The 72,089-nt window shown below is 35.8% G+C and overlaps 5 protein-coding genes and 1 non-coding gene across 9 annotated transcripts; 2 read left to right on the top strand and 4 right to left on the bottom strand.

Moving 5' to 3' along the window:
• The first annotated feature begins 9,491 nt into the window (after positions 1-9,491).
• LOC141678412 (U-box domain-containing protein 1-like) lies at positions 9,492-11,702 on the top strand. Its single transcript, XM_074484722.1, has one exon. It carries the CDS (start codon positions 9,492-9,494, stop codon positions 11,523-11,525), a length of 2,034 nt encoding a protein of 677 aa, XP_074340823.1. The 3' UTR covers positions 11,526-11,702.
• A 1,229-nt stretch (positions 11,703-12,931) lies between these two features.
• Positions 12,932-13,503, bottom strand: LOC141679343 (uncharacterized). The gene is made up of 2 exons (XM_074485845.1): positions 13,101-13,503; positions 12,932-12,942 (listed from the first exon to the last, which is right to left on the bottom strand). Exons 1-2 carry the CDS (start codon positions 13,501-13,503, stop codon positions 12,932-12,934), a joined length of 414 nt encoding a protein of 137 aa, XP_074341946.1.
• A 364-nt stretch (positions 13,504-13,867) lies between these two features.
• On the bottom strand, positions 13,868-18,597 carry LOC141677753 (inactive receptor-like serine/threonine-protein kinase At2g40270). 3 transcript variants are annotated; one of them, XM_074483803.1, is made up of 10 exons: positions 18,535-18,595; positions 18,037-18,249; positions 17,440-17,578; positions 16,977-17,048; positions 16,738-16,881; positions 16,507-16,647; positions 15,746-16,206; positions 15,335-15,525; positions 15,117-15,249; positions 13,868-14,623 (listed from the first exon to the last, which is right to left on the bottom strand). In XM_074483803.1, exons 2-10 carry the CDS (start codon positions 18,122-18,124, stop codon positions 14,055-14,057), a joined length of 1,938 nt encoding a protein of 645 aa, XP_074339904.1. In that variant the 5' UTR covers positions 18,125-18,249; positions 18,535-18,595; the 3' UTR covers positions 13,868-14,054. The 3 variants fall into 3 exon arrangements, with proteins under 3 accessions (XP_074339904.1, XP_074339903.1, XP_074339905.1); XM_074483802.1 differs by having other exon boundaries at positions 18,037-18,596; XM_074483804.1 differs by lacking the exon at positions 16,977-17,048 and having other exon boundaries at positions 18,037-18,597.
• A 23,902-nt stretch (positions 18,598-42,499) lies between these two features.
• LOC141681715 (small nucleolar RNA R71) lies at positions 42,500-42,606 on the top strand. The gene has a single exon (XR_012559141.1). It is a non-coding gene; the product is annotated as a small nucleolar RNA R71 (small nucleolar RNA).
• Positions 42,607-54,524: 11,918 nt separating this feature from the next.
• Positions 54,525-56,191, bottom strand: LOC141678351 (uncharacterized). Of its 2 annotated transcripts, XM_074484646.1 has the most exons (3): positions 55,956-56,191; positions 55,652-55,726; positions 54,525-55,565 (listed from the first exon to the last, which is right to left on the bottom strand). In XM_074484646.1, the coding sequence occupies exons 2-3, from the start codon at positions 55,701-55,703 to the stop codon at positions 54,748-54,750; spliced, it is 870 nt and encodes a 289-aa protein (XP_074340747.1). In that variant the 5' UTR covers positions 55,704-55,726; positions 55,956-56,191; the 3' UTR covers positions 54,525-54,747. The 2 variants fall into 2 exon arrangements, with proteins under 2 accessions (XP_074340747.1, XP_074340746.1); XM_074484645.1 differs by having other exon boundaries at positions 54,525-55,726; positions 55,956-56,187.
• Positions 56,192-67,036: 10,845 nt separating this feature from the next.
• LOC141676623 (laccase-12-like) lies at positions 67,037-69,670 on the bottom strand. The gene is made up of 6 exons (XM_074482309.1): positions 69,500-69,670; positions 69,258-69,409; positions 68,910-69,154; positions 68,680-68,808; positions 67,637-68,593; positions 67,037-67,427 (listed from the first exon to the last, which is right to left on the bottom strand). Exons 1-6 carry the CDS (start codon positions 69,605-69,607, stop codon positions 67,297-67,299), a joined length of 1,722 nt encoding a protein of 573 aa, XP_074338410.1. The 5' UTR covers positions 69,608-69,670; the 3' UTR covers positions 67,037-67,296.
• Positions 69,671-72,089: the final 2,419 nt, after the last annotated feature.

Below are 72,089 nucleotides of genomic sequence, written 5' to 3'. Positions count from 1 at the left end.
CCCTGCATAACCAGATTATCCCACCAAATCGCAGCAATACTCTTTAACCTGATAAACACTATTTTCACCTGCTTACTCTCAGGAACACCCACATCATCAAAAAAATTATCAAAATCAATATACCAATTCAGAAACTCATCAACTCCTAAAGACCCATAGAATGATGGTATAACCTCCTCTACAATATCATTGAGTCGACTACCCAAATTTGAAGTCAAGCCAGAATTTCACCCACATGATATTTTACGGCTCGAGGGACTAAATTCCTATCTTCTCTTTCACCTATACGTTATTTCTTTTTGTTCTTCGATTTATCCGTCAATGTAGTCGTCCCATTTGTCAAAGCCTTGAGAGTCGCGGTAAAAGTCGACAGAGCCTCTTTAAGATCTTGTTTGGTTACTGGTTTTCCCATATTGAAGCAATTAACGAAAAGACACGATAAAGCCTGCTCTGATGCCAACTGACGCAGCACAGAAGCGTAGGATAAGCAAGCGCTAATCCTCGCAAGGACTCTTACACGAGAAATCCTTAAAATACCTTGAATCCAAAGGAAAACCTTAAATGAACAAGGGTTTTCTTGAATACGCAAGAAAGATAAAGAGAAATACTCTTGAAGTTTAAGTTCAATTAAAGATTATTATTACGTTACATCATAAAATTATTTATATAGGGGTAGAAAATCCTAAAATAAAATAAAAATAAATCCTAATTAAAATAAATAATATTTAAAAGTAGCGTGATCATGCAATATTTAGCGTGATCATGCAATATTTAGCATGATCATGCAATCTTCCATCCTCCCAAAAGAAAGCTCTATTGAAATTTTCCACTTTGGCATGATCATGCCATCCCAAATTGTGATCATGTCATCGTGCATCCTCATTATCATGATCTTACATTCCTTAGCGTGATCATATCTTTGCACTTCTCGCGTCTCATTACACCCTCGTTATACACCGAAAATCCTCTTACATCAAAACATGTACTAGTTCTTTGCAAAAAGAATTATCAACATAGATTTTTTTCAATAAAAATATCCATTTTCATCAAATTTCATTGACACTAGTTTCATGCAAGGATTTTGAGAATGATGTAGAAAATAAGGAGAAGTAGGATCTTGTGAATGATCTAGTGTTCTAGTTGTATGATCATCGGTTTGTGTAGCCATTCTTATATCAAATTGAAGGAAAATTATAAAGAAAATAACAATTTCTTGATCAAGAACAAAAGAACAAAGGTCATAATACGATTTCGATAATTTGAAACAAAAAAATGCTTAGACTGATGATGAATTATCACAGAAACAACTTCAAAATATTGATTAATCGATCGATCTTATAGATCGCACGCAAATCTCAGAGAAAATAAAGCACACCAGATACAAAAAAAACACACACCGGATACAAAGAAAAATACACACTAGACAATATGTGTAAATATGATCAACAAATAAAATACGATATGAATCAACAATTTTATCAAGATCAATCAACTATTCAAAAGATTCGGCAAGAAAATATCAAGTAAAATCGATGAAAAACGGTGAAAGATTCAAGAAAGCTCATCTTTAATGTGGCGCCCTCCAAACCCGGCTCAGAAGTTTGGGTCCACACACACACCTTATTAATAACCTGTTTATAACAATGATAAAGATAATATTAATATGCAGTGACCCTACTTACCAACTACCATGGACCGCAACAGGTTAAAGTATGCACACATGCCAAACACACATACTTATATTACAAACGTTCAAATCCCAACTATTCCAAACTCAGAACTGAGTATTAAACATTATTACAAACTTTTACAAACTCAAATTATCCCAAAAGAAGCCTACTATCTTAGCTCGATCAACCTGAACCCCTAGCTCTCGCGCTGGACTGGGGATCCTCGGTACCAACCGGTTCCTTTTTAACTGGAAAGAACATAAACAACATTGCACAAATGAGCTAACTAGCTCATCAAGTCACAATGACAAAACTGAGAATAATGATCATCAGGTAAATATGGTTATGATATCAAGTGAACAATGGATTACGATTTAGAATCGGATATTATATTTTCATTTTAAAAACCAAGGTTAGGCTGTTGATCAGTCACGCACTAACCCCGAGCAAAGCACACAGCACTACTCTAACAACTGGATCCAAGGCACACATTGGCCTAACTTGACCATTATATGGTCTGACCACGAATCTGGTCCACAATTTTATAAAAACAATCCAATTCTACCAGAATAACAGAATAAGCAGTATTAAACAATAAACAGGATCATTAACAACATTGGACGTTCAATAATGAAAATGGTCTCAATCTGTATAAGGATCAATATGGCATTTCCAAAGCTTGGCTGTTAGGTAGTAAGAGAATTGGATAACAAAGGAATCAACATTTCAGGGTTCCAAGGATTTGGTCTTTCAAAGCATAAGATACAATGGTTTGAATGTGTAAGCAATTTGGTTCAGTGTTTAATATTTAGTTTGTATGTATTTGTGGAGTAGTATCGTATATTTGAGGTTCGTATTTGGGTATACAACAATCAATGGTCTAGAAAAAATCAGGTTTACGGCTCAAGATCAATAACTGGAATCAAGGTTTAGGGTTCAGTGCTTCAAAGTACTTGCAATATAAAACATGATTATCAATTGCTACAATATCTCGAGAAAGTTCAGAACACTTGTCTGGTACTAGCTTACTACACTGCACTTGCTCTCAATCACCACTGTCTTACTCCTTGACTATTCATTTCCCTTTCCTACGCCTTGCCTCTTTTGCTCACATATCATAAGCATATATCAATATTTAACTCATACGATTCTATTCGACACATACTTCTATCTACCCTTCGTTTTACCCAAATCTGATTAACGGATTGAAAGTTATGCAATAAACAAGTAAACAACGAATATATAGACCGACAGTCAACCAACAAGTCACATATAACACATAGCACGTCACATAATCAATAATATATCATTTATAAATAAATCTCGGGTCATAAACAAGCTTTCTGATATTTAAAATGATTTTTAAAACATTTTTCGGAATTAAAACGGGTCGTTGGATCAATTTCGAAGTAGTAAATAGGGTTCGGTTGGCCAATTCTGGCTTTAAAACAATTTCATAATATTTATCGAGCCTTGAAAATAATTTAAAATAATATTTTAAAGCTCGAAACTATTTTTCGGAATTTTTAAATCATTTTTAAATAATTAAATCTAATTAAATAATTAAATCTAATTAAATAATTAAATAAAATCAATTAATAATTAATTAAATCAATTAATCAATTAATTTTTGAATTAATTGACTAATTTATCAATTAAAAATTAACTGAAATTAATTAACTAATTAATTCAGATTTATTTTTGAATTAAAAATAATTTTTGGAATTAAAATAATAATTTTTGGAATTTTCAGAAATTAAAATCGAATTTTTATAATTAAAATAAATAGGAAATATGATTTTTGAATATTTTTAAAACAGGAATCCAAAATTTGCAAGTTCTGGAAACCTCAGGGACCTAACTGTTTCGTTTTCAAAACCTCAGGGACTGAAATGCAATTTTGCAAAGTTCACCGTCGAACTTCGCTGTAAAATACCCTGTCTCGCCGGAGGAGGTGATCCAGGTACAGTCACACCACCACAAGCTCCAGAATTAAACTACACATCACCAGGAATCTATACATGTAAACAAAATACATCAATAACCCCAGACTTGGGCGGAAATCGGCCAAGAACATCGCCGGTTTCCGGCGAACATCGCAAATCTTCAAAACACAACTCCCTTCGATTCAGATATCCTCTGTTAACGAGCTATATACCAATCGATTGCAAATTTCATAAGGAACATAATCCACTATAAATCAACAGCTAATAACCCCTAAATCAAAACCCCCCCAAATGTCAATTGAAAACATTCATACGAGTTATAAACCCTAATTTCAAAATTCGAAAATCAAACTCAATTTTGAACATGTTATTGAACTCCAAATCAGTCATATAATATATCAAAGTCATCAGGAAAACAAGCTCTACAATATGCAAGCATCAAATCATACAAACAATCATCTGAACAAAAATTCATATTTTTAATAAAATTAATTCGAAAATAAATAAAAATATAGAAAATAAACCTTGATTTCTGGAGGTGTATGGATCACAAAATCTGGTAGAGCTCTTCAAAACCTTCAGATTGGTTACTCGAGCTTTCCAAACTGAATGCAATAACACCTCCAAAATCTTGTTTGATTCTCGAAAGATTATATGAATATAAGGTTTTTCTCTGGAAAATTATATAATTATCTGTCTGCAAATGATTTTGATACGAAATAAAATACGGTAAAAGGCTATTTATAATTACGGAAAATTAGTATCCCGTTGGATCATTCCGCATATAAAACGGTACGTTTATTTATAAAGACTAATCCAAACGGTATCGGTTTTCGGGATAATTATCCAAATCAGTATAATTTGTATTGCGGTCTTGGTCTCAGCGCCTGGTTACACGTACTACGAGGTGATAATTGGGATAGTTTAATAAAAAGATCCCGTTTATCGAAAATATGAGTTTTATTGATTTACCGAAACGAATATTGTATCGAAAATGTTGCGTCGGGACCCGCGCAGGACAAACCGTACACCGGATCGAAAAAGCCGAAACATGGAATATGCTCGGAATATTACAATTAGGTTAGGAAGGAGTTCTCGGAAGAGTTTCGGGTTCCAAAAACGTAACAACGGATGACGTCGTTTGGTTCCCGTTTTTATAAAATAGATTTTAAATACCCGGAAAAAGATTTTATAAATTTCATATGATCCTTATAAATTCATAAATCAATATAAAAATAATTAGGAAGATATGACAATTATCTATATTTTATTTTGGACATATAAAAATTAAAATACTCAATTAATAATATTTTTAAACATCCAAACATATTTAACACTTAACAATTAATTAATAGAACAGATACTGCACACATATATTAATTATTTATTAACAAAAATACTTACACGATATATCCAGTTATTAAATTTAATGGCGAAGATCACTGAATCTCAACTTAATCGTAACTCAGATGCTTCGATATCATCTAACAATTCTCAGATTTTATTAAAGAATATCTTACAATAACAGAGAATCTTGTATAAAATAAAACGATTAAAATCTACCTGATTTGAACATCATATCCCCCGATTATCTACTAATTACATCTTCTATTCTAGCTTACATTCTAGCCTCTGAGAGAGAAAGATATTAGAATTCTTTATATGAGCAAAAAATATTTGCGTCACTTGTGATTCTCCCACATTCAGAGGAGCTGGCAATTCTGTTATATAACCGACTTCTGAAATTTGTTATTATGTGAGTCAGCTGCATCACTCTTACCATGTCTCATCAATGGAGTACACAATCATCAATCTTTATTAGTCTATACACATTAATAATTTACTGTTTATTTTATTTACCGTACGCATTAGCATTTTACGTATACTATTCATTATGTATACTATTCATTCCAAGTTAGTAAATAGTAATTCACTCTATGCATGCGGGAGAAATGATGTGTGAGACTATAAGTGGTAGACCCCATTCCTTTAAAGGTATTAACCTGCGTACCCGATGGATAATTTGGAAGGACTTCCCATTCACAAGTATTTTGAACTATTAAAATTGAATTTTAAGTTCATCATTATTTTAAAATTTTATTTGATAGTATATATAATCCACTATCTTATCCAGTTTTAATTAAGATTTGTAAAACTCTAAACTAGTAAAGTATAATTTTTTGGCTAAGAAATAATACACTATTTTTTTATCATAAAAAGCTCGCAACCGTTTCTTTTCGGATGCATACTGGGTAAACCCCACAGGTTCACGCAATAGCCTGCAAACCATGTGAATCAAGGTAAACCGCATTTAAGCGACAAACTCCGACTCACGAGGCATATTTATAAATTCTCCTCCCAGAGGATTCAAATATGTGACCAAAAGGATAGTTATTCTCTTTTTAACCAACTGAGTCAACTCTTTTGGGAAGGAATACAATATTTCATAATTTGATCTAGAGAGTTCCTTTGTTTCTTTGTTTGTTTCCTCTATTGATAATTTGACTCAGAAAGTATGTTTAATCTGCCTTCTTTTTGTATTTTTGACTAAATGTTTCTTTTTATATGTGTAATCTCATATCTCGATATACTTGGTACATAATTCTTGATTAGAAAGATACTCTGTCTAATTGTCCACTTTGTAAATAAAAATTTCTCAAAATATTTTTCATGTTCTTTAACCTATGCAAATTTTATAGTTTTAATATCAACTAAAAAACCTTATTCATAAATGTCCTTCTATAAAAATTTAAAATTCACATTATTTTATAGTTTTTGTGTGTGTATATATATACGTGTATATTTATTTTTTTGTTAAAGTATGTATATTTAATGTAATGTGTAACAATTAAGTTATATTATTGTGTGAAAATGAGAATGGACATTGTATCTTATATTTCTTAATATGTGTGAAATTTACAAATTGGACTATTAAAATGCGACGGAGGGAGTAAGAGCACGTCCAACAGTATCCTAATAGGTTCCTTATAAATATTATAAAATATTAACTTCTAGTGATTTCAGACATGATTTTAAATTTTAACTTCAACAATGATCGTTATCTTCATTCCTTATAATAATAATAATAATAATAATAATAATAATAATAAATTTGAATGAGATATGAAAGGAAGAAAGAGAAAATAACTAAAAAGAAGATAGAGAAATCCATTTTTTTTTATATAAAAATAATATAAGAACAAGTGTAACGGCTTTCTTAAAATGCTCTTAAGTGGAATATGACATAAAATTGCACCATAAGAGTGGTTCCTTATATCACTAAAATACATCGTTCATATACGATCTTTAAGGAACCTAAGAGTAACTCCAACATTACCCTCGTGTGTTCCTTAAAAATAATATAAATTAATAGGATTCTAGTTATTTAAGACATTATAAGGTAGCATAATTCCAAAAACAATCCTTATTTTTGTTCCTTACTATTATTATAATACTATACTCAAATTCTATTCATATTTTTTAAAGAAGAGTGAGAAAAAGAGTGTGAAAAAATAGTTAAATGAATATTTAATTAGTAAAACTAAGATAAGGAATGATTAAACATCCATTATATTTAAGGAAGCAAAGGAGGATGAACTACTACATATTTATGTTGGAGTTCCAATTTTGATTGAATCCTTATAATTTTAGGTAAGAATACTTTATAAGCAAGTTGTTGGAGTTGCTCTAAGTTATCCGTTATATCATTTTTATCAATAAAAAATTGATGTATCTCTTTTCTTTTTAGTTCTTTTTTCTCTTTTCCTTTCATATCTCATTCAAATTTATTATTATTACAATAATAAGGAATGAAGATAAGGATGATTGTTTGAGTTTAAATTCAAATCATGTCTTAAATTATTAAGAGTTACTACCTCTGTTCCTCTCATTTCTTTACAGTTTTTTTTTCACATACTTGACACGCATTTTAAGGCAACTATAAATTATATTTCTGTAATTTATTTTTAAATTTTTTTTGTATAAAAGTTTGAACATTATATTTTTATTTAGAAGAAAAAAAAATTAAAAAAAATTATGTAACTATATTTAATAAGAGTATTAAAGTGCGTGCCGAGTCCCCGTCCCCCAACATAAAGAATTGAGGGAGACGGAAGTAATAATATTTATTAAAAACTTACTACACCATTGTTGAATTTACACTAAGGTATGACTTGTGTTTCCTTAAAGATAAGGTATGAGAGAGCTATTTTAATGATATAAGGAAATACTAAAATACTGTTGTAGTGTAATTTAATGTCATATTCGTTATATTTGAATTTAAGACCATATTTAAAGAAGCTGTTGAATTTGCTCTAAATTCTCTCAAAGAGTTAAACGTTTGATAATCTTCATAAATAGTAGATTATATATGTGACAATAACTTTTTTTGCTTTTACAAAAAAAGGTGAGAACTTGAAAGCAAAAAAATCAATCAATTTTTATTCCATTAAACCTAAAAACCAGTAATAAAATAAAGATAAGACTATATCAATGTATGAGACTTTTACCAAGTCAGTATGCACCCCTAAAATATAAGCTATTTGATCCCCTTACGTAATTGTTATATTTTAAGTTGATAATTGTGGATTTGAATAATATCGATTTCCTACTGGTCCTCTTACAAATCACAACTCACATACAATATTATTTTAGAAGGCACGTTGAGTAGATGTATGTTGTCTAAGCATGAAATGCGACAGCAAGAACAGTCCAAGCAAGATACCGGTGCAAATGTAAATATAGGGGTATCATCATTAGTCAATAGTAATACTAATAGATTTTGCAATCCAATTTTACAAAAATAATAAAAACAAAATGTACGAAACTAGTGGAACTAAATAATCATAAATCATGCATATTAGGTAATGTCAAATAGATTAACTGCAAACAGCAACCCTTGCTTCCTAACCAACTTCTGGCAAACTTTACTTCTGACCAATTTTTTTGCGTTTACTAGGCTGGAAAAGTATTAGAACTGTGACATTTAAAGGGTCTAGATGATAGTTTGGTCCAGTATACATAAGAGAACGTATCTGATTTAGAGAGTCGAGATGATAGTTTGGTCCTGTACAAATAAGGGAGCGTATCTGAAATGTAGCTCACCTAAAAATTGGATCATTTTCAGAACACATATATTGTGTGTTACATGCTTCCTCGAGTTCAAATTGTTCTTTTTGCTAATTAATTACGCACGTACACATCAGAAGTCGAATTATTGACCTCCCGCAAGTGGCACAAGAGCTCAATTACTGCACTAATATTTTATTGCCTCCGGTCCTAATTGTTGTTCTTCATTAGGCAGTGAATGGAGGACAGATAAGGAGCAACTGCAGAGAAATGTGAATGTAAAACAGATAAATCTGATTCACTTCTGTGATTGAGATATAATTTGGACCGTAAGGACTCAGATGATTTCTGAGGTAAACCAACAAAATGTTCTGCTGCATAAAATATACTAAAAGATCACTCAACTTGCAATAATCTTGCAGTACCATGCATTTCGCATTTTCGCTACTGTCCAAGCATAACATTCAAGTCTTCAAATAAAAAATTCAACATACTTGTTCGCAGTTTAATATAAATGGGCTGCAAACACATTCTTACAAGCTATTGACCAATCAAAGGCAAGCTTTGTCAATGCTAATATGAAATTGATGAAGAATTTAACTAGTCCGCTACGTCCTCCAAGTGGCAGAAAACCAGGCTTGTTGAACTAGCTAACAAAGATGTCAGCTACAATAACAGGACAAACAGAAGCAGTCAATAGTCCATGACAATATTTTAACATGGAAGATGTCGTCAAGAGGTTTAAACGTAGCGTTGCTCTGATCAATGAATATAAAGTCAATCTGAAGTCTGAATAGCTATATACTTTATGGATATGACTCTACCTTCTCTTATGGTTTCTTCAGGCTTTCTTCCAGTTGGACCTTTGCTGGAATCACTGATTCACATCTCTAATGAAGTTGCATTGATTGAGAAGTTTCCGGTTGTACAGGTTAAGAATCTGTCAATGATGATAAGAAGGGTGAAACTTCTTTCTTCATTGTTTCAAGAAATTCAAGAAACTAATGCCCCCCTTCCACCATCATCAATTTTGTGTCTCACTGAACTGTTTTCTGTGATCAGAAGAGTGAAAATGTTGATAGATGGTTGCAAAGAAGGAAGTGCGTTGTGGAACCTCATGCAGACTGATCTTATCTCAAATCAATATCATGTCACAGTGAAAGAAATGGGAAGCGCGTTAGATATCTTACCTCTTAGCTTGCTTAAAATAACAACTGATACGAAAGAGCAAGTTGAGCTTCTTCGCAAGCAAGCAAAGAGGGTTGAATTGTTTGTTGAACCTCGAGAAATTCAGAGAAGGGAGGAGCTTTTCCTAATGATGGCCGGCTATAATGACAGAAACAAGAAAAACACGGGTTTAACTGATGTTAACAAAATGAAACAGATATTGATCAGCATTGGTGTGAGAAGTCCATTGGATTTTGAGGAAGAGATTTCAAAACTTGAGGCTGAAGCAGAGAAGCAGGCAGGAACAGGTGGCCTTATAGTTGTTTCCAACATCAAAAATCTAATGTCTCTTATTTCTTTGTCAAAATCCATGATTTTTAGCAGGGAGGAAAAAGAGAAAATCCCAGAGTATCTGAAGCAAGCATCAAATTGGCAACATGATCACTCTTCATCATCTCAGTCATCATTCAACATCCCTGATGAGTATCGTTGCCCAATATCACTAGACTTGATGAGAGATCCGGTGATTGTAGCATCAGGGCACACTTATGATCGGAATTCAATTGCCCAATGGATAAATACAGGGCATCACACATGTCCTAAGAGTGGCCAGAGACTAATTCATATGGCACTAATACCGAATTATGCACTGAAGAGTCTCATACATCAGTGGTGTGAAGAGAATAATATAACAATAGCTGAATCTGCATCTCCTTCTGACTTGGATCAGAGCAGTAGCAAGAGAGATTTACAAGAGAAAGCCGTTGATCATATTTCTGCCACAAAAACTGCAAGTGATGCAGTCAAGATGACGGCAGAATTCCTAGTGGGAAAACTAGCAACAGGATCACCAGACATCCAAAGACAAGCTGCATATGAGCTCCGTTTACTAGCAAAAACTGGTATGGAAAATCGCAGGATGATTGCAGAAGCTGGAGCAATACCATTTCTGGTCACACTGCTAGGCTCCAATGAGTCAAGAATTCAGGGGAATGCAGTCACTGCTCTACTAAACCTTTCTATATTCGACAACAACAAGATTTTAATAATGTCTGCAGGATCACTTGACAGCATAATACATGTACTTCAATCGGGGAAAACCATGGAAGCAAGAGAAAATGCAGCAGCAACGATCTTCAGCTTGTCTATGGTAGACGATTACAAGGTCATCATTGGCGCACATCCTAAAGCAATTCCTGCATTAGTGGAGCTCCTTGGAGATGGCACTACAGCGGGAAAGAGGGATGCTGCAACGGCACTTTTTAACCTTGCAGTTTATAATGTAAACAAGGCAAGTGTTGTGGTCTCCGGGGCCATTCCATTGCTCATTGATCTGTTGATGGATGACAAGGCAGGTATAACTGATGATGCCTTGGCAGTGCTTGCACTTCTTTTGGGGTGCTCTGAAGGATTGGAGCAGATTAGGAAGAGTAGAGTATTGGTGCCTCTTCTTATTGATTTGTTGAGATATGGATCCCCCAAGGGCAAGGAAAATTCTATAACACTTCTGTTAGGCCTCTGTAAAGATAGCGGTGAGGAAGTTGCAAGGAGATTATTAATGAATCCAAGAAGCATTCCATCTCTCCAAAGCTTGGCTGCTGATGGATCATTAAAAGCTCGAAGAAAGGCTGATGCGCTGCTTAGATTGCTCAATAGATGTTGCTTTCAATCTTGAAATCCTGTCAGATAACAGTGACGACTAAGTCTAAAAAAAACTAAACCCGAAAGAGAGAGAGAGAGAGAGAGAGAGAGAAATGTAAATTTATGGAGATACTTTCATTGTATATTGAAACTTTATTTGTGCTGCACTATCATTTAACCTGCTTTCATATTCATCTAATCATTCATCTCTAGTCAGTTTAGTTTCTGAAAGAGGTACAATTAAAGTCAAAACTATAATATAAGCCATTGCAGAACGGCGCGCAGTTCCCAGTTTATTGCTGGAACTGAATTGCTAATATCTTTTTCTGCTGCAAATGATATTGATAGCAACAGCTCTGATAGCCATCTAATTTATTGTTATAATCTTACATTCTATCAGAAAGACAAATTCTGCCTGCAGACATGTTTAGCCTAAAGCCAGAAAACCAAGAGATGAAAAAGACTCTATACGACCTGTAACAAGAACAATAAACAAAAAGTTCTCCTAAAATTTAAAGCTTTGATGAAACTAGATTATAAGAAAAACATAAGATTCACTACATCTGCAATGATTGATAACAGGAACAGAAAATGCATTAGACACAACAAAGGGAAGATTAGAAATCCCTGATGATCCGAAAGTTTTGCTGGCAAATTAGTGGCTTGATCTTCAAGATGAAATGAGACGTCGCATCATCCATTCTGAAAGAAGATTAGCACCAAGGCTTTTGTAAGAACTTTATAATATGGCACACAAAATGAAAAGAATCAGGCAACATGTTTTACTTTTCCAATTTTAGGGTTCCTACTGCACTGATTCAAACTAAACCATTCTTTAAATCAGTGTGACAAGAGATAAAGAAGCTGAACGTACACTTTTGTGCATGACGTGAAATTGATTTACAGATAATACACTTATTAGCGATGAGACGACAATTGATTTACAGATATTCTACAGGAAAGTTACAACTTACAACGGAAGCAGCCTGCATTGTCTAGATCAAACAAGGATGGCAGTCATATGTTATTGAATAATCTCTTGCCACAGTAAACAAAAATGAAGGTTCAACTTCTGTTTAACCCTGAGAATCGACAGGCTGATTCAAAAACTCCGAGTTCATTTGTGAACTCTGATTCATAACTTAAAGTCAGGGATGTGATCAATGGTTAGTCTTTCAAAGCTCCACCATTTGCTATTGTATGTGACTGACCTTCATTCGGTACTTCCAAAACCAGCTTCCGCTATCCATAAAGTCTTCCGGGATGGGTTTTACATTAGTTACTATGCATGAATCAGAAATTTATAACAGAACAAGTAAAAATAGAATTTATCAGGAGCCCTTACCAAAATCCTACTGGATCTGCAAACTTCGATGCAACTGCTAAGCAATGATCACCTTCGTGTCAATTAATGTAGCTAACTAATTTGAACTGCACAAGTCATTCTGTTGCTTTAAAAATATTAGAAGTTGCCACCAAAATGTTAAAAATTTAAGAAATCCACCACACTCCAAAAATATGATATCCTTGGCACCAAAGTGCATTTTGTTTATGAGATTGTCATACTTATTTTCCACATTCAAATCATATAATTGTGATTTAGTTATACAGTATTGACAATTTTGGTTAAAAACTATAGGTACAAACTGTCCTGCAGCATAAACCTCAGCTTTATAATGTTGTCCAGAGACAGTCTTATTTTCAGAACGTAGAGCAGAACCGTCAAGTCCTCTGCTATAATTCACATTTGTAGGAAAATCACAATAAACATTTGGGGATGAAAGAAGCCTCACAAAGCATGACTTAATAGGAAGTGTCAATTGATTTTTGCTAATCACGAATCCCTTCAGTTCTGCATACAAGTGCCCTTCCTCATTCGCTTCAAATGTCTTGTAATAGTTAACATCATTTTCAACATCGATGCAAAGAACACCAATGACAGCGCCATTGATAGGATTATCATATGAAAATTTTTGTGATCCGACGAGTTCACATCTCTGGCAATAAACCATTGATTCCACCACCACATTTATATTCTTCACAGAATCGTATGCTTTGCCTGATCATATATTTCTAGCATTTCTAGTAATCTGGTTAAAACTTTCAATCCTCGAGGTCCTTGCATACTGTAATTTGGTATTGATCTCTTTGTTGCACAATATAAATTTGTATTGACCCAGACCAAACATATAGTTCAGTTCTGTCATACACACAATATATAATTTTATTGTAATGTAGAAATATATAGGATAGGATGTGAGATTATTTTTTTTTAAAGAAAACAGGGTCCTTATCACACAGCATATCCTAATTTGCCTGGCCTGCCAAGTATATGTGAAATGAAAAAATGTAGTAATTTTAAAAATGATAAAAAGGGGTCGCAAAGGAACATTTATTTGCTTTATTTTCCATAATCATAACAGCAAAGAAGCTCACTAGCTTAAATCAGCTAAATTTACATCTTAAATATATGTACATTGGTGAACCTCATACAGAAATTAAACCAAAACATGGAAAAAAAAGAGGGTATATGACTGTTTACTTACAAGATCAACATCATCCCTTAAATTGCTTCACTAGACATTATTTCCAGCTCCGCCCACCAAAGAGGCGAAAGTTTTGGGACTGCTCTATCAGTGCCGATCCCTGTTATATCTTTAAGTGCTCCAGTAACTTCCTGCATTGTCGGTCTTTGTTTTGGATTGGGGCAGCAGCAAGATTTTATCACTTTGTCAAACTTTTCAAGCTGTTCAGCATTGTGTGAACTCAAAATTGGATCAACCATATCTCTAAGTGGTTGTTGTCCTCTCAAATACTCTGAAGCCCAGTCTTGAAGTGATAAACTGTCCACCAAGTATGGGAGCTTACCAGTTATCATCTCAAATAGTATAACACCAAAGCTATAGACGTTAGATTCTGGATTTAATTGCATTTCAGTTGCTGCAGCTGATTCAGTCCATAGACCAAAATCAGATATCTTAGCTGCATAGTCTTCTGTGAGATTTACAACTGAAGAGTTTAGATTTTTGTGGGATATGGGTGGCTTTAGCTGGTGCATATGCTCGAGGCAGTATGCCATGCCCATTGCAATCCTCAACCGCATCCCCCAGTCCAAGTGCTCTGCTTCTTTTACTGCAGGATCAACACGAGCTTGAATACATTAAAAAAATGCAAATATATAATTACGGAACAGAATTTCGGGGTAACAGTATCGTAAGCCCTTTGCTAAACCAAACTCTTCATTTCTGCCTAGAGTACTCATGTCGAACACTTGACACTCGGACATGGGTATGGGTACTTGGAAACTTATTTAAGGCCAAAATCATGTAAAGTTTTCAAAATAATGGTGAGTCCGATACTTGGATACGTATCCATATTGGACACTTCCAGCCCAGTCCGGGTAACAAACCAAACTCGAGCCTAGTAGTAGACAAAGACCTTGTTTAATTCTCATAAATATTAGTATTATTTAGGATTTTATAAGATGTAGAGGTACCGAGATCTATCAGCTTCCTAAGATAAAGATAATTTTATTATTATAGAACAAAACAAAACATAAAAATGGAAAAATGAAATTTGAATATTGAACCACACCATTCTAAAGGCTACAGTTAAAAAGACTTACTATGCAAATGCTCAAATAATGTTCCATTAGGAGCATACTCGAAAACCATCATTCTAGTGAAGGGCTCTTTTTCTTCACAATAGCCAATAAGGTTTACGAAATTCTTGTGGTTTACTTTTGATAATTGATCAATCTGAAAAGAAAATAAAGTGAACCACAAGATTTAGATGCATGGACTAAAACACTGATGATGTAGTTAATTTTAGTTCATTACGTACCTTCTTCCTGAACTGTGATTCCAAATTCTTGGGCCAATTTTTAGCAGATGTCAATATAAGAGAAGTAACAGCTATTTCAACACCACTGGAGAGTGTTCCTTTGTACATTGTTCCCATTGAGGAAGAGCCGATCACATTGCTGAAATCTTCACAAGCTACATTGAGCTCTGACCTTTTAAGCTTTGGCACACCTGAGGTTTAACAACAAGCAAATTATAAAATACAGGTAAGATCATATTATGCGCTAGTTCACTAAAAAATGCAAGATAGTTCATTTAATAAAACAAAATGACAAGGACTGTTAGCCTGTGAGAAAGGAAATATAATTTCTACTATAAACGGACAACTGAGGAGCAGGCATTTCACATATAAACAACACAAGTTTGGTTTATTTGAAGTTATAGCGGTTACCAGTTACAAAAGCCTTTTGCAGTTGCCCACTTAATCCGGTTGCCCAAGGTTTGACAGCAGATAATTTGCTTTGGCAGAAGTATAATACAATAGCCAAAAGAATTAACAATGCAGGACAGCCTAAGGCTAGAACTAGGATTAGGAATCTATGCCGATTAGACATCAAACTATTGCCTGATGTACTGCGCCTCTTAGCAGAAGAGTTTACCGATTCTGTACGTGAAGTTGGAGATAGGAAGACACTAGGAGAAGTAAGTCCTGTACTTGTAACAGCTGAAGTTGCAGGGGATGGTGAAGGCGAGGGTGAAGACAACGCAGAAGGCGAGATTGAGGGCGAAGGTGAGGGCGAAGAAGAAGGCGACAAAGAATCTGATGATGGTGATGATGAAAACCAGTTGAATAAATTCGGCATGGTTGTTAGCAGCTTTCTCTGAATAATGTGTCCACCACCAGCAGTTCTCCTGAAACCAATACAAGCAGCTATTACCAAACTAATTAGCTAATTAAATACTGAGATAATATACCATGTTTAAGTGGTAAGATTTTTGAATTTTGATCAGGAACAAGGTCTTTACAGTATAAATATTGGAAAAGCTTTCACAATTATGGCCATCATTTTCTTCAATTATCAATTTTCACTGATTTAATTCAGATCAGTATAAGATCAGTTACTTATACTATATATGTCTATGTACATATATATATCCCACTACATAAGAGACCCCATAAAAGAGGGATATGAACCTACAGTGCCAACATACCATGAGGCCATTTTACCACAGCATGACAAGCTTGGTCTCTTACAAGACATCCGTTTCCCATTTCTTCGAACTTTAGATAGTAGCTTTATCTCATCAATTTCAGGGGGCATGCTAACAGAAAACTCATTGTTGTCTAGTAGACTGCACTAGTTTAAAAATAAGATATCGTGAGCTCAGATATGGAAGGCAAGCACTTTGTTGAGTTAAATTTGTTTCAGTATCTTGACTTACAAGATTGGAAATTGAAGATTATTATTAAGGTCAGATGGAAGTGCCCCACCAAATTTGTTGTACTCCAGATCGATAACCTTCAACTTTTTGAGCTCTTTAACCTCTTCAGGAATAACTCCGGAAAAGGAATTATTACGTAGGATACTGCAAGAAATGAGGATTTAATTTATCTAAAAAGATTTAATAGAAGTACCAACTAGTTCCTCACGGTACAAACCACACAACCAATTTAAACTTACATGGACTTTAGATGAACCAAATTCCGAAGATCAGGAGCTATTGTTCCTCCAAGACGGAGATTTTTAAGGTTCCTGCCAATTGCAAAAGAATTTAATAACTCTAAGAACACTGATATTACAAAATTTGGAAGCAATAAAAGATTAAGCTCAACAAGAACTAGATGCTGACAGAAAACAGGTTGTTTAAAATTTTTAAGTGCAGACTTGCATCATGTCTGCTATAGGATAGACACTCGCCATATTTGAAATTGCAACTTAAACAAGGTCATCAAACGATAAAATTAAGTCTCTTTATGAAAAAGCATCTAAAGCGTAACGATTTTTTCCACAGCAATCACAACGGCAAGGCTTGAATACCACGACTGAGAAACAATCACACAGATCTTTATAGCAATGCAGTGAATATTTTACCATAAAAAACGTTACACACCAAAATTCAGCAATTTAATTAAAATATACTTACAGGATAACAACATTTCCATTCAAACACTCAACACCGAACCACAAGCATGGATCAATAACTCCATCTTCTTCTGTCCAATTCAACAGAGCCCCAAATGGATCACTCACCACTCTCTCCTTGAATTTCAACAATGACACACCTGCAAGAAAACAAACAGCTTACAACTCTTATACTAAGCTCACATGCTTCAGTATTTCCATTTATCGAAATAATGTAAAAAGACTATTTAACAAAAACAATCACTATATTCAATTGTACAGAATACAGCATAATTAAAACCTCAAACTGATATTAAAAATTATCTTCACACAATTTTTTATTAACCAAACTAACTGAACAACAATTATAGTAAACAAACACATTCAGACACAAACCGAACACACATGATTGTTAAGGATTCGTTGTTAAGGATTCATTGATAGCCTGGTCGCTCAAGAACTGAGTCATGACTTCGAATCCTCACTCTCCCTCCTCTTACACTTAAAATCTAATGCAAATAAAAAATATATAACACACCCTGACAAAAAAAAATGTAACACATAATACACATACACATACATAAACATAAACATAAACATAAACAGAAAACAAGCATACCTTCTTGATTGAGTGACCAAGAAAGACTCAAATTCTGATAAACCAAACAAACCATCATCAAAGCCTTATAAAATCTAAACAACTCCATCACAAACCAAACTAACAAAATCCAATAAAAATTCTTCACTTTTCACCTCACCACCTTCATCAAACTGAAATTTTCGATGCAAACTTTACAAAACACCATCCATTTGACTCACTGAAAAAACCCACCTGGAAATTACCAAGCACTGATCAAAACCAAACCCGTGTCACTCATAATAATACTTATATGAATATAATAGAGGACTAAATATAGTGATAGGTAAAGGTGAAAACGAGTGTGTAGAAAAGAAAAGAAAAAAAACGCGTAGAATGAAGTAAAAAAAAGACTAGAGATAAATAAAACGGTGTATGTATAGGTGATCTGAGTAAAAGAGTAGGATAAAAAGATTGTGTTTGTTGAGTTGAGATGCGAATTTCAGGCAACGTCCGAGAGATGAAGAAGAAGTACTTTACTTCTTGACACTTCTTTCAGGTAAACTCGAACACCCTGTTTGCCTCCTTTCAAATGTCATACTTGATAAAGTGGGCCTATATCTGTTTTTTCTTTTAATATATTACCCAAACTAGGTTTTAATATTTTTTCAACAAAATTCCTCATGTAATTTCAAAGAAAAATATCAAGATTCCTTATATACTCTCTCCTTCTCATATAATATACGATCACCTAATCAAATAATTCTGACAATAATTATGATAAATTTATATATAATTTGAAAAAATTGAAAAATATATTTTAAAAAGGATTATATATATTTTATAAGGGTGATGGCCAAAAATAATTTTTTTTTCAGAAAATGTAACAGGAATACCCGTTTTTTAAAGATATGGCCAAAAATACATTTCTAATACGCATTTCAAAAATGGGTAAGGCTATTACGCATTTGACAAATGAGTATTATTTAAAAAAAAAACAAAAAAAAAAGTAAAATCATGATACGCATTCCTGACATGCGTATCATGCTTTGCTTTGTAAAGGCATGATACGCATCTCACGAATGCGTATCCATAATTATTATTTTTTTTTAAAAAAAAATTTAATTTTTTTTATACAAGTTACTCATTTCTAAAATGCGTATTAGTAATACCCAATTTTAAAATGCGTATTAGGTAGGTATTTTTGGCTCAACATTTCAAAAAATATATTCTTGTCACAAAGTTTAAAAAAAGAGGTATTTTTGTCATTTTTTTCTATTTTATAATGATACAGTTGTGCAATTTAGTTATATTTTAAGTATAATTTAGTGTTAAAATATGATAAAATTGACTATAAACTAGTTAAAACATGACACATGATACGAGATATAAGAAGTATTATATAAGTGATCCAGTTTAAGGTAAACTATTATATATTATCTTATTTTAATCCAATATCTTTATATCGATCTACGATTTAAATTTAAATTTTTTAACAGGCTAATTTAATAATATAACTTTCGTAATTGGATCTATTGTATTTATTATTTTATTTTAACTCGAGACCCATTACACTACTCCGATAAAATATAACTAATACTCCCTACATCCCAAATTAGTGGTCATATTTGACTTTTACGCATATTTTAAGGTGTCTTGATCGCATATATCCGTTAAATATTTTTAAAATTTTATTTTTCGTAAATAAAATATTAAACACCTTAAATTACATGTAAAAGTCGAGCATGACTACTAATTTGGGATGAAAAGAATAAATAACTTTATTTTTAATTTTAGTCTGGATTAGTAGTATAATTTTGTTTTAGTCAAGATGAATAGTATATATTATTTTAGTTTTAATTTTACTAGGTTATATAATATAATTTTTTTAGCTCAAACAAATAGTATATATTATTTGTTGTCCAAAACATACAATTTTTTATGTTTTATTTTGTTTTCCAAAATGTTTATACTGACTAAATTTTTAATATTTCAGTTATTATAATATAATATAGATAAGAATTTCTTTTTATTTTTATTGATGTAAAGTGTTGAGGGTAGAATTGTACTTGCTTACACGATCTTCTTTTCATCTTAATTGACTTCAATTAATAAATTAATAAGAATTAAAAATAAAATTAGAATATTATATAATATAAGGGTAATTAATAAATGTTCCAAAAAATTAGCTTCACTGCATTTAACCAAGTCAAATACTTCAGAGTTCTAAGGCTCATTATGCTCACTAAATTTAGGACCTGAACAAAAACTTGCCCCGACCTGGGATTACAAAATGATCGGAGCAATCGTCAATATTTTAATATGGGTCCTGTTCCCTTCCCTGTTCCCTGATAATATTTAATATAGGTTATGTTCCCTAACAATCATGTGTCAAGAAACTGTTATCAAACACATCATTTTCCGACCGTTGGATACTTCCTGTTGATCCAACGGCGAGGATTTAAAAAAAAATTCACCCAGTCCGCGCTTATTATCCGCAGAAAGGAGAGTTTTCGCGTATATTATGCGCGGAACAACTAATTACTTTTTTATCCTTAATTGCCTTCCGCGTATCCGCGTATATTATACGCGGAATAGGTAATTATTTTTTATCCTTAATTGCCTTCCGCGTATAATATCCGCGGAAGCCCTGGGAAATAGATTAAACGGGTTCAGACGACCCGTTTAGCAGTTTAAACCTAATATTCTAAATTATAACACATCTCTGGCGATTTGAAGGCGATTGAATAACGAATTAGTCTCGAGTCTTTTTCTTTTTTACTTCCACTTCGATTTCCCAACTTCAACGACATTAAGGTTCGTTTTATAATGAATTTTCTGCGTTTTTTTGGATTCTAGGGTTCAGTTTAATTATGGTATTAGGGTTCAGTTTTTGGCAAATTAATTGCGAATTTTCGTGTATGTATGATTATATGTTCGAGTATATGTTCATTTGGTTTAATTATGTCCAGTTTCTGTGTGTCTGTGATCGTGTATATTCGTATATATGTGATCTTTGGTCGTTTTCGTGTATATATTCGTATTATGTTTGGATTCTGCAGTCGTGTTTTGCGTGTCTGTGATCTGTGGCCTGTAATTTGCGTGTCTCTGATATATTTTGTTGGACTGTGAATTTTGAATATGAGTGTGTAATTTGTGCGTCTGTGAATATGGTGTGCGATTTTGAATTATCTGTTGATGTTGCGAGTGTATTGATGGATGTTGCGACTGTATTGATGAATGTTGCGTATGTGAATATGGCATTTTTGAATTATATTCATAAAATCATGAATGCAATTGTTCGATTATGTATGAAATTCGAGTTTTTGCCTTGCGGTATTGAATTTGTGGAATTGGAGTATGATATTGATTGAGATTTGTAGAATTAGAGTTTTTGCATTGGAATAGCTTATGCATACAATTTTGTGGATTATATGGTTTATGATTATTTTATTGAACTGTTTTCATGTTTATTGTTTCAGTATGGATAACATATTGTCGGGTCCAGTTAGTCATATCGTTATCTTTGATAACGGGTATCATGTGAGTTTGGATGTTTGGGAGGGACATGAGCGGGGTCTTTTGGATTGTTATTGTGGGAACAGGAACATGCGTAGTTGGGTTTTGTCTGATACTCTGAAGTACTTGTTGCATATCATTGGTTATGGTGTGTTTGCCAATCTGGGTGTGGTTTTGCAGAATGATGCGAGGCTTGTCACGACACTTGAGGAGAGGTAGAGTCTCGAGACCAACACCTTTTTCACGAGACAATGAGACAGGGGGAAATGACAGTGATTCTGGAGGATGTTAGCTATATCTTGGGTATACCGGTTGCTGGACTTCTGATAGTTGGCGACGGTCTTGAGAGTGGCTTGGGGTACTTTGCAAAACATTGGTTTGAGCCGTTAGATGAAGAGGAGGGGAAGGTGGCATGGGCCAGAGCCGGCATAAAGTACACATTATTGTATCAGAGATATGGGAGGGCTGATCCAGGTCCTAATTCGAGGAGGATTGATATCCACACACAGGCATACTTGCTCATGGTTGTTGGTTCCGTTCTGTTTCCTAACAGTAGTAGGAATGTGGTGCACCCGAGGTACATCAGACACCTCCTCTTTCTTAGGGGTTGTGCATACATGGTCCTGGGGTTCTGCGGTTCTTTCGTATTTATACAGGGGGCTCGAGCATGCAGCATAGAAGGGGGCAAAAAGGAGTGCTTGTTGTACGTGGTTGTTGCAGTTGTGGGCATGTGAGCGATTCTTGATTGAGAGACCCCTTCCTGATCCTACCAGGGATTCATATCCAGTTGCTGAGTTCTGGGCTAGGCCGGTTGATGAGGTGGTTGCTGAGGAGGAGGAGGAGGATGTGGAGGAGGAGGAGGAGGAGGAGGAAGGGGAGGATGAGGAACCTAATGGGAAGAAATGGAAAAAGGGGAAGGAGGTGAAAGGGAAGCAAGTGAGGGGGAAGGAGGTGAGGGGAAGAAGGTGACGGAGGTGAATGAGGTCAGGGGTAAGGGAGGGAAGGGTAAGGTGCAGGCTGATGTTGTTCTTGATGATGCTATGGATGAGGATGTTCCTGAGACTGGGATTGTTGTTAAGAGTAAACGGGCTACTGGTAGGCGTAATATTATATTGGCGCATCCTCATAGTTTGCCACATTATAGAGGCGAGTTTGATGGAGTTGCAGCTGATATTGTGGCGTGGACGCAATATGCCCACTTTCACGAGGTGAAGGAGGATTCAAATGAGGATCATAACATATCTGCCGAGGATTGGGAGACTCATTTCTTTGGTCTTGTCAGGGTTCCAGTGCTATGTTATGATGTTGTTGAATATCAGCATTTTGATAGGGTGATGAGACAGTTCGATTTCAGACAAGGTATCCCACGGTCACCGGTTAACATGACAGAATATAGGAAGCCTATGATTTCGTTCAATCCCTATGACTGGCGGGGTATATGGTTTGCTGAGATTGATGAGTGGACCCATATTAGTCATCACCCCGAGGTTGTAGTGGCTCAGCAGCCAGACTCATTTGATGACACAAGCTATATGCAGTGGTACTCAGGTATTGCACGGATGCGTGTTGGGAAGCCACACCCAGTGCCAGAGCCACAGTACAGTACCCAGGAGTTGTTTAACAACTCACATGCATTTAACCTTGTAAGTTTGTTATAATTGTTTTCCCATGTACTCCCATATTTTTTATAATTATTTCATCCTTTGCATTATAGTAGCATCTGATCATATGCCACAAATGTCTTTGCAGATACAGAAGGGGTTGGCATGTCTGCAAGTTATGGATAACAACATTCCCCCTGAGTATGAACATGAGTTTGAGAGGATTGCCCCTATATTTATGGAGCCGTACTGTCGATTCATGCAGGATGTTAGAGGTCCTGCATATATTCTCCATTATTCTAGCATGTTCAGCTATCTCCCGAGGCGATGAGGCCTACAATTAGAGGGATTCGAGAGCCCGATGTCATTGACATGACACAACCGTCTCAGCAGGTGTCACAGGTCCCTACACAGGCATCTGTATTTGCATAAGTGTCATCTTCTTCGAGGGCTGAGAAGATGGATGACCGCCTCCCTGTGGAAGAGAAATGAGAGATAAATAAGAGGCTAAAATGGGAGAGGATAGAGGCTATTAAGAGGGATTGGGGATGGGTAGCTCTCCCCGTGAGTGCTCCTATTAAACATGATCTTATGTGGATCTTGGACACAGATGTTATGAAGACTTTGCAACCCAAAGGATGGCTAGATGATAGGATCATATATGCTTACATGGTATAATCTTTAACATTCTTTCATTTATGTTGTTCTTTTTATTTCATTTTAATTTTTTATATTTTATAATTGTTGTGTGATAACCTATTTCTTGCATGGTTGTTGCATGATCGTGAGGAAGCCATATTTGCAGTGGGGGTGTATCCGAGGATGCCTTCATACTACTTCATGGATCCATTTTTTATGGAGTTGGCAAAGAAAGTGGACTACTCACATCCCTATTCTGCGAAGGCCCGTCATTTCTTTCTTACTAGTGCGAGTTATGGGATAGGTCTACCAATTAAATATGTGGACTACATATTTGTTCCCGCGAACGTGAATCAGAATCATTGGATTCTCATGGTATAGTCTGTGAAGGAATATGGCATGATCGTACTTGATCCTATAAACTACAAAGCTAAATATCCCGAAGAAGAAGATTGTGTGGTAATAGTTCCTCGACCACAACTTATATCGTAATTTTGTAATCTTTCCTTATTACTTTCGTGAAGTGATGTTGTTTTATGTTGGGTGTTAGGTTGGAGTTATTGGAAATATGCTTCGTTACGTTGGCAAGAATTAAAATGTCCCAGAACAAGAGCCTTTAGTTCATGTTTGGGATGCAATACCTAAATAAGATAACTACTCAGATTGCGGTGTGTACGTGTGCAAATATATGGACTACACCTTACAAGGATATGACATCGCTAAAGTGCGTTGGGATGCCGCGGACGTGGAGATCTTTCGTTATAGGATTACCAAGAAGTTTCAAAGAGGGATGGCTAAACCATACCAATGCATCGCATAAGGCAAAAAAAGGAGAGGGTAGCTGGAAAGAGTAACAGTTAGGTCATTCGTCTAGTTGTGTAGTTTAGTTGAACTTGTGTAGTTTAGTTGATCTTGTGTAGTTTAGTTGAACTTGTTTCCTTACATTCGAACATCCTCGCGTATTTTTCATTTGGTTTATGGAGTTATGACAATTGTTTCGTTTATATCGGTCATTTATCGACCGTGCCCCTTTCCCGTCCCCTTTTTTGGTTTTTTGTTTGTTGATTTGTATTTGCAATGACCCCCTTTTACTTGTGTGCAAATTTTAAAGGGTTCGGAAAACCTTTAAATTTTTCGGTTTTCAAAATTTTTGGCGATTTGGGCCATATTTGGAGGGGTGCCTAATTTTGGCGATTTTTTTTTTGAATTTTACAGACTTGATGTTATTATGATGTTGTTGTGATGTTTTGTTGTTGTTGGTATCCTGTGAAACAGGTGGGAATATGCCATTACAAATGGCACATTTCAAAAAAACTGATTGTTCTTTCCGCGGAAAATATACGCGGAAGGGTTGATCCTTTCCGCGGATATTTTACGCGGAAAGGACAGTAAGTTTTTGAAAAATATACCCCATTTTTTCTTTGAAATCTGTAAGAAAATGATGTATTTCAACTCTATCAACCACATTAAGGCATAAAATATTGATTAGAATATCGTTGCTTATGACTTTCAAAATTTAACCAATACTTTACTATAATGACATAAATGGTCATTTTGCTAACTTTGCATGTAAATTCCCATGTATGACCAACATAAATATTACAAAATAGATATGCATTCCACTTCATATCACATAAATAAAGTTGTGTTTCGACGTAATAAGGTTTCAAATAATGGTTCAATGACAAATTAAAAATTACATAATCGTCGCAATTCAAAGCCAAATAAGTGCATAACTTGTCTAGTTTGACAACATTACATCAAAATACATCAAAATACTTAAACGAAGGGAATTCTCGTATGAGCTACCCTAAATAACTAAATATCTCTAAAAAGTTAGGGAAACTGCTCGATAGTCGGTGCGTGGAGACCCCGGGAAGGGCGTCGGCCCTCACAATGCATGTCATCCAATAAAGCACAACAACACAACCTTCTCGGAGCATACCTTCAGTGACTTCGGCATGGGTTTCATGATCATTCCATATGGTGACGGGAATGGTACTCGACCCGTCGTAGAGAGTGAATTTGCACCATGGTGCACGCCTCCGAGCCCATGCGGTGGTGTCGTCACCACGTAGGTGAGACACCCAACCCTTGACGTGTTCAATGCGTACTTGGTCCCAGGTGGCACCCTCACGAGGCTTCAACTTACGTATGTCCGCGATCCTATCATATTTCACAAGTTTACCGCCATCCCATTCAGATAGTCTCCATGGGTCATCGGGGGACTCCTTACCCAAGTTCAGAACCGGGAGAAAATTGAAAGAGATGTGTCCTAAGTCCAATCATGTATGATGATTTAGGAATAACTTTTATGTAATCTGTTTTGATTTCATTGATATTAATAAAAGACTTGTTTTGGTTTTATTGCGGGCTTTATCTATTTAAGTGTTTAAATAAGATATACCATAGTTTAGAGTAAAGTTTTTTATGGATTATGATGAGATCATAATAATGAGACCTAAAAGATGATAACTCTAAACTTAAATATTTCCTGGTCGTAGGATTACTAACTGGTAATTAGTAATCTGCAAAGATCGGTACATACTATGCTTGCTTCTTTATGAAGGATGTCTGTTCTCATAGACATTTGTGTGGTGACACTATAGCTAGTATGTAGGTGCTTATTATAGAATAAGTTCACTGAACATGACTCACACAGTTGAACAACTGATGGAGTTCACTCACGTGTTAGCAATTGTTCACATAGTGATAGTTGTACAAGTATCCTTGGACTTGAGGTCATCATAGTCATCTTGTGTACACTGAACTATGCTTTGGTTTAGTTCTTAATCTCCAGGGACAATTATAAGGGCTCTACTGGGTATAGGAATTTGTACACGAAGATAGTGTATGATCAATAAAGGATCTACCCCTTTCAGTGAAGGAAGAGAATGTTCAATGCTGATCCACGTATGCTAGTTCAGGAAACTCTGGCCAGAGTGAATGAAATTAGAAAGGAGTTTCTAATTTACATTAAATAGAACTAAGCATAGTGAATGGGAAAGCAAATGATTAAATAAGATAGGTTTGACACAAGTTCCATGCCTTGTATTTAATCGTGACATTGCAGGGTAGAAGGAATTGATTGTACGGTAACTACTCACTAAATAGGTTATTGGTATTCTAAGCAGTGAAATCGTATTATCCGGATAGTCGCGATATGCTGAGAAGTATCCCTCACAATGTAGAATAAATATGATTAATTTATTAATTAATCATATTTAATGAATTAGAGAATTTATATAAATAATAATAAAATAGTTTTATTATTATTTATTTCTACTACCGGCTTAATATTGAACCCACAGGGTCACACCATAAAAGAGAATGATTTAATGGTGGAGGAATTAATTAATAATGGCTGATAATTATTTATTTGTGAAATAAATAATTAATTAGCAGATTTAATAATTTATTAAATGAGATTTAATTAATTCTTAATATTATTAATAATTTAATTTTGGAAATTAAATCAAGTGAGAGAATTATTTTTCTAAAGTGTTTAGAAAAGGGATTAATGATTAAAAGGTGTTTTAATTATTATTTAATTGGTTAATAAGAATAATCAATTAAAGGGTTAATAATAATAATATTTTATGGAAAATTTTCAGCTGAAAATTTTGCCTATAAATATACTATTATAAACCCTATTTGCCTCAACCCAAATAATTAACCCTAATTCTAAAGTAAAACAAGAGGGAGGCAACTAATTCTCTCAACCTCTTCCTCCTCCATCACATTGTACTCTTGGTAGATACCGGTGGAGTGCTTCACACTTGAGGAGCAGCTGCTAGGGATTTCCGTTCATCGTTCTTGGATCGCTATTAAAGACCTCCATCTTTCAATTAACGTAAAGCTTCTTAAGGTAAACATACTGAACTACGAATTAAATATTATTTTTCGCATGGATCCTGCGGAGGGTTTCAGTTTTTTTTAAGATTTAAATTTACGTTTTCGTTGCATTTATGTGCTAAAAACCCTTCAATGACATCAGAGCTACTTGCGAAAAGTTTTTAATTCGTTTATGTGTTTAATTGTTTTCGATATATGAGCATGTACGTGATTCGCCATAATTTGATGTTGATATAATATGCTTATATATGTATGGTTTTGAATATATGATATTCATGTGAGTTGTATAATCATAAGATGATTATGTAATCTGTATATATACTGATATATACATGATTTATGTTTGTTCTAATTATGAGAATCATATTAGATACGGATTCTGAATTGGCTGCTGCAGATTTGCTGAAATCTGGGTCTGGTGTCCGACTTACGCAAACGAATACCCTATTCCATAGGTAAACGAGCGTCTGAACAAAACGGATAGCTAAAGCTATCAACGACTCGTCTGTAAGGCGTTTGACGTCGTTTACTGCCCGTAAACAGTGATTCTTGTTTTTCTGATTTGATTCTGATTTTTCTGATTTTTGTCATATTTTTGTTTATGATTAGATCATGGATAATATGATATGTTAAGATCAGATTATGTGTTTTAACATGCTTTTATGTGTTGTATGAGCATGGTGGATGGTTATGGCCTTTCGACCTTAGTGTAATGGTTTTGGTTTTAAATACGACTTGCATGTCGTCAATCTTTGTAATCATAAATCTCGAATGTAACTCGAGTTATTCTTGTAAGTTCATTAGATTAGTTTTATTTTCAATCTATGTAATGTAATTTAAGACTCAAGAAGGCTATCCAATGGAGGTGATACAAAGAAGAAGACGAGGCATACAAGAAGTCTAAACTAAGAAGAAGACTTATGTAATAAGTAGTTGTATTTATTTCTATCACCATATTAGATTGACCTTGATCTTTATCATAAGCTTGATAAAGATCACATAGGATGGGTCCATAACCAAACACATTTACTTTATTGCACTTTACATTTACTTGTTTATTTAATTTTATATATGAGATATATGCCTATGTTTACCATGCGATGATAGATTTAGGTGAACTTAAATCAATATAAGGCGTGCTCTAGAAAATCTAGAATATGAATCATTTCTTGCCTTAACAATAATATTATGAATACAATCATGAGATTCTTGTGTTTATGAAACACGTAATTAAATATGAATTTTCAATATTGAGAGAAAGGATGATTCTGTCAAAAGCAGATTTTTATCTGTAAGAAAGGGGTATTAAGTGACGCCTCTTGACAATGCTCCCCCCGATCTGGGAATCATCTGATTATCGATTATTGATTTGAAATATTTAATTTAAAAGGAAGAATCTCTTTATAATATGATTATGATTGTAACATAATATAATCCCTCTAAAATTAAATAATATCAAGTAGTAATTGGCCAATGACACAATGGGCTTGTGTCGGTCATAGCCTTCCAACATGGTAGAAAGTGGTTCTTATTTTTAAATCATTGTCGTTTCGTGCTACAACCGAGGGCTTTGATTTCGAAATAAGAAATACTTGTCTATTACATAAAGATGTGTACATTGAATTAGAATCTAAAGGTCGTTACGTGCTATAGCCATGGGTCGTTGGAGACTGATTCAATTGTACGAAATGTTGGATTAGACTTGACTTAGAATATTGAGTTTGTCGTGCTACAGCCATGATTCAATTATTCAAGAGGCTAAAGTTTTATTAGGGAATAACATAAGATGTAATTGACAAGAGTTGTCTGCCTATTGAACATCACATGACGTTTCGTGCTACAGCCGAGGTTGTGTGATGGAATGTAGGATCCCTATTCCCACTAGCATTATGAATGCTTAATTTTCACGTAGGGGTTGTATAAATTAGATAAACTAGTGGGAGCCACTTATGAATAAAGACCCGATTCATATAGTGCCTTGAAATGAAATTGAATATTTGCTAAGTGTTGTTATGTGTTCATCATTTACAGATTTACTATATTCGTTATGTCTTCTGCACTATCACTCCAGAGTATACTAGATGCTCACAAGTTGACTGGTCCTAATTTTGCCGACTGGCTTCGAAACTTGAGAATTGTTCTCAGGGTTGAGAAGCTGGAATATGTGATTGACTCACCTAAGCCTACTGAACCTGCTAGCGATGCACATAATGATGAACATGTTGTGTATCATAAGTGGATAGATGATGCAAATATTGCTCAATGCATCATGCTAGCTTCCATGAACATTGAGCTATAGAATCAACATGAGCATATGGATGCTCACACTATCCTTATGCATCTACAAGAGTTATATGATGTGGCAGGGAGGACAGCTCGATATGAGATATCGAAGGAACTGTTCGGTTGTAGGATGTCTGAGGGATCATCTGTGAATGACCATGTACTTAAGATGATCAATTTGATTGAACGTCTTGGACAACTTGGTTTTGCCATGGATGGGGAGCTGAGCCAAGACTTGGTCTTGCAATCACTTCCGAGTTCGTTCTCGCAGTTTGTTCTGAACTTTCACATGAATAAGCTGGATGTCAGCCTGCCTGAACTCCACAATATGTTGAAGACTGCGGAATCGAATTTTCCCCCTAAGAAGAGTTCTGTTCTTTTAATTGGTGAAGGTTCCAATCCTAAGAAAAGGAAGAAGAACCCTTCCAAGAAGAAGAAAGTAGGTGAGAAAAAGCTGGTTCCACCAAAAGCTGAAGACCCCAAGAGCAAAGTTGTTTGCTTTTACTGTAACAAGGTGGGGCACTGGAAGAGGAACTGCAAGGTTTACCTTGCAGAATTGAAGAAGAAGAAGGGTAGTGAGACTACCGCTTCTGATTCAAGTATGTTCATAATCGAAGTTAATACGTCACTAAGTCAAATTTCTACTTGGGTATTAGATACCGCCTGTGGTTCTCATATTTTCAATTCGTTGCAGGGACTAAGGAGAAGTAGGACTCTTGAAGAAGAGGAGGTGATTCTACGGATGGGAAATGGAGCAAGAGTTCTTGCTGAAGCTGTAGGATCATTTCATTTACATATGCCTACGGGCAAGACTATTGTTCTAAATAATTGTTATTTTGTTCCCTCGATTGTGAGGAATATTATTTCTATTCCATGTTACGCAAGTAATATAGAATACTTTCTAGTTCGTTCCCTCAGAGACTCAGACTAAGTTATTGTCTAATTAAACTCACTCACCAATGTATGATTACTTCTCAATGTTAAGATAATAACACTTAAAATTGTTGATTAAATATTAACTATAATTAACTACTTAATTAACACTTCAATTTATCAATAATAAAACACTCATGAGATCACAACTTCATTATTACTTCCTTCTATAGCCATTGTTATTACCTTTAGCATGTGACAGTGATGACATTAATCGAATAACACGAAACTGATAAAAGCCAACTTTCATTGTACTAATACCATTCTACCAAACATCCACAATTAAGATAGAAGTTGAATAGTCATCAATTATGTTGAGTTCCTATATGTCTACAGAAATTGACAACACAACGATTTAAGCACAAGTTATTCCTTTTGATTACATAGGGCAAATAAAACTGTTAGAATTACCCACTAATCATGCACAACGTACATGAACCTATGCTAGCATGGCAAGTTCTAAATCTCAAGATCCACCGTCGCTTCACAAGAGATTAACACCCTATCTTATATGTTCGCGACGCACATAAGACGAATACGCACAACCAATACTAGATATCATGCAATCATCACACACTAAAGTATTAAACAATTAACTAAAGAATTCCATAATAAATCCGTTGCAACCCCATGATCACGATTAGCCCATAATAGAACTTATCGCTATCATGGGTTCATATGAAATCATGATAAACAACACCAGAAAATAATAACTAAACTAATTATATTAAAACAGAGTACGTCACAAGAGTAAATAAGTCAAAGCAAGAAAACTAGCATCCAACATTACAACGAAACAAGAATCACAAGAATATATGCTTCCTCTTCGCTGCAGTGTGCTAAATCGGTCTTCTTCCTTATCTCCTTCGCTTCTTGCGCAAAACACAATCTAAAACATAATCTCCTTCTTATTCTCTATGAAAACGTCTCAAATCTACTTATATAATAGTCACATAAAACTCAGATTACATAGAAGTTGGAAGCCAAACAAAAGTAGAAGTCTAAAATAATTCATCTTTTTCCCCGACCCTGCGCGGCCGCTCAACATTTCTGCGCGGGCGCGCAAGGCTGCTGGGCTGCCGCTCAGCATTGCTGCGCGGGCGCGCAGGACCCTGCTGGAAAAATTCCAGGTTTGCTCCGTTTCTTCGCCGTAATCTGCCCGTTCTTTTCCTCTCTCAATGGTGAACACATGCCAAGGCTTATTCTTGACGATTCCTCCTCCGAAATGCAACTAATACCCTGAAATGTATAAACACTAGAAAAACGCATCAAATACACAAAATACTTGATTTCAAGACACCAATTTAAGCCATTTTAAGACGATCTAAGTGGTATAAAATGCCACTTATCACACCCCCAAACTTAAATCGATGCTTGTCCTCAAGCGTCACAGACTCAAAACAAATAAAAATATGCATGAATGCAATCTATATGAAAATGCAACGATCCCCCTTACTACAATTAACCAACCAAATTGTCACGTCTCAACGAATGCAGTTAGACACTAAAGATCAATAAACTCATGCAAACGGACATACATCCAGAAACGTGGTGTGTGCAAATGCTTAACAGATATGCTTCGGAACTAGACCAATTACTATGACTAGACTATCCTCAAGGCAATCCTACGATTATACAAAGAATAAAAATTCTAGGCACAAAGTGATATACAACACTACAAGAACTCTGGAGCTTACTACGGAATCGTGCTTTTTATTTACAACTCAAATGCTTATTTGACCGTGCAATGAGTGAGGTCCACAAAAGACTTATACAATGGTATCCATGTAACGAGCGTTAGGTTAGCGGATCCCAGACTCTAAAAGCCTTAGGCCACTAGGCACAAAGTCCCCTAAGAACTTAATAACTCGAATACCAAAGAGCCCACTCTTGATCAATTATGCAAAAATTTTTATTTTTATTTTTATTTTTATTTTTTTTTCTCTGAGCAAGTGCGTTTCGCTCCATCTTGCTCAACCCTAGACTACTCGCATAACATGCGAGCCGGCTACTAGCCATTTGACGCCTAGCCACAACTAGCAACAAATTCCATTTTTACTCCATTTTTTTTTCTTTTTCATGTCTTTACCACTAAGAACCTATTATCAAATTCTAAGCATAATAAATAGATTATCCTAAAAAATAATCAGATCATAACAACAATCTAGCCCTTAAGCATTCTCTTAGACTTAGTGAAAATACAAGTGCTTCTAGCATGCATATCAACCTACACAACTTAATAACACTTTAATGCTATCACTACACTCGCATCAATATCACAATTCAGTCGATAAATCATTGCAAAAGGGATCATGGTATATGCATGAGCTATATGATATGACAATCAAATAAAGCTATATAAAAAACTCTATGGCAAAAATTATGCAACTATATGAACTAACTATCATGAATATGCAGCTATATGACACACACAAAATATTCCTTAACTACCACCCCCAAACTTAAAATCTTCACTGTCCCCAGTGAAGGTAGTAGAAAGGAACACAGGGTATACCTACTCGGAGTCATCATCATCACCCTCAGTGGGTGGAGTATCAGGCGGCGGGTATGCAGAGTCCTCACCAAAAACTGGCCACTGGATATCAGCTCCAAGGCCTCAAAAAGCAGTCCCTAACGCAAGAGTGAGCTCCTGAGCAAACCTGCTCTGCGTCTCATACATGGCATCCATCCGCCGTGAAAGCCTCCCATACTGGGCATCACCCATCCCAGCACCCTCCTGAGCTCTCGAAGAACCAGCCTCACCACGCCCTGGCCTAGCCATAGTAGCACCTCGTGCTGGACGTCCTCCTGGAAGACGATAACCCAGCCCATGCTCCTCAGGCTCAAGTATACGCGTTCGCAAGTAATATAGAATACTTTCTAGTTCGTTCCCTCAGAGACTCAGACTAAGTTATTGTCTAATTAAACTCACTCACCAATGTATGATTACTTCTCAATGTTAAGATAATAACACTTAAAATTGTTGATTAAATATTAACTATAATTAACTACTTAATTAACACTTCAATTTATCAATAATAAAACACTCATGAGATCACAACTTCATTATTACTTCCTTCTATAGCCATTGTTATTACCTTTAGCATGTGACAGTGATGACATTAATCGAATAACACGAAACTGATAAAAGCCAACTTTTATTGTACTAATACCATTCTACCAAACATCCACAATTAAGATAGAAGTTGAATAGTCATCAATTATGTTGAGTTCCTATATGTCTACAGAAATTGACAACACAACGATTTAAGCACAAGTTATTCCTTTTGATTACATAGGGCAAATAAAACTGTTAGAATTACCCACTAATCATGCACAACGTACATGAACCTATGCTAGCATGGCAAGTTCTAAATCTCAAGATCCACCGTCGCTTCACAAGAGATTAACACCCTATCTTATATGTTCGCGACGCACATAAGACGAATACGCACAACCAATACTAGATATCATGCAATCATCACACACTAAAGTATTAAACAATTAACTAAAGAATTCCATAATAAATCCGTTGCAACCCCATGATCACGATTAGCCCATAATAGAACTTATCGCTATCATGGGTTCATATGAAATCATGATAAATAACACCAGAAAATAATAACTAAACTAATTATATTAAAACAGAGTACGTCACAAGAGTAAATAAGTCAAAGCAAGAAAACTAGCATCCAACATTACAACGAAACAAGAATCACAAGAATATATGCTTCCTCTTCGCTGCAGTGTGCTAAATCGGTCTTCTTCCTTATCTCCTTCGCTTCTTGCGCAAAACACAATCTAAAACATAATCTCCTTCTTATTCTCTATGAAAACGTCTCAAATCTACTTATATAATAGTCCCATAAAACTCAGATTACATAGAAGTTGGAAGCCAAACAAAAGTAGAAGTCTAAAATAATTCATCTTTTTCCCCGACCCTGCGCGGCCGCTCAACATTTCTGCGCGGGCGCGCAAGGCTGCTGCGCGGCCGCTCAGCATTGTTGCGCGGGCGGGCAGGACCCTACTGGAAAAATTCCAGGTTTGCTCCGTTTCTTCGCCGTAATCTGCCCGTTCTTTTCCTCTCTCAATGGTGAACACATGCCAAGGCTTATTCTTGACGATTCCTCCTCCGAAATGCAACTAATACCCTGAAATGTATAAACACTAGAAAAACGCATCAAATACACAAAATACTTGATTTCAAGACACCAATTTAAGCCATTTTAAGACGATCTAAGTGGTATAAAATGCCACTTATCACACCCCCAAACTTAAATCGATGCTTGTCCTCAAGCGTCACAGACTCAAAACAAATAAAAATATGCATGAATGCAATCTATATGAAAATGCAACGATCCCCCTTACTACAATTAACCAACCAAATTGTCACGTCTCAACGAATGCAGTTAGACACTAAAGATCAATAAACTCATGCAAACGGACATACATCCAGAAACGTGGTGTGTGCAAATGCTTAACAGATATGCTTCAGAACTAGACCAATTACTATGACTAGACTATCCTCAAGGCAATCCTACGATTATACAAAGAATAAAAATTCTAGGCACAAAGTGATATACAACACTACAAGAACTCTGGAGCTTACTACAGAATCGTGCTTTTTATTTACAACTCAAATGCTTATTTGACCGTGCAATGAGTGAGGTCCACAAAAGACTTATACAATGGTATCCATGTAACGAGCGTTAGGTTAGCGGATCCCAGACTCTAAAAGCCTTAGGCCACTAGGCACAAAGTCCCCTAAGAACTTAATAACTCGAATACCAAAGAGCCCACTCTTGATCAATTATGCAAAAAAATTTATTTTTATTTTTATTTTTATTTTTTTTTCTCTGAGCAAGTGCGTTTCGCTCCATCTTGCTCAACCCTAGACTACTCGCATAACATGCGAGCCGGCTACTAGCCATTTGACGCCTAGCCACAACTAGCAACAAATTCCATTTTTACTCCATTTTTTTTTCTTTTTCATGTCTTTACCACTAAGAACCTATTATCAAATTCTAAGCATAATAAATAGATTATCCTCAAAAATAATCAGATCATAACAACAATCTAGCCCTTAAGCATTCTCTAAGACTTAGTGAAAATACAAGTGCTTCTAGCATGCATATCAACCTACACAACTTAATAACACTTTAATGCTATCACTACACTCGCATCAATATCACAATTCAGTCGATAAATCATTGCAAAAGGGATCATGGTATATGCATGAGCTATATGATATGACAATCAAATAAAGCTATATAAAAAACTCTATGGCAAAAATTATGCAACTATATGAACTAACTATCATGAATATGCAGCTATATGACACACATAAAATATTCCTTAACTACCACCCCCAAACTTAAAATCTTCACTGTCCCCAGTGAAGGTAGTAGAAAGGAACACAGGGTATATCTACTCGGAGTCATCATCATCACCCTTAGTGGGTGGAGTATCAGGCGGCGGGTATGCAGAGTCCTCACCAAAAACTGGCCACTGGATATCAGCTCCAAGGCCTCAAAAAGCAGTCCCTAACGCAAGAGTGAGCTCCTGAGCAAACCTGCTCTGCGTCTCATACATGGCATCCATCCGCCGTGAAAGCCTCCCATACTGGGCATCACCCATCCCAGCACCCTCCTGAGCTCTCGAAGAACCAGCCTCACCATGCCCTGGCCTAGCCATAGTAGCACATCGTGCTGGACGTCCTCCTGGAAGACGATAACCCAGCCCATGCTCCTCAGGCTCACCACCGGTCCACTCCTGCATCCCATTCAGAGTGCCAGAATCTATCGGAGCTGCTGGCAACTATAACTGCTCATGAGCCGGCCAGTTCACTCCTACTGCTCGGCATAGCTTCGTAACCGTGGATGCATAAGGGATGTTCATATGCTTTGCTCCCCTCAAAAACTTCAGAATTCCTTGGTAGATAAACTCACCAAGGTCCACATAGTATTCCTCATTCAGAATTCCCCACAACAACTGTGCTCTCTCAACTGTGACCTCGTGTGCATGTGAAGAAGGCAAAATATTAGCACATATAAATGCATTCCATGCACGGGCATACCTGTTCATGGCGATCGCCGGAAAGTGACGATACTCATTATTGGCTGGACTGCGGTTCCAAACTGTGCCCGGTCGACAGAGAGTCGCACAAATCAAATCCAAGTCAAAATCCTCAGCAGTCTTTTCATTCCAGTTCTCCTCCTCGGGCTTTCTCTCTCGCTGTCCAATCACACGGCGAATCGCCGCAGGATGATAATCAACCGTCAACCCACGAACTACAGAAAACCCATTCTTTTCAGCCTTCGCGTTCGCGTAGAACTCGCGAACAACACTCATCGGTACTGCTTCGGGTGACTCACAAAAAGCTATCCACCCCTTCTCTGCAATCATGGGCAACAACTCACCATCCCTCCCTGATGGTAAAAACCCCCTCTCCTTCAGAATCGGCTTCCCCAACAGCCTAGTGTACTCCTCCTCCGCAGCTCTGTCAGTTAACCGAGGCCTTGCAGCAGTACCCCTTGATGAATCAGCAGTAGGAACTGTGCTGCTGCTGTCAATAGTGCGTGCTCTCTTGGGTGCCATTGATTTGTGAATAAAAGTGTATAAGAACTGATTTTTGATGTTTATGAGAGGTTTAAGTGTAGAAAGTTTGTGGGAGATATGTAGGATAGGTGTATGTATATATAGGGTGTGGAGTAGGTTAAATTAGATTAGGAGTGGGGTTGAGGGATAAAATCATGGGATAATGGGAAAAGAATTCGTGGGTTTATGGGCTGTGATGGGTTTTTATGTTTTTGTTTTTTTTTTTTTTTTTTTTTTCGGAACTGCAAAAAATTTTCTGGAACTCGACCCCTGCGCGGCCGCTCAGCATTTCTGCGCGGGCGCGCAGAGGGTTTCTGGAAATTTTTTTTTTCAGCCCCTGTTTTCTGATTTTTTTGTGTTTTTGGATAGGTTATTAACTTCTAAGGGTTCCTGTAACAACAATTCATGGGTTGCCTCCCACGCAGCGCTTCTTTTTCGTCATTAGCTTGACGTTCCGTACCTTTCTCAAGTAGTCAACAAAATGGCACTAACCACCTCTCGGTTTGCCATGTCCCCATAGTAGTGCTTCAACCGCTGACCGTTAACCTTGAATGCTTGGTCCGAATCATTCTCAAAAATTTCCACCGCTCCATGTGGAAACACAGTTTTGACAATAAAAGGTCCATACCACCTTGATTTCAACTTCCCAGGAAAAAGTCGGAGCCGAGAGTTGAATAACAGAACTTGTTGCCCTGGCACAAATAACTTAGGATGTAGCTTCCTATCGTGCCACCTCTTCACCTTTTCCTTATACATTTTGTTATTCTCGTACGCTTGCAGTCGAAATTCATCAAGTTCATTCAGCTGAAGCATTCTTTTCTTACCAGCTGCATCTAAATCCAGGTTCAATTTCTTCAATGCCCAGTAGGCCTTGTGCTCAAGCTCCGCCGGTAGATGACATCCCTTACCGTACAACCAACTGAAACGGTGACATCCCAAGTGGAGTTTTGTATGCTGTTCTGTAAGCCCAAACAGCTTCATCGAGCTTTAAAGACCAATCCTTCCTTGACGGACAAACAACCTTCTCTAGAATGCGCTTTATCTCTCTGTTAGACACTTCCGCTTGACCATTTGTTTGCGGATGATAGGCAGTAGCTACTCGATGATTCACATTATAACGCTGCATCATAGAAGTGAACTTACGGTTGCAAAAATGCGATCCTTCATCACTTATGATTACCCGAGGCGTTCCAAACCTTGTGAAAATTTGCTTATGAAGAAAATTTAGCACTGCCTTTGCATCATTTGTCGGTAAAGCTTTAACTTCGACCCATTTTGAGACATAATCGACTGCCAGCAAGATGTACTAATTATTGCAAGACGAGATAAAAGGCCCCATGAAATCGATTCCCCATACATCAAAGACCTCGACTTTAAGCATCACATTTAATGGCATCTCATCCTTCCTTGACAAATTTCCCACTCTTTGGCAACGATCACACCTTAAAACAAACTGATGAGCATCCTTGAACAAAGTAGGCCAGAAAAAACCTGCTTGCAGAATACGAGCTGCCGTCTTCTCACCTCCATAGTGTCCACCATAAACCGTGGAATGGCAGTCTCGTAATATCCCCTCCGTCTCACAGAACGGGATACATCTCCTGATGATCTGGTCAGCTCCCTGTCTAAACAAATATGGTTCATCCCACATATACCACTTCACCTCATGCAGAAACTTCTTCTTTTGAGCGGATGTCAAATTAAGCGGCATTATATTGCTGACAAGATAGTTTACAATATCTGCAAACCATGGTTCTTCCTCCTGAATTGCAAACAACTGCTCATCCGGAAAAGATTCATTGATTAACGTCCTATCTTGTGAAGTAGAATCGGGATTCTCCAACCTAGAGAGATGGTCAGCTACTTGATTCTCGGTACCTTTTCTATCTTTGATCTCTAACTCAAATTCTTGAAGTAAAAGCACCCAACGAATGAGTCTCGGCTTCGAATCCTTCTTAGAAACCAGATAGCGAATAGCTGCATGATCAGTGAATACTATCACTTTCGTACCAAGCAGATAAGATTGAAATTTCTCAAAGCCAAAGACTATAGCCAAAAGCTCCTTCTCAGTAGTGGTGTAGTTCAATTGGGCCCCATTTAAAGTCTTACTCGCATAGTAGACCACATGGAAGAGATTTTTCTTGCGCTGTCCCAGAACTGCACCTACCGCATAGTCACTCACATCACACATCATCTCAAACGGTTCTGTCCAATCTGGTGCTGTAATAACTGGTGCCGTGATCAAACTCTCCTTGAGAGTCTCGAATGCTGCCAAACATTCATCATCAAATTTGAAAGGCACATCTTTCTCAAGTAGATTGCACAACGGCTTAGATATCTTTGAAAAGTCCTTGATGAATCGCCGATAAAAACCCGCATGACCGAGAAAACTACGGATTCCTTTCACCGAATTAGGTGGGGGAAGATTTTCAATAACTCCCACCTTGGCCTTGTCCACCTTCAGACCTTTGCTAGAGACCTTATGCCCAAGGATAATGCCTTCACGCACCATAAAATGACATTTCTCCCAATTAAGCACCAAATTAGTTTCCACGCATCTTTTGAGTACGGCGCGCAGATTATTCAAACATTCATCATATGAGTGTCCAAATACGGAGAAGTCATCCATGAACACTTCGACGTTATTTCCAATCATGTCAGAGAATATAGCCATCATACATCTCTGAAAGGTGGCCGGGGCGCCACATAACCCAAACGAAACTCTACGAAAAGCAAATGTGCCAAATGGACAAGTGAAGGTAGTCTTTTCCTGATCCTCTGGTGCAATACAAATCTGATTATACCCGGAATAACCATCCAGAAGATAAAAATACTCATGTCCCGCCAATCTGTCAAGCAATTGATCAATGAATGGGAGAGGGAAGTGATCCTTCCTTGTGGCTTTGTTCAATTTTCTATAATCCATGCATACTCTCCATCCTGTAACTGTTCGAGTAGGGATGAGCTCATTCTTTTCATTTGCGACCACAGTGATACCTCCTTTCTTAGGTACACATTGCACGGGGCTCACCCACGAGCTGTCAGAAATAGGATAAATGATGCCTACATCTAGCCATTTCAGAATTTCTTTCTTCACCACCTCCTTCATGATCGGGTTCAGTCTTCGCTGCTGTTCCACAGTTGGCTTACTACCTTCCTCTAACAGAATTTTATGCATACAATATGAAGGACTTATCCCCTTGATGTCTGCTATGGTCCATCCTATAGCCGATTTGAATTCTCTCAAAATCCTTAAGAGCTTGTCTTCCTCACTACCTGAAAGGTCAGCTGAAATAATAACGGGTAACGTAGATGAATCACCTAAAAAAGCATACCTCAAGTGTTCAGGTAATGGTTTAAGCTCCAAGGTAGGTGCTTCCTCTATTAATGGTTTGAGCTTCCCTTCAGCATTCTTAAGGTCAGAAGTACCAAGAGATTCAAATGGTATGTCGAGCTTTCGCTTCCATGGAGAAGCGTTCAGATATTGTAATTGCTCGTTGCTATCTTCATCATCGCTCTCAAAATCCCCCACTAAGGCCTTTTCCAATGCATCAGACATTAGCATGTGATCGAGTTCCAAAGTAACCGTAGAATCAATCACATCCACTTTTAAGCACTCCTCATCTTCTGTAGGGAATTTCATTGCCTTGAATACGTTGAAGGTCACATCCTGATCTTGGAACCGTATAGTAAGTTCCCCTTTTTGCACATCTATCAAGGTACGGCCAGTAGCCAAGAAAGGCCTCCCCAAGATTATGGGAATCTTCTTATCTTCCTCAAAATCCAGAATAACAAAATCTGCAGGAAAGAAGAGCTTATCCACCTTGACGAGCACATCCTCAACTATGCCCCTTGGGTAAGTAATGGAACGGTCCGCCAATTGTAGCGACATGTATGTGGGTTTTGGATCAGGCAGATCCAGCTTTTTAAAGATCGACAACGGCATCAGATTAATGCTTGCTCCCAAATCACAAAGGCACTTGTCAAAAGTTAGATTGCCAATGGTGCAAGGAATGGTGAAGCTTCCTGGATCTTTCAGTTTTGGTTGTAACTTTTGTTGCAGAACCGCGCTGCATTCTTCCGTGAGAGCAACGGTTTCAAGGTCATCCAGTTTCACCTTCCTTGAAAGAATAGTCTTCATAAACTTCGCATAACTAGGCATTTATTCCATAGCCTCAGCGAAAGGTATATTGATGTGAAGTTTCTTGAACACCTCCAGAAACTTCCCGAACTGTCTATCCAGCTTTTGTTGCTGCAATCTCTTAGGAAAAGGTGGTGGAGGATAGAGCTGTTTCTCCCCTGTATTAGCCTCAGGCAGAGTGTGTTCAACAGTAGTCTTCCTTGGTTCCGCCGCTTTCTCCTTTTGCTTAGATTCTTCATCTCTAACTTCAGCTTCGACTTCTTTTGCCTTTTCAGTATCAGCTACTTTTCCAGACCTTAAAGTAATAGCCTTGACTTGCTCTTTATCTTCCTTCCTGCCTGGTACTTCCGTGTCACTGGGAAGAGTGCCAGGTTGACGATGTTGAGGATATGATTGCCTTGTAGCATACTGTTGTGGTTGCTGGAATCCAGGTGGGTTAAACTGTTTACTTACTCCTTGCTGATATGTTGGCTGAATAGCATTCTGATTATTCCCCCAGCTGAAATTTGGATGATTTCTGTTGTTAGGATGATAGGTCGCTGGCACAGGCTGCTGTTGTCGCTGATAATTATTCACATACTGAACAGATTCGTTGACAAGAGAACACTGATCCGTAGCATGAGAACCTGCACAAAGCTCACAAACCATAGCTATTTGATTAACTCCATACGTAGCCAAAGAATCAACCTTCATTGATAGTGCTTGGAGCTGGGCTGCAATAGCGGTGGCTGTATCAACTTCCAGAATACCTGCTACCTTGCCTGACGTCATCCTCTGAGTTGGGTTTTGATGCTCATTTGCAGCCATCGTCTCGATAAGATTATACGCCTCAGTATAGCTTTTAGCCCATAAGGCGCCTCCAGCTGCTGCATCGAGCATGGGCCGAGATTGGGCCCCCAAACCATTATAAAAACCAGTGATTACCATCCAATCCGGCATTCCATGATGTGTACATTTTCTCAATATTTCCTTGTAGCGTTCCCAAGCCTCGCACATAGATTCTGTAGGTTGCTGTGCAAATTGAGTAAGAGCACTCCTCATAGCAGCAGTCTTTGCCATTGGATAAAACTTCACCAGAAACTTTTGCGCAAGATCTTGCCACGTAGTGATTGACCCAGCTGGTTCAGAATGTAACCAGTCTTTAGCTTTATCCCTCAGTGAGAATGGGAAAAGCCTCAACTTGATAGCCTCATCAGTCACGCCATTATACTTAAAAGTGCTGCAGATCTCGACAAAATTCCTTATGTGCATGTTGGGGTCTTCAGTTGCCGCTCCTCCAAAAGAAACAGAATTCTGCACCATCTGAATAGTGCCCGGCTTGATTTCAAAGGTGTTAGCTTGAATAGCCGGATGAAGGATGCTTGACTGAATGTCATCAATTTTAGGCCGAGAAAAATCCATAAGAGCTGGATCAGCTTGAACAATACGATCTCCCATGTTTACTGGTTCTTTCTGCTCAGTTCCTGAATCCGAATCCTCAAAATCTAACTTCTCCGGAGTATCAAGAACTTCGTCTTTCTCCTCAGCTGTATCTAAGGTCCTCTTGCGAGCACGAGAACGAGTTTGCATAAATGCTTGCTAAAGTACCTGAAACACAATCGAAAAGAGTAATTAACTACGTCCTAATCACTGAGTCCTAATGACCAATGATGGTAAGTACATAAACTAAACAAATACGCCGAGTCCCCGACAGCGGCGCCAAAAACTTGTTAGGGCGAAAACATGCACTAATATTCACGCAAGTATACGCGTTCGCAAGTAATATAGAATACTTTCTAGTTCGTTCCCTCAGAGACTCAGACTAAGTTATTGTCTAATTAAACTCACTCACCAATGTATGATTACTTCTCAATGTTAAGATAATAACACTTAAAATTGTTGATTAAATATTAACTATAATTAACTACTTAATTAACACTTCAATTTATCAATAATAAAACACTCATGAGATCACAACTTCATTATTACTTCCTTCTATAGCCATTGTTATTACCTTTAGCATGTGACAGTGATGACATTAATCGAATAACACGAAACTGATAAAAGCCAACTTTCATTGTACTAATACCATTCTACCAAACATCCACAATTAAGATAGAAGTTGAATAGTCATCAATTATGTTGAGTTCCTATATGTCTACAGAAATTGACAACACAACGATTTAAGCACAAGTTATTCCTTTTGATTACATAGGGCAAATAAAACTGTTAGAATTACCCACTAATCAAGCACAACGTACATGAACCTATGCTAGCATGGCAAGTTCTAAATTTCAAGATCCACCGTCGCTTCACAAGAGATTAACACCCTATCTTATATGTTCGCGACGCACATAAGACGAATACGCACAACCAATACTAGATATCATGCAATCATCACACACTAAAGTATTAAACAATTAACTAAAGAATTCCATAATAAATCCGTTGCAACCCCATGATCACGATTAGCCCATAATAGAACTTATCGCTATCATGGGTTCATATGAAATCATGATAAACAACACCAGAAAATAATAACTAAACTAATTATATTAAAACAGAGTACGTCACAAGAGTAAATAAGTCAAAGCAAGAAAACTAGCATCCAACGTTACAACGAAACAAGAATCACAAGAATATATGCTTCCTCTTCGCTGCAGTGTGCTAAATCGGTCTTCTTCCTTATCTCCTTCGCTTCTTGCGCAAAACACAATCTAAAACATAATCTCCTTCTTATTCTCTATGAAAACGTCTCAAATCTACTTATATAATAGTCCCATAAAACTCAGATTAAATAGAAGTTGGAAGCCAAACAGAAGTAGAAGTCTAAAATAATTCATCTTTTTCCCCGACCCTGCGCGGCCGCTCAGCATTTCTGCGCGGGCGCGCAAGGCTGCTGCGCGGCCGCTCAGCATTGCTGCGCGGGCGCGCAGGACCCTACTGGAAAAATTACAGGTTTGCTCCGTTTCTTCGCCGTAATCTGCCCGTTCTTTTCCTCTCTCAATGGTGAACACATGCCAAGGCTTATTCTTGACGATTCCTCCTCCGAAATGCAACTAATACCCTGAAATGTATAAACACTAGAAAAACGCATCAAATACACAAAATACTTGATTTCAAGACACCAATTTAAGCCATTTTAAGACGATCTAAGTGGTATAAAATGCCACTTATCAGATGTCTGTTCTCATAGACATTTGTGTGGTGACACTATAGCTAGTATGTAGGTGCTTATTATAGAATAAGTTCACTGAACATGAGTCACACAGCTGAACAACTGATGGAGTTCACTCACGTGTCAGCAGTTGTTCACATAGTGATAGTTGTACAAGTATCCTTAGACTTGAGGTCATCATAGTCATCTTGTGTACACTGAACTATGCTTTGGTTTAGTTCTTAGTCTCCAGGGACAATTATAAGGGCTCTTCTGGGTATAGGAATTTGTACACGAAGATAGTGTATGATCAATAAAGGATCTACCCCTTCCAGTGAAGGAATAGAATGTTCAATGTTGATCCACTTATGCTAGTTCAGGAATCTCTGGCCAGAGTGAATGAAATTAGAAAGGAGTTTCTAATATACATTAAATAGAACTAAGCATAGTGAATGGGAAAGCAAATGATTAAATAAGATAGGCTTGACACAAGTTCCATGCCTTGTATTTAATCGTGACATTGCAGGGTAGAAGGAATTGATTGTACGGTAACTACTCACTAAATAGGTTCTTGGTATTCTAAGCAGTGAATTCGTATTATCCGGATAGTCGCGATATGCTGAGAAGTATCCCTCACGATGTAGAATAAATATGATTAATTTATTAATTAATCATATTTAATGAATTAGAGAATTTATATAAATAATGATAAAATAGTTTTATTATTATTTATTTCTACTACCGGCTTAATATTGAACCTACAGGGTCACACCATAAAAGAGAATGATTTAATGGTGAAGGAATTAATTAATAATGGCCGGTAATTATTTATTTATGAAATAAATAATTAATTAGCAGATTTAATAATTGATTAAATGAGATTTAATTAATTCTTAATATTATTAATTAAGAATTTAATTTTGGAAATTAAATTAAGTGAGAAAATTATTTTTCTAAAGTGTTTAGAAAAGGGATTAATGATTAAAAGGTGTTTTAATTTATTAGTTAATTGGTTAATAAGAATAATCAATTAAAGGGTTAATAATAATAATATTTTATGGTAAATTTTCAGCTGAAAATTTTGCCTAAAAATATACTATTATAAACCCTATTTGCCTCAACCCAAATAATTAACCATAATTCTAAAGTAGAACAAGAGGGAGACAACTAATTCTCTCAACCTCTTCCTCCTCCATCACATTGTACTCTTGGTGGGTACCGGTGGAGTGCTTCACACTTGAGGAGCAGCTGCTAGGGATTTCCGTTCATCGTTCTTGGATCGCTATTAAAGACCTCCATCTTTCCATTAACGTAAAGCTTCTTAAGGTAAACATACTGAACTACGAATTAAATATTATTTTTCGCATGAATCCTGCGGAGGGTTTCATTTTTTTTAAGATTTAAATTTATGTTTTCGTTGCGTTTATGTGCTAAAAACCCTTCAAAAGTAAGGCGGCATATTGCTCTACACTCTTTCAAACTTGCAAGAAAGGGTTAAGCAATGGCATGATTCGGCCCAAACCCTTAAACGGTATTCCTCTTCTTCGGGAAGGTGCAACTCCGGGTCTTCTTCCTCCACTTGGGGAGGTGCTTCGTTAAACTGTGCTAGTTCGTCGGTCCATTCACGAGCGATTACATCCAACTCGCTAAATATTGGTGACATACAATCCTCCAATTCAGAGTCCGAGTCCGAGAATGAGTTGCTAACGTGATATACCGACTCGTCATCCGAATTATTGCCCATTTCACCTATATATAATAAGAAATGTATGTTAGGAAAATGATGTAGACCTACTAAAACCAATATAAGTGTAGATCACGACAAAAGCTATATATAAGAGAGAGTTATATAAAATTTGAATTACAATTGTCCACTATGACTTTTTCTCAATTCTTCCATTTTCACTAAACATTTTCTAGCATCATGTCCCTCAATGTTACAATGTCCGCTTTTCCTTTTTTTCCTTGCAAGTTCCTCAACGGGACTTTTAATTCGGTGCTCTTTTTTCTACCATTTGGTTTTCGAAACAACGGGGTCAAGAATAGTTTCATACAACTTGTCTCCACTTTATTTAGTTATTTTGGTATCAAATTCACTTCCAACACCTTCCACCCCATCAACGGGCATTTTCTCAATGATTTCGGTCTCTCGATTAATAACTTTCACGGCACACTCATAGCGTTCCTTCGATGCCATGTAACTATGAATAAACCCCATAGTGAGCAAAGTCATATGATTAAATCTTTCCGTTTGAGTCAAATCATGGGATGGAGCATCATCTCCGGGGATGTGATATGGCAATACACCATCAAGTCTATTGGCATCCCTAGTCCACCTCCGTTTCACAAAATGTTTCGGTAATTCGGCCACACACCTCTTTGTCAACACGACAATAATATGACGACACGACATGCCCGAATGCTCAAATATTCTACATATGCAAGAACCCCTTAATGACAACTTGTTGAAAGTAACAAGGTTAGTGGTTCTCTTAGACTCAAGCATTAATGGTCGATAATATATATAATACGTATCATCCACATCTTCTAAGGAACGATCTCTATCCTTATCCACAAAATACTTTGCGGCCTCAACCAACTGGTCTTGAAATCTTTTAAATATCTCTTTGGTATAAATGGAAGCAACATGGTGCTCCAAGGCGGTCTTCATTTGCATGCAACGAATATTGTAAAATGTATTATAATCCTCTTATTTCTCACGCATGAATTTTATTTCTAAATTTTTTTGTGCACCCTCAACAAATTCTTTCAACCCCGTGCAAGACCCTACATAAGCATCGAAAAAGGCATTAATTCCTTCGCTTCTTGATGTTATTTTTTGACCCGCGGAAAAAATGTTACGTGTATAAGCATCGATCCACTTATGCTTCAAATTACACAAGCCTTACAACCATGTATTATCTTCCAACTTGTATTTCAAGATCAATGCTTTCCACCTATCCTAAAAAATTTCTTCGGTCAACGAGTGATATATGTAATTGTTGAAGTCACCTTTAAATTCTTATTTTGCATAGTAGGTTGAGAGCTTCTTAGGAAATTTGTTACTAATGTGCCACGAACACAACAAATGTGTCGTGTTCGATAGTTGAGATTGAATTTCCCCCGCCATGGCTTGATCTTGATCGGTGATAATAGCCAAGGGTGCTTTTCCTTCAACGGCCTCTAACCAAGTACCCAAAACCCATTCAAATGTAGTCTTCAATTCATCACGCATTAGTGTAAATCCAAAGAGAACCGATTGATAGTGATGATTCACCACAGTGAAATGCACAAACAACATAACATACCTATTTGTTCGATATGTTGTATCGAACGCAACCACATCACCAAAATTTTTGTAGGACAACAACGACCGAGGGTCAACCCATAAAAGGCACTTCAATCTTCCTTCTTCATCAATTAGAGTTTGAGTAAAAAAATTTCCTCCACTTTCCTCTTCTAACCGATGTAACAAATCCAATCCCGCTTGAGCATCATTCACACCCAAATTATTCTTTCAAAAATCATGCACGGAATTTCTCAAATGTTGGGCATGAAACCCTACTTGCTCCTCTCCTCCGTGCATTTTTCCAAATATATTCATTTATTGTCTAGGTGTGATACCCGAAACATGAAAACTCTTAATTAAATTCTTTTGGGCGGCAGTTACATGTCACTCCCTTTTAATCAAACTCATCTTAGATGGTGACACAACATCGTGATTGTGATTTAACTCCAAGGACGTTATCTCCTAATGCCTTGTATTTCGCCTATTAATCACATAAATCCTAAATTTACATCCACTTCTAGACACTTTATCTCTACGTCTTTTCTTCTTCACACTACCGGCACTTCCTATCAAAACTTCTTCATCCTCTACGAGTTTCTTATCGCGGTTTTCTCCCGCTAAATTAAAAACATAAGTACGGGCATATATTGATTTGTCTACACGCCTTTGTGTATTTGGATCTTAATTGGAAATCTATTTTTCAAAGCGTAAGCCCTAATTACATTTTCGACGGCTACTAAATTAGGGAAATTTTGGCTCAAGAAAGGAATTACAATATCTTCTTCTCCAACAACACTCTTATCCCTTGTCTCATTACTATCATTCATAAACTCACTATTTTTATGCAAATCTTCATTTTCAAACCTATGTTCACTAACAAAAACATCTTCATCACAATCATCAATAAGATTCACATAATCTACGTTATCATTACGCAAGCAACTACCACTAACATCAACAACTTCACTATTTAAAACATTATATGAATCACTTTATCACTTCTTTTCAAAACTTTTCTACCTTCAAACCGATAAAACATCTTATCCATGATTAAAACAAGAAAAAAAATAAGAAATTTAGCTTACAAAATGGAAATTAGCGAGTAAGGATGAACAAAAGTAATAAATCCCCCAAATTTGCTCTCCAAATTGAAAAAAGTTTCACAAAAAAGAAAGTGTGACCGTTTTAGGGTTTTAAACTGCAAGTATAGTCCATCCGCGCTTAATATCTGTGAAGTGGACAGACATTCCACACATAATATTCGTGTAAGCTCTACTTTCCGCAGAAAATAAGCGGGGAGCTGATGAATTTTTTTTAAATCCTGGTCGTTGGATTGTTGATCCAACAGTTAGGAAGTGATGTGTTCAATAACAATTCCGTGACACATGATTATCAGGGAACATGACCCTTTTAATATTAATCGAGATTTTTTTAAAAAAAATACTAAAATATTTGCCACCCCATAGGTTCCCCTCCCCTATCAAGAACTTTAGCTTAGTGATCAGCCATAATTTTACCTTAATTTAATCTGATTAGCTTAGTGAGTTAGATAACTACGCAACACAACTGAGTCAAATAACAATTGTACGATGTTTCACTACTGATATGGACTCTGCAGAGACATGTGATTATACAAATTACTCCCTCCTTTTCAATATAACCGTCCATTTTTAAAAAAATTACGTATATTAAGAAATTCTAATATTATTAAAAAAAAGTTTTAGTAATTATCATATTTAGTGCATTGACTACATTAATTACATCATTATTTATGTTAGAGAGTTAGTCTTGAAAATATAAATTAGTGATATAATAATTGTGTGTGGTGAAAAATTTATCTTGAAAGTATAAACTAAATTTTATAATTTGAATAGTGACGTTGAAAATGTAAATGGACAAATATTTTGAAACAATTTTTTTCCAAAAATGTACAGTTATTTTGAAATTGAGGTAGTATCTTGTAATGTCAACAAAGACGAGATCTCCAAGTCTAACATGACATTCTCTTCAACATTTATGTAATCTAGACAGAATAATTATTATCCAGTATCTAAGTAAAGAAACTAAAGATATATCATTGAACAACACAAGATACATTTTTATAGAAAATAGGGAGGGACATATAACAACACAAGACCGGAGTCAAACTCAAACAAACACCAGTATTGCAACTAAAATGAAAAATCTTCAAGAAAACCAGCAACCAGACCTATGTCCTTTAGCATATTGTAGATAATAAAGCTTAATCAGACATCTAAAATTAAGAAAGACAATCAAAGGGACACTAATACGTCTTGATTTTCATCCTCAGTCGAAAATTATTGCTACACTAATCAACTAATGTCGGAGTCGAAATCAAGCATTTTAATTTCATCAAATGAAAAATTCAAATCTTCAGGCCGACCTGGTTTAAGAAAATCAAATTTACTACTACCATCGAATGGTGTGGCATATGCATTATTTTATAGCTTTGAAGAGAACTCTGGAGGGTTCCTAGAGTGCACTATAATTTTAACATTTTCCTCCATGTGACAAAATTCACTCCCCCGAGCACTCTCTAGAACATGGTTTGGTTCTCCAATCTCTGCCACCCGTTTGCCCGAAGTCCTTTGTCTAACACCTCTATCTGTGCACTGTCCATTATCCGGTCCTCCTTTACCTGTCATACAACCTTTTGTTGATCCTTTGTCAGGGACTCTAGGTACAGTTGTACCTGCAACATTCAAAGCATTAAGTCTGTCGTTAGAAGCCTTCCACTTGACAATAGTCTTTGACACATCCGTGCGCCTGATTCCCAAACTGTTCTCGTGCTGCTTAATGGAGTAACTAATTCGAGAAGCAGAGCCTTCACCACTATTAACCATATCAAAGTTTTTGCACTTTTACATGAATCACAATTATTACGTAAATATACCAGGCAAAAGAACCTAAAGATAGTTACCATATGCAATTTGAGATACAAAGTACCTTTTAGAAGTTAACTTATGGAAAACTTAAGCATAGATACTATTTTCTTTCTAATGAAAAGTTACCGGGCCAACGACGCGACACTTTTCTAACAATTAAATGATCATGCCTGAGTTAGAGGAATTGATGGAATGGTTGACAAAACCGCCTAATTTTTAGAAATCAACTATATATGTTAAGAAAAACGCCAAATTTAAAGAGATGGACGTTATGTAAAGCGGATAATAACGAGAATATGTGTAGATCGTATATGGCTTTACGGGGAATATAAAGTTAGGTGACAGATACAGAAATATATAAAACACAAATATTTAGAGAATGAGAGCTAAAGTCTGTTTATACAGACACCACCACAAGTTTTACACACAATTGACTATATTTTCTTATCTGATAAACATTTTATTTATCTTGAGAGATTGACGAAATGTAAAGTTGATAATACTGAGATACAAATTGTGTACAGCAGAATATAGATAGTATGTAATAGAGTTGAATGGGATATATATATATAGGGTACCTATTCCTTTTCAATCTGATGTTATTTAAATTTTATTTAATATAATATTTCAGGGACGTCAAAAAATTTGTTTAAATCTAAACCCTTGAAATAATAATCTAAAATTTTTGAAATAGTATGTTAAATATGGGTTATATAAGAATTAGCACCTTATATATAGACCGAACAACAACTACATATGTGGAGTGCGGGTATATATAGATTGTATTAGTTTATTAGGAATATAAAACTCTTGACGGGTCAAACATTTTATTTATTAACTATGTGTTCGATTAAAATGTGTTATTAATAATTAATTTATAATCTCCATATAACCTAATAGCAATGAACGGTTAAATTTGAATTTATAAAGATGAAGATTAACGGTACTATAAATTTGAAAATATATAAAACCAACTTGATAATAATAGTAATCACATTTTGAAATTATTATTTAAAATAACAAATAAATAAATTAAAACATTGGCAAATCATTGAATATTACAAGTTTAAATGTATGATCACTTTATTTGATGATATTTTTTACTTATATTACAATTTGATATAAGTTTTTAAAATTATCTTTAATCTAATACTTTCTAAGAATATGTTGTCCCCTTATAAAATTACATTATTGTTTTAGTTTTATGTAACTATATAAAAGAAATATAATAACTTTATGTAATTTGTTGTCTTATTCATTCAATAAATTACATAAAATTAAAAAACTAGATAATATTTTCTACTAAAATATCTTTTTGCTAGTTTTTTGAATCCTTGATATTTTATAATATCAATCAATATCTACAGTCATAAAAAAAAGTGTCATTTCATTAAAAAACTTAATACATTCCTATCGTTTAGATTTACACAACAACACTACTAAAAAAATATATTAATGATGTTGTACACTAAAGTGTTAGATTTTTCTATTACACAAAATCAAGTTTAGGTTTACACAATAACACTACTAAAAAAAATACACTAATGATATTGTACACTAAAGTGATAGATTTTTTCTATTACACAAAATCAAATTTAAATAACATTTAGAAGACCATGTTTTCTCAGATAATAGCATACAAAAACGTTTATACACTTGCTATTAAAAATGTATATAAAATGTATATGCATTTCTTAAGTTTTAAGAAATTTACCCCAAGCCCCGAAGAAGTCCAAGGAGGTCTAGACATATCCTTTTGTCTCTTGACTCCTGTTGTTGTGATGAGACATTCATAGCAGCTAAGGTTCTTTCACCTTAAGAGCTAAGGTTTTTTCACCTTCATCACACATAATAACATATACTCCATAAGGTAAAAAACAGTGATCTATGATACCTGAATGTCTACCACCTGTCTCTCAATATGACACTAAATTATAGTTGTGCTCCCTGGAAATGGAGGAAACTACTCTAGAAATAAGCAAGTGCATAACATATCTATATGGCTAAGATTTCCAATGTCTTTGGTGTTTATTTCACCAGGTTATTATAAATTTTCACAATAAAATACTATCATTAGAAACAAAAACTTTATAATTGACTCCAATCCACCAGGACCACACTCACAAACTTCTATGTTTACATTTCCTTATTTGATAGATTTTAAAATGGGGCTGCATCTAGCTCCATAGTTTTAAAAATGGATAAAAATAATTAATATAAGTATTAGTTTTATTAATGCTTAGATTTTTATAATGAGCAATATAAATGAATGGAGAAATTTTATATTCTTTTTTTTTAACTCACTTCAAAAATAGGATGAAATGAATTAAATGTGATTAATTAAAAAGCATTTAATATTACAAATATGCCTTATTACTTAGATTAAAACTTTATATATTTGTAACTTGTATGTGGAACGGGAAACATGTTAATTAATAAAACTAATTTCATTCTACAATTTCTTAAACTAGGAGCGAAAGAGCAAGACAATTAGTTTTCTTATCAAATTAGCTTTTAGATATTTTTGGAGAATTAATCGTCTTAATATAAAAATATACAAATTTATTTACTCTATTATAATATAGTATAAATAGATAAATAAATATTGTGAAAACTGGACCTGAGATTGTCCTCAGACAAGTTACTAGAGGTTATTACATTTTATAGTGTAATATTTAATATAAACACTACCCCTTATTTACTACCCCTTATTTACAAAAATACTCATATACTACACTTAATTTTCTTTTAATCTCAGGTATGTCTCCTGATATCATTCTCAAGGCCAACAATCTCATTAATATTCATACACTTAGTATTATTTAAAAGTGCTATTGAAAATTCTCTGTTTGAAAGTGCGTGCAGTAAGAAAAAGTGCTGATGAAAAAAGTGATGTAACAAAATTAGATAATTGTTTGGAAATTTTTCTTAATTAATGTGAGATATAATATATAAAAATAATAATTTTGAGAAGGTTTGATGTTAAACTAATAGTTATTGCCTGCAAAATCTAAAAACAGTTTTTTTTAAGTACGGTAAACATGCTTGCTAACGCAACTTTTCTGAACTGCCTTCAGTTTAGGTAGGCTCCCTCAGGGTCTTTATCCATTAAATTTTTTTTTTTTACTTACATTATATTTATTTACTAACTATTTATATCCATCAATCTACTTTTCACCCCTCCGTTTTTATCCATCAATCCACTTTTTATTTGCCTCTCGTCATTGTACCCTTTCATCCAGTTGCTTCCGTTTTGCTTTCCGCGTGTCCGGTCCCCTAACTCCCACCGATCACCTCTCTGTAAACATAGGGGACACATGATAAAGGAAAGAATATAGAAAAGGAAAGATTTGAGGAAAAACATATACGCTTTTCCCCACAAAAATAACCACAGTTCCTTATGGACACCAAAATAAAAGAAGATATTCCACCTGTCTAGAAACACCACCTATCAATATGCAATCCCAACGTGACATATTTCAACTTGAGTAATGCTAGATAACCCAAAAATTGTATCAAAATAGTTATAAAATGATGTGTCATGACATATGTTAAAATATAATTCGTGGGTTATTACAAAAAAAAGTTACCATTTATAAAAATATGAGAAATTTTTTTGTAACAAGGTGCCTCTAACATTTTTCTTTCAACTTTTATGTAATCGAGTCAACATAACTATCCTACTTCCAAGTTAAGAAAATGAAGACATTTCATTGACCACAACATTTTTATAGAAAAGAGAGAGATATATATCAAGGCTTCATCAGACATCTAAGAAAGACAGCCAAAATGCTAGCGCCTAGCAGTACATAAGATTATCATCCTCCACCAACGTCATTTCTACATTAATCAACTCAGTTCAGCCCCTCCATGTTGGAGTCCAAATCATCGAGCATCGGAATTTCATCAATTGAAAAATCCAAGTCTTCTGGCCGGCCTGGTTCAAGAAATTCAAATTCACTAGTACCACCAAGTGCAGTGGCATTTGCGTTATTTTCTAGCTGTGGAGAGAACTCTGGAGGGTTCCTAGAGTACATTACGTTTTCAACATTTTCTTCTTTGTGACAAAATTCACTTCCCCATTCACCCTGATCTAAAACATGATCGAGGCCGGAGTCAAAAATATCCATAATCTCCTCTATACCTGATATATTTAATTCTTGATCTTCATCTATGTTCTCGTCTTTGGTGGTCACAAGCCCTTTCAATACCTCTATTGGATCATCCACCGGCTCTTCTTTCACGACAGCCTCGTTTGTCACAAATGGCATACTAGTGTCTAATATTGATGGACACTCGTCCCAGACATATTTTTTAATATTTGAACCATCAAATATGGACCTCCAGTCTTCTCTGGTAGTGTACGGATTACCTGATGAAAATGAAATAGAAGATTGGTCTGATGAATTATATCGTGGCAGGTTGAGTCGTGCACAAGTTCCATACATAGCACTTGCAGCTTCATCATAGGCACTAGCAGCTTCTTGAGGAGTCTCATATGTACCAAGCCAGAGCCTTTTACCCTGGTTTGGTTCTCGAATCTCTGCCACCCATTTACCCCAAGTCCTTTGTCTAACACCTCTATATGTGTAGTGTCCATTTTCCGGTCCTCCTTTACCTGTCATACAACCTTTTGTTGATCCTTTGGCAGGGACTCTAGGTACGTGTGTGCCTGCACCATTCAAAGCATTAAGTTCGTCATTAGAAGCCTTCCACTTGGCAATAGTCTTTGACACATCCGTGCGCCTGATTCCCAACCTGTTCTCCAGCTGCTTAATGGAGTAACGAATTCGAGAAGACGAGCCTTCATCACTATTAGCCATATCAAAGTTTCTGCAAATATTCATGACTTACAATTAATACATAAACTGTACAAGGGAAAAGAACATAAAGATTAATTGCCATGTGCAATTTGAGATACCTATATAGTACCTTTTAGAAGTTAACATATAAAACAACTCAAGCAATGAAAAGTTACTAGCCATTGACTATAGTCTCTACATGACCGTTCATTAACATTACCAGTGCAGATATAATAAAGATTTATAGTAATAGAACATACCTTTCAAATATCCTTAGATTGTGTCACTTTCCTAACAATATAATGATTTTCTAACAATATAATGATTCACACCAGAGTTAGGAATTGAGAGGTTAACAAAGCCACCTGAGTTTGGGAAATTAATGAAATGATTCAAAAACTGCATAACAGGGGATTGACCCCAATGTAAAGTTGCCTATACTCACAACAGAATGGGGATTGAGGGAATGTAAAGATGGAGATGATGAGGCTTATATAGACAGCATAACACAGATAGAGAGATAGAGAGGTCGGTTTAAATAGACACGTCATTTTCTTACCGGAGAAGCATTTCATTTGTTCCCGACCACTTTCTTATCGGTGAAACATTTTGTTCAACGTCATTAGTTCATTTATACATTTATATTAAGACATTTATTAATTATAAGTAAATTTAATAATCTCAAAATAACCTAATAGTAATAATTTTAATTTAAAAATATAAAAAAGTTACAATATTAATAAATTATATATGTTATATAAATTAAGAAGTATATTAAACCAACAAGCAAGGTTAGAAATAGTGTAGATGGGCTAGACCCAAGTGGTTGTAATGGGCTAGGACTATCTATCAATTTATAGAAGTAGGTTTACCAATGGTGTGATATCACAACTAAGCAATGTTAGTCAAACTTGTAAAAAAAAAGAGTATTTAAATTCTAATATTGGCAAATCATTTGATAGCACATTGTTAGATATCATAAATAAGTTTCCTAATGATCAATTTATTTGATGATATTTTTGCTTATATAGCAATTTGATATGTATGAAATTGAATATTGCATGTCTCAAATTTTAAATAACTAATAGCACGTGAGTACTATTATATGCTGTTATATCGTTGAAGAACAATTTCATGCCCTAAATAGTACCAAAACTCAAATGAAGGTGTGATTTAATTTATGTACTATTAAATCCTAGGTGAATGTATGTTGTGTTTATTTTCCATCATATGTGCATAAATCATTTTATAAAAATAATTAAAATTGAGTTATTAAGTTCTCAAATTACATTTCCTAAAAGAAAAATATTAGTATGTTACCTTTTTCATCTAATCATTTCCGAGAATATGTTTGTCAACAAATAAAGGTACACATAATTTGCTTTATTTTTATACAATTACCGAAATAGTTTAAATATAATAACATTTTTTAAATTTGGTATCGGTCTGCATCTAGTAATTAAAGGAATAAATGATTATTCAAGGTATTATAAATTAAATAATTATTTAAATACAATTCTTTACACCATTTTGAACTTTTTCCCAGACCTAACACACTCCTAAAGCTACTACTTCCGGCATAATACATTTTATACACTAAATAAATAAGATTTTTATTTGTGATTGTAGTCACAAATTAGGTTGGGCGTCACACTTGAAATCCAACTTTTGGCAGAGTTACCATGTCACACCCACACTTCAATTAATATAATTAATAACTTTATTAATAAACGAAATCTATGTGATATTTTAATTTTACTTATTTTCTAGTTTCAACATTTTTGATTTTATTTTTTAAAATTCATGTTATAAGTCTAAGTTTATTATTTTCAGATTTATAATTCTATATGTATTATTTTTATCCATTCTTTTGAATTTAGAAGCCATGTTTTTTTTTTTTTTTTTTTTTTTTTTTAATTTTATAGGTTTGAATCCTATTTTTAATCATGTTTTAAAATAAATAGGAAATATGCGTCCTCCAAAAGTCCTACCTTGACATATAGCAGTTTTTCTCTCATAAAGTGAGAGTTTTTGTTTTTCTCTCCTTTCTTTTGCTAAAGAACGTGGGAGTCTTGGTATTATGGAACGAGTGGAAGATCTGAACGAAAGGTTGGCAAGAATTGAAATTGACGATGAGGAGAATGCAGAGCTCCTTTTTGATGAGGAAGCAGAGGATGTATCCAACAAGTTTGATTGTTGTCTTGTGGGACGCTTTCTAACAGGGAAAGGTTTGAATGTCCGTGCGATGAAATCCAAAATGGCTGACATCTGGCGTCCAGCAAGAGGTATAAACATTAAGGATTTGAAGCCGAATGTCTTTCTTTTTCAGTTCTATCATGTAGATGACATTGATTGGGTGTTTAATGGCGGACCATGGTCGTTTGATGGGGCAATGCTAGTTCTTAACAAAATTGGTGCTGGAGAGGATCCTCTAGAGGTCCCTTTGTTTAATCTACAGTTTTGGGTCCAGTTGTTCGGTGTTCCTTCAGGATTGATGACGGAAATTGCAGGAAAGCAGCTTGGCAACTTCTTTGGGACGTTTATTTCATATGATCCAAATAATAATTCCAGTATTTGGTGTGAGTGCATGCAGATCAAAGTTAGTATTGATGTGAGACAACCCCTGAAGCGCAGGAAGAAAATATGCAGGAAAAATGGAGCGGAATGTATTGTCCAGTGCAAATATGAGAGACTTAGTGACTTTTGTTTTGTATGCGGATTAGTGACTCATACTGAGCGTTTTTGCACTCAAAAACTTAATCTTACGACGACTGACGTTGTTAGAGATTGGGGACCCTGGCTTCGAGCTCAGGCAAGGCGATCAGTAGGTCAGGATCGGAGCAAATTTCTCCGTGATGAAAGAGATAATGACTGGGACGCAATTCATGGAAATTCAAATGTCTATCAGCAATATTCGGGGGATTCTGGTAAGCAATTGGTTCAGCCGAGTTCTCAGGAGCGTGATGTTAGCGTTGGTTTATCTAACAGAGCTGGAAATCCGGGATTTCGATTTAATTATGTGGATGAGGTGCAAGGGGCGGCAAAATTTAAAAAACAGAATGGGCCTGCTGAGGAGGAGCTTATTGGGCTTAATATTGAAGAACGAAATAAACGAAGGAGAGGCCCAGAAGCAGATACTTTTATGGAAATAGAGGGAGTTAACAGAGACCTTCATACTGAGGCTAGTCTTTCTTCATCTGATTGTCTAGTTTCTCATAACTCTGAATTGGCTAAGCTTGCAAAGCAAGCTAGCCGTGAACAATGAATGCTCTCAGTTGGAACTGTCAGGGGTTGGGTTCCCCTCGGGCAGTTCGAGCATTGGGCGATCTTATTAAGTCCCATAACCCGGAATTTCTTTTTCTCTCTGAGACTATTTCTTATGCTAATAAAATCGAAGAGTTGCGTGTTAAATTTGGTTTCTCTCAATGTTTTTCTGTAGATAGGGTAGGTCGTAGTGGAGGGTTAGCAGTTTTTTGGAGGAATAATGTGAATTGTGAAATTACTAGCTACTCTCGCAACCACATTAATGTTAATTTCTTAACTAATGGAGTTGCTGTGTGGTCGCTTTCGTGTTTTTATGGTTTCCCTGAAAATGATCGTAGGCAAGCATCCTGGGATCTTCTTCGTAGATTGGCTGGTCTGTCTCAACTTCCTTGGGCTATTATTGGTGATTTTAATGATTTACTTTGTCCAGCTGATAAGTGGGGGGTTCGCCAAGACCCCAATCCCTCATGAATGGTTTTCGAGCTGCTATTGATGACTCTTTGTTAATTGAGATTGATCTGCAAGGAGGTAAATTCACCTGGGAAAAGTCTCGGGGCTCTAATGGATGGGTTAAAGAGCGTCTGGATAGGGCTTTTGCTACTCGTTCTTGGTTACACTCGTTCCCTTTGTCTAAACTTTCAGTAATTCGAACTCCAGTTTCTGACCATGATTCTATTATGTTGGACCTCTATAGTGTGGCTTTCACTAGAAAAGAGTTTCGCTTTCGCTTTGAAAATACCTGGTTGCAGGAGGAGAACTTCCACAAGGAAACGACTGAGTATTGGCTGTCTCTTGATCCTTCTCATATCATTCCTAAGCTGATTTCTGTGTCAAGCTTTATGGCTCGTTGGGGGAGGAATTTCTTCCATAAATTCCGAGACAAGGTGAAGAAGCAGAAGGCTCTACTTGCCACACTTGTGAACCGAATTGATAATGAAGGTGTGACACTGTACTTTGAAGAGCGGGAGAGGTTGAATGAATTACTCCTCCATGAAGAGGTCTATTGGAAGCAAAGATCTAAGACCTTTTGGTTATCTGAAGGGGATGCTAATACAAAATTTTTTCATGCTTCAGCGTCTACTCGGAAGAAAACTAACCATATTCCTTTTCTGGAAAACGACAGTGGGAGTCAGGTAAATGATATTGATGGAATGTGCAGGATTGTAAGAGACTATTTTCTCGACGTATTCAGAAATGGGCAAAACAACTCAAGTTATTATGGCACGGAAGAGGACAGTTGTATAACAGATGCTCATAATCAAATGTTGGTAGCTGAGTTAACCTTTCAAGAGTTTACTACGGCTGTTAAACAGATGCATCCAGACAAGTCCAGTGGTCCGGATGGTCTTAATCCCGCCTTCTTTCAGCAGTTCTGGCCTGTCCTGGGAAAGGAAGTCTTCATGGGATGTAGAGATTGGCTTCGGAATTCTTCATTTCCTGCCAACTTGAATGATACTAATGTCGTCCTCATACCTAAGAAAGACAATGCTTGTCGCATGAGAGATCTCCGCCCTATAGCACTCTGCAACGTCCTTTATAAGATTTTGTCTAAGGTTTTGGCAAACAGACTAAAACGTATTCTTCCCCATATTATTACTGAGAACCAGGCTGCATTTGTGCCGGGAAGAAGCATTAATGACAACGTTATGATTGCTTTTGAAATAATCCACCATATGAAGAAGTCAGTTCGAGGTAGTGATGGTGATGTGGCGCTCAAACTAGACATATCAAAGGCGTATGATAGAGTGAATTGGTTATATCTAAAGAGAAGGATGCAAGCTATGGGTTTTTGTGCTCAATGGGTCAACTGGATGATGCTCTGTATACAAACAGTATCCTACGAGTTCTGTTTTAATGGCGTCAAAGTTGGTCCGATCGTTCCAACGAGAGGGATCAGACAAGGAGACCCGTTGTCTCCGTATCTATTTCTCTTCTGTGTTGAAGGGCTATCTCTAAGTCTTTCTAGAGCAGCTTCAGCGAATTCTATCCATGGAGTTAAGGTCAGTAATTCTGCACCGGTGATTTCACATCTCTTGTTTGCCGATGACTCTTTCCTCTTCTTCCGAGCTTCTAATCATGAAGCAGTAGTGGTTAAGGCCTTACTGGATGAGTATGCTAGTCAATCGGGACAGTCTATTAACTATCAGAAGTCTGGAATATTTTTTAGTTCGAATGTTAAGCAGGACAAACGGAGTGAAATTTCACATATCTTAGGTGTCTCTAATGATTTGCAGCACAGTATGTACCTGGGCTTACCTTCGTTAGTGGGAAGATCGAAGAAGCGGGTGTTTGGTTTTATCAAAGATAGACTGTGGAAACGTTTACAAGGGTGGAGAGCCAAGAAAATGTCTCGTGCAGGAAAAACAGTTCTCATTAAAACCGTTGCTACTGCGGTTCCCTCCTACTGTATGTCCTCATTTTTACTCCCCAGATCTATGTGTAATGAAATGGAGGTTATGTTGAATAATTATTGGTGGCAGTCAGGTACTTCTGATAGGAGAGGCATCAATTGGGTAGCGTGGAATGGTCTATCCATGTCCAAATGTCAAGGTGGTTTAGCGTTTCGCAGCCTCTATGGGTATAATATTGCCCTTGTAGCCAAACATGTTTGGACGTTCATCAACAAGCCTCAGGCTCTCGTATCACGTCTCTTTAAAGCTAAATATTTCCCGAACTTGCATATCTTACAGGCTAAATTGGGTGCTGGTTCTAGTTTTATCTGGCAAGGAATTGTTACAGCTAGGAATGAGATTATGCAGGGTTACAGATGGGTGCTGGGAGATGGGGAAACAATAAAGTGCTGTCAGGACCCTTGGTTGACTGCAAAAGCGGACTTTCGAGTCGATCAAACTCACAGTTATGTTGATAGAAACATTAGAGTGGCGGATTTATTTTTGCCCGGATCAAATGATTGGGATGTTAGTAAAGTGGTGTCCACGTTTTCTGCTACTGATGCTGCTTTGATTCTGTCAACCCGTATCCCTGGTGTTCGTGGTACTGATCGTTTAGCTTGGTCAAGGACGAAAAATGGTGTTTATTCAGTTAAGACAGGTTATCAGTTTTGGCATGGGCGCAATATTGGAGTGGGTTCTGTCCCGCAATCTGAAGGCTGGAGCAAGCTTTGGAAACTAGAGCTTCCACATAAAATTAAATTGTTTTTGTGGCGTTGCTGCAGGAATAACATTCCGGTGAGAAGCCGGTTGAGTTCTAAGGGAGTAAATCTTCCTGTTAGCTGTCCGTTCTGTAACTCTGGGGTGGAAGATCTCCGTCATCTCTTCTTTCAGTGTCCTTTCGCTATGGCTTGCTGGCAGGTGGTTGATGCAGTTTACATTATCCCTCTGGAGGTATCTGTCCCTGCTTGGCTAATTAACAAACTAAGCACAGGTCCCGGCGAGGAGTTTTTGAAAATTGCCAAAGTCCTCTGGGGCATCTGGTTTTTTCGTAACAAGCGGGTTTGGGAAAACAAGGTCGCGCCAGCGGAAGTAGCTATTGCATGGAGCACCAAAGGTATTACGGAGTGGAAGGAAGCCAGAGACAAGAGTGCAATGCATGGGGTTACTCGGTCTCACAGTACATCCCAGAGTTCAGCAAAGTGGTCGAAACCGGAGTTGGGAGTCTTAAAGCTTAATGTTGATGCAGCTGTAAAGTTAGGTACTCAAGCTTTCTCTATTGGTTTGGTGCTTAGGGACTATACAGGGACGCTTATACAAGGTATCACTCTAGCCAGAAGTATGGTTAACACAGTCGTTGAAGCTGAATCTCTTGCAATTCTGGAAGGTCTGCAATGGCTTAACTCTATGAACTATGATAAGGTGGTAATTGAATCAGATTCTCTCATCACGGTGCAAGCTATAAATTCTTCCTCAGACAATTTTTTAGAAGTGGGTTTTATCTTGGATGCCTGCCGTATTATTTTTGCTTCTAGACCAGGCTATTCAATCTCTTTTGTTAAAAGGCAAGCGAATAGGGTTGCTCATTTAGTAGCCAAATTACCCTGTTCTCTGAATTGCCAAAACTTTCTTACGTCTCCTTCAGGTCTGTTGTTGGAGGCTCTTTTGGCTGATATTTCTGAGTAATGCAATCTGCTTTTATTCAAAAAAAAAAAAAAATAAAAAAAATAAATAGGTTCATAAATTGGCCCAACTAAATAATTTCCTAAAAATATAAATCACGACCAAGTAAGTAGGTCACGTGGTTAAATTAAAATATTTTAATTATAATTTTTTTAATTTGTTGGTGGAGTTTTATTTCAATAAAATGATATGAATATTATAAATATTTTGGTTTCACCCCTAAAAAATAATAAATTTGTTCAAACGGTATTATGATTACAACTCTATTTGTGTAGAACTCTAAATTATATAGGGTACTTTGTTTAATCTTAGTTTGGTTACTTAGGCCGTATTTTAGTTTCACTCCTAAATTTTTATTTCATTTAGAGTTTTATGTTATTTTAGCAAAATATAGATTGTTGCAATCATATTATAACTATGATATTTCTATTATCCGCATAATTCATTTTTACGTTTTATTAAAATAATAAAATGGAATCCATTTTATGTCTTTTCGGACAACACAATTTTGAATTTGTTTTCCTAATAAAATTTGAGATAATGAAAATTACATATAATTTTAAAAAAAATTACAATAATAGTACAATTTTATTTAGTATATGTTTTAATTATAATTTTTTTTATAATTATTATTTAATATTAATATTTTAATCTCGGTCGTGTTTCACACGGTTACCAATAGTTACCAATAGTGTCAATAAATAAAGTAATGCCCGAAATAAAGGTACGAAAAATTTGTTATAAATTTGTAACTAATATTTAAAGATGGAGGCATTTCTTACCTTTTAAAATATTATGAGCAAGTCAAGACTAGGGTACCTGTCACGAGACTTCCCGAATACATGTTTATAGGTATGCTTTTTGCCAAAAAATATGCCCAAATGACATGTCATTTATCAATTAAATATAATAAAATTTAATAAATTATTATTATATTAATATACAGTGAATTTGAATATAAAATTAAAGTTAGTTGACAATAACAACCAAATACCATCATAATACTCATTTAAATTAGTAACATTTTAGATATTAAAATATATGTAAATATTTTAAAATTATATTTGTTATTTTTTGATATTTTTAATATTAAAATAATTATTAAAAAATAAAAAAATTAGTAAAAAGGCATGCCCAATCATGAAAAAGTGACGTCATGACATGCCAATCTTCGCATGCCCGTACCCCGGTGACATGGACCCTGGTCAAGACACGGCAATAGTTCTTGACCCCTCGTGCACCTGATAAGATAATCATCCCATCTAAGGTTCCTTCATCCCCAAGTATTCTACTCTTTAAGATAGCTGGTCAAGGTCCACAAACACTTATCAAATGGCGGCGTGCATGCATGTTCGCCACGTGTCGGACAAACTCATGCACAACGTAAAGGTTTCTTTACCGTACGATATTGTAGTGACACTAGTTTGTATATATGCTCCGGGTACTTCGAGGAAACTTGTAGTCACATAAATAAGCACGAGTGCCCAGGATACCTGCGGCTGTTTGTGATGTTTTTGGTGTTTCCTTAACTGGGTTACTATATATTTCCATAATAAGATAATACTACAAATCTTATCTAGAACTAACAAACTTCTCCGTCAACAATCTTTCTATCTTTGATAGAGTTTAAAATGTGATTGCAGCTGCAATATTCTCTTCAGGTTATAGTGTGCTGAGATAAAATAGACACAATCAAATAAATATTGATTTTTTAAGAACACATGCAACAATTCACCCCTATATTATCTTTGATAAGATATACTTACTCAATTGCACTGAGTTGTTTAAATTAGGGTACGGGAAATCGGCACGTATTTTAAGCCTCCCGTAAATATGGTTCGTTATATAATTTAAAATATTTATTTCATTTAAATAAAAATATAATATTTAAACTTTTATACAGAAAAAAAAAATTTAAAAATAAATTATAGAACTATTTTTTAATAGTCTTAAAATATCTATCAAGCATGAGTAAAAAATATATAAAAAATCAGGTAGGACGGAGGGAGCATGTAGTTATGCACCGGGGCCGTAAGGTAAGTTGATCCCACTCAACTTGCAATCACATATACGCAATTTTAATATTTTTTTTATTATAGGTAACCTGCGGCCGCTAGGGCTGTCAAACAGATAATTCGAATATGGATCTGTCTATATCCATATCCGGATCCGAATTCGAAAATTCATATCCGAATTCGAAAATTCATATCCGTATCCGAATGCAGAAATATTAAAAGAATAATATCTGAATCTGGATCCGACGAATACTATTCGGATACGGATAATATCCGAATCCGAATCCGATTTTTAGTCAGATTTTTTATATTTATATTAAATGTTTTTTTAAAAAAAGAAAAAATACAGTAAAAATTATGATTTCATTTTTAAAAATTAAAAGAAGAGTTAAAGAGATTTAATCATATTTTAATTTATTCAAAAATTAATTTTTATTAAGCTTTTCAATATACTCGTTATCTTTAAATTATTGAACTCAAATGATTTTTTTATATATGTCAATACTTTTTTTACAATTATATAAAATTTGTATAAATATAATATTTAAATATATACATGTGTATATATTTATATACACATACACACACTATAAATTTAACATAATAAATTTTAAATTATATAAATATAATATATTTATTCGGATTCAGATATTATCGGATACGAATATGTCTATACTCGTATCCGTATCCGCAATCGTCGGATTCGAATACAGATAATATCCGCTTTGTTTCGAATACAGATAATATTCGCTTTATTTCGGATACGAATGCGGATTTTTCGGATGAATATCGGGTTTTTCGAATTTTTTTGACAGCCCTAGCAGCCGCTATCCTTCGGGCGCGCACTAGGTAAATCCGTGCTCACGCAATAGTCTCCAAACCACGTGAATTAAGGTAAACCGTATTTAAGCGACAAGCTCTGACTCGGGTGCCATAATCATAAATTCTCCTCCCGTGAGATTTGAACCTGTGACCAAGAGAATATTTATCCTCTTTTTAACTAACCGAGCCTATTAAAATGAAATTTATACTCTAAATTTTCAAAATATTGAATTTTTTTAAATTTTAACCCCGATAATCTTAATTTCTGATTACGCCCCTGGCACCAATATTTTTCAAACTCCCTTCCCTTTAAACTTTCGAATTTTATAAGAAGAAATTTGAAATCTTGAGCACTCAATTCTCAAGTACATTAGTGAGTTAGATAATCAAGAAACTAAATGGTACTCCCTCTGTCCCAACCATTTCTTTATACTTTCCTTTATGAGATGTCCCATCCAATTCTTTATATTTCAAAACTTACCAAAAATAGTAAATGGGTCTCACCATTTTCCCATTTTTTTTCCCTTTTCACACTATTTTTACTCCACTATCTTCATTTTATACATTAAAAATCAATGAGTTCCACTACTTCACTCACTTTTCTTTCTTTTTTTCTCAACTTTATATATATTTCTTAACCTCCGTGCCCAAACCAAATGTAAACTATTGGTCCGTGAGTACTCTGTACTACACATGATATTATACACAGTAAAACCTCCATTAATCAATACTAATCCAGTACAAATTAGATTTTTCAATATATTTTTTTTGTCTCGATATAAAAGCGTATCTCGATAATTTAATAATCTGAATAAATTAATAAAATTTACGGATATTAACATTATTAATTTATAAAAATTTTGTTGTGATTACATGTTAATTAAGATAAAATTTTTACACCTGCCCGGAACTAATGTCTATTAACTTATATTCTGTAGCCAAATTTAGCAAAAAAAGATGTCCAAGCCAGGAGCGTGTGTAAACTGTAATGCAACAATTACATTAACAATGTTGCATCTACAACAAGTTATTATTTTTGATAATAACAGGAAAAAATTGGTGCGGGGTCGAGTTTTTTATTTTTATTGTTCGTACGTTAAGATTTATATATAGTACACAAATGAACAAAAAATCATAAGAATTACAAACTAGTATAAGTAATCTGATCAAGGATCTTCTCAGATTTTCGTATGTATAAAATGACAACAATATACCTCGCTAATCCTATCAAAGTTGCTCCTCTAGTGCCAAAAGCATAAAACTTTTATATTTTTCTTTTTCTTGAGCTTGTTTATTCACCTACCAAAAATACAAATTAGGAAAAAAAGAAAGAAGAAATAGCCCCTAAATGCTGGTAAAATAAACACCGACTTATAATTAAAAGAGAAGTGGCCCTATTGTAGGCCATGCATGAGGAGCAGGGACTATTAGCACAGTGGATAGTCTTCAGGAGCATCCTCTAGAGATTCTAATTCCCCATCTCCATTATCAACAAGGAAAGCCATTGCTAAACCCCAACTTATGTGAACATCCAAGTGACAATGCATGATCCAAACTCCTGTTACACCAAACAATTATTTGGTTAGAAATATCTGTTCATTCTTCGGTATTCTTACGAGGATGTCAAGGGTTCGATCACTGGGCGTGCATGAGTTTAAAAAAAAAACAATAGGTGGGAGGTCTCAATGGATGAGTGTGCCTGTTAAATTACTGATTACATTTTAAAGATATATTTTGACTTGATAAATAAATGTTCATAATTCTTACCAGGATTATCAGCAACAAATCTAATGACAGCCCATCCCTGGACAGGTAGACTGACTGTATTACGAAGAGGTGGATCAACCAGATTAAATTTGGATGTATCCGTTTTAGGATTGAAGTTACCGAATCCCTCTGCTATAACATAAAAGTCGTATCCATGGAGATGAATCGGGTGATTTTCAGCTGTGACAATACTTGTCCCCTGTAATACTACTTGCACATTTGATCCATATTTTAATCTGTACAACTTGGTTCCCCTAGTTGGTTGCCACATTGAGCTGCTGACGTTACCAGTGTAATCGAATTTCAGAGGTGGAGCTGCTGGAAAATCAGTAGTAAAAACACCTGGAATTCCTTGATGATGTGCTTGTAACAGGGAAAAGTTTGATGGCAGTACAAATGAAACATTGTTCATACTAGCTGTGAAGCGTGTTTGATTTGGACCTTGACATGTGCTAGCTTTCGCACCTGAGGGACATCTGTTTAGGCCTAAACCAACTGTAAAGAAAAGGCTCTCATCGATGTCTGTTGGTACTTCAACTTTTTTCGGGCTTCTGAAGCTGGTAGAGAATGATGTTGCTGTAGCTGTGTCATTAAATGCGGGTAGAGAAGGGAACGCAGGCTTAATGAAGGCTCCTCTTGCTGGACAAGGTGCACTTTTGTATTCGAGAATGGCCGTGGTGGTGGTGTTGCCAAAAGGTGCATTTTGGGCACTGGCGTAGGCACGTGCAGCAATGTAGTATCGTGAAGGTGTTTGATCAGCATTTATTAACACATCGGTTGTTTGTCCTGGTCCGAGCATGAGTGTGTTGGTAGTGAATGGTTTGACATAGGAAGCGTCAGCTCCAACAACAGTCATCTTGTGGTTAGCAATGCTGAAGAATAGCTGTTGGTTTAGTGCTGCGTTGATGACTCGCAGAAGGTTGGTTTCACCTGAATCCACTGGAACTATCACAGTTCCTTTGGAATTTTTGTGTAGTTAGCAAAGTTGTTTTATAAAAAAATAGATATCAGTTGGTTAAGCATTCAATGTTTTGGACACAAACCTTTACTAGAGCAGTTGTAGAGGTCACCAGGTTGGCCATTAATGGTATATGCATCAGACACATTAGGAGCTCCACCTGTTCTTGTCGCTTCTCTAATAACATCGACTGGGTTTGCATTCCACCATTCACCTAATTATTATTATAGAAGTCATTATACATTAATCGACTCAATAAAGCTCCTTTGAAATGAACTATTTTGTTTACTACAATATTCAGAATCGGTAAAGTACCAAGAAGCAAGGGTGTATCACGGTTTGGCTTTCGGAATGGATAGGACTCTCCTTCTTTTGGATGAATAATCAGAGCTCCATATACAGTGGCTCTAAGCCAAGAACTGTGAGCATGCCACCATAGTGTCCCTTCTTGCCCTTGTACTCTAAACCGGTAAGTGTAACTCTCCCCCGGTCTAATGGGGCATTGTGTGACAAATTCAGGTCCATCTGCCCATCCTGTTCTGATCTGTCGAATCCCATGCCTGTAATTTTATCAAAACATGCACACATATAGATTAAGAAAAAGTTACGTTTTGTTAGGCATTTCAAATGCATTTTAAGTGCACGCACTGATGCAGTAATTACCAGTGAATGGTGACATTATAACGAGCCCTGTTAACAACTTTCACGACAAGAGTGTCACCGTTATTTACTTCCAATGTTGGTCCTGGAAATTGCCCATTGACAGTGATGCTGCTGTGAGTATTGCACAACCTCTTCACTGGGGTTGATTGAACCTATTACAAGCCAAGCCTTCACTTAGTACCGAAAAAATATAAACAAATGCAATTGAAAAAAATGATACCGAATACAAAGTTAAGACATACAACGAAGTCATGGTGATGACTTCTGGGGTTTGCATTGGCGAAAAACAACAACAAGCTTAGGAATATGAAAGAGTGCAATAGGCTGGCAATGCTGCTCATAGCCTCCATGGTATTTTATGTCTTTACTGTGAATGATGGCGACTATGGGCGTAGCGATTAGGTTGTGAATGAGAGTGAAAGATAGGATTTTCTTTTATAACACAAGAAATTGTTAGTGAAGGGTGGTTTAAAGTTGGCAGATTAGGTTTTGATTTAGCACCATGGCCAGATTGGAAGGCAAACATTGTTAAATTATAAAGATGTTGGTTCAACAACTAGCCTATATATCAAAACGACCATAACTTTCATGAATGCCTGCTTTACAAGTCTCAGAGAAGTTGATTTTTTTCAAAAACATTGTAATCTAGTATATTAAAATCCCCCCTAAGTATATAACATCTGTTAGATTTTATGAATAAAATCATCATAAGTAAAAATTTGCATACTTTCACAATTATGATTACTCCCATGTTTAAACTTTCGACCTGTTCTCCTCTGGATACATTAAGTGACACTCGAATTACATGCATCTGTCTGCGAAAAACTTGAATCCATGGCCTTCTCTTTCTCCTTGATGATCTTATTAGGCGCATTGGTCAAACCCATATAATTTTTTAGCCACAACCACTCCAGTTCTGCAGCTGCATACTTCTTCAAAGCCAAGTCAGCACACGCAAAATGAACTTTGATCTTTCTTTTCTTCTTAGACTAATTCTTCCAGATATATTCTAATTATTACAAGTTCCATGCGGAAAATGCATCTTTTTACCATCATTTTTGTATATTAAAGACAGCCTAAGTGTGCACACAACATTATAGTTCTGACTTTTGTAGAGTGCATGGTAAAAAGAAGAAGATTGATGACGCTATATTACTATGAAAATTGACAAGTACGAGCACAGCTTAAACAGGCTACAGTTTTTGTTCAAGTATAAATATTCCATGGGTTGGTAGAAAAACTAAGAATTCTTACTAAGACTTCAAAACCAATGATCGCAGATGGAAAGAAATTTATGTTGTACTGTTTTTTCTAAAAATGTTTCAGCATTGCAGTTTAAATGTCAAAATATAGAGTTAAATACAACTTAGCCACTTAGGCATAATGTGTACTCTAATAAGACCTCAAACATAAACCACCATCATACTATATATTCCAGGGTAAATTCGAAAATTTTCTATTGATTTTAACACAACCAGATCGATCGAGGGCAAGTCTACGATGTAGGCGATTATGTAAAGGTTGTACTAGGGAGTGAGAAAATCTTCTGAGTAAACTCCATAGTCCTTGATGGCTAACTAAAAAATCTTCGCGTTACGATCATTGCTCAAAATAAAATCGTATTACGATAGGTGCATTTTACCCATGAAGAATATAGAAATTTTACAGAGTTCAGATGCACTCACTTTATTAATCAGCCACATCCATCTTTCAGAAAAATAAGTAACAGGAACATCAGTAAAAATTGTAGTCAGTTGACAATGTTGCAAGTTCAGGTGCAGCCACCTCTGTGGATCCCTGTCATATGGCACCCTCTTACGATCCCTAAATGTAGCATCATAATTGCTTTGTTGAATAGGCTGCTTACAAAAACCAGATTGTTAAACTTTGGAATGCAAGCTGACACAGCTCGTTGCTTATGTAATGGTGGAGCAGAATCAGTTTAGCATATTTTTATGCAGTGTACAAATCACGTCCAGAAAATTCATCAAGCAAAACATTTTATTAATAAACAAGTGCTGAACAATTTAAAGAAAAAGAAAAAAGCACGACGACAATTGTGCCTAATTTACCACGGAATGGTCGTCCTAAAAAGTTTAGGCCGGAAGTGCGCCGCAAGTTCTCTCACCAACCATAATTATTGTTGGACAAACTTTGTATTTTAGACTAAGTTGTGAATCATTTTGAGACTCTATATGAGTGAGACACATTATGTGTTAGTGGTGTGTATTTATTGGAACGTATTCTTCTCTTCGAGGGGATTCCAACGCATATTAACACGCTCAAAATGAGTAAAAGGTGAATGAGAACTGATGTTCCAAAGTTTTACCTTTTAATATGAAAAGTGGTTTTGTACCACATCGAGAGTAGCACAAACCTATTCCTTAGTTTTTCTTATAAATACCATGTACCACATCGAAAAGAAAAACAAGTCCTTTCAAGCCTCTCTTTATAAATAGAGTCTTAGGGCACCAGTTTTATTAAGTCAAGAAAATAAGAGTCATCTCTTTCATTCTTGGTCTCTTTAGTCTTAAATTTTTTCAATATTCCGGTGATAGTTCTCGGGCTCAGTTCAAGTTCGCTGAGAGTATATTCGATCTATCGATTATACTAGTATCTCGTTTTATCCTGGGAAGCAGGTCGCTAAACACGGATGTGATTTAAGAATTAGCAATGTTCTTATGAATTAGTTATATATTCAATATATATATAATAATGTCTTTATCGTACAAGATTGACAACAATCTTAAAGCAGTTTCCTTCAATTTTCATACTTTCTTGTGAGTAGACGCAAAAGTCAATTTGATTGTTTAAATTGGATTTATTTATGGG

Source organism: Apium graveolens, chromosome 8, assembly GCF_009905375.1.
Source record: "Apium graveolens cultivar Ventura chromosome 8, ASM990537v1, whole genome shotgun sequence".
In the NCBI taxonomy this organism is placed as follows: domain Eukaryota; kingdom Viridiplantae; phylum Streptophyta; class Magnoliopsida; order Apiales; family Apiaceae; genus Apium; species Apium graveolens.
The sequence above is the reverse complement of the archived record's forward strand: the minus strand, read 5'-3'. Positions and strand labels throughout refer to the sequence as shown.

Bases quoted from the DNA above. Each gene is read 5' to 3' on its own strand.
- LOC141677753 (XM_074483802.1), bottom strand. From the start codon at position 18,124: ATGGAGTTGTTTAGATTTTATAAGGCTTTGATGATGGTTTGTTTGGTT. The intron at 17,579-18,036 runs GTATGCTTGTTT...GTTTTCTTGCAG, and splicing joins TTGGTCACTCAATCAAGAAG to GTGTGTCATTGTTGAAATTC. The intron at 16,648-16,737 runs GTAAGTCAAGAT...AAACTAGTGCAG, and splicing joins AATCTTCAATTTCCAATCTT to TCTACTAGACAACAATGAGT.
- LOC141678412 (XM_074484722.1), top strand. From the start codon at position 9,492: ATGGATATGACTCTACCTTCTCTTATGGTTTCTTCAGGCTTTCTTCCA.
- LOC141679343 (XM_074485845.1), bottom strand. From the start codon at position 13,503: ATGGTTTATTGCCAGAGATGTGAACTCGTCGGATCACAAAAATTTTCA.
- LOC141676623 (XM_074482309.1), bottom strand. From the start codon at position 69,607: ATGGAGGCTATGAGCAGCATTGCCAGCCTATTGCACTCTTTCATATTC. The intron at 69,410-69,499 runs GTATGTCTTAAC...GGCTTGTAATAG, and splicing joins GTCATCACCATGACTTCGTT to GTTCAATCAACCCCAGTGAA. The intron at 68,809-68,909 runs GTACTTTACCGA...AATAATAATTAG, and splicing joins TGATACACCCTTGCTTCTTG to GTGAATGGTGGAATGCAAAC.
- LOC141678351 (XM_074484645.1), bottom strand. From the start codon at position 55,716: ATGGCTAATAGTGATGAAGGCTCGTCTTCTCGAATTCGTTACTCCATT.